General features: G+C 32.8%; 1 pseudogene across 1 annotated transcript; it reads left to right on the plus strand.

Moving 5' to 3' along the window:
• The first annotated feature begins 20,641 nt into the window (after nt 1–20,641).
• LOC308262608 (large ribosomal subunit protein uL10-like) lies at nt 20,642–21,613 on the plus strand (annotated as a pseudogene). The gene has a single exon. The product of its transcript is annotated as a large ribosomal subunit protein uL10-like (transcript).
• Nucleotides 21,614–72,089: the final 50,476 nt, after the last annotated feature.

Here is a 72,089-nt window from a genome sequence, read left to right on the forward strand (position 1 = left end):
GATGGATGCCATTTTATAAATGAAATATTAATAGATGTCTATGAGTGAATGAGTGGGCAAGAAAATCTCAGCAGTATGGAAAAGGAAGATAATCTTCTCAATCTCAAGTCTACATAGAAAAATAGTTAGAAATAAAGGATTCCTCTACAAATATGTAATATTTATGCTGCAGTCACAGTGGTACATTATTTGATTTTTATATTACATAAATGGTCCAGCTGAGAAGATAAATTAAAATGGTCTCAGGTTGGTAATAAACACACACATCTAAATAATGCAAGAGAAAATCCTCTGTGGAAGAACACAGATCTATTAAAACTTTCATTATGCCTGACAATGACATCAAATACATGGGGAAACATATTGTTATAAACAAGAATAAAGCAAAATTGAAATGAACTAATATTATAATTTTGACATGCTGATGACCGAATCAAAGTAAAAGAATAAAAATAAATTCAAGGCAAATACTAAAATTAAGAAAACTAAAGTACCTATTTAATATAAAGTAAAATAGTTATTGTGGTTAAGCCGGGAGTAGTGGCGCATGCTTGTAATCCCCGCACTTGGGAGGCTTAGACAGGAGGATAGCACGGGTTCGGAGCCAGCCTCAGCTACTTAGTGAGGCTCTCAGCAACCTAGTGAGACCTTATTTCCAAATAAAATATAAAAAAGGTCTGGGAGTATAGCCCGGAGGTAGAAAGCTTCTGGGTTCCACCCCCAGTACCACCAAAAAAAAAAAAAAAAAAGTTATTGTGGTTAAAGATTAAAAAGGGATACAGAAAGTACTGATCTAATAATGAAAGGTTTTCAGTAGGATGATATAACAGTTACGAATGTTTATAAAGCGTACACAATAATGTACTAGACATTGCAAAAAACTAGAAGAAAGAATTTTTAAATTTTTTACCATAAAAAATGTCAAATTAGGGAGGTAAATATTTTAACCTAATATAAGTATTACACAATGTTTATATATTGAATATTATGCTTTATTCCATTAGTATGCAAATTTTTGTGCTTATTTTTTTAATTAAGAATAAATGTAAAAGAACCCTCAAATTATATAAGGCAAACTTTATAGAACAGTGAAGCAATTGGCAAATCCACACCTTTTGTGTGAATTTATAACATCTTTGAAATAGATGATCAATGAAACAGGTAGTTTCATAAGAATAAAATAACTAAATCTAAAGACATAAATACATATTTAAGTAATGAATAAAAATTTATAGTAAGCACCTCTAAAACTATTTAAGAGCTGATCACAAAGTAAGAAGATTCAAAACCAAAGTTGTGTTATTATAATAAAGTTACTTTAGAAATTAATTTAAAATTTAATAAAAACTTTTCAGCTAGTGCAATTCAGCTAAGGCAAAATTTAAAATAAATAATTCATATTTATTCTAATATATATGAGGATTGAACAACTGAAACCAATAGAAAATTTAACCTGATAATTTAGATAGAAAGACTAACATAGTAAATGGGCAAAACCAGAAAGAACAAAAGATAAAAATAATGCAAAATTGTCTAACGAAATATTAGTTCTATGAATGCTTATTTTTATTAGGTTATAGTGAACAGAAAGCTATGAGAAAGCAATATACAGCACTACTATAAATTTAAAAACATTAAAATATATTATTATAAATTAAAGAAACATTAAAATATATTGCAAAATATTAGAAACATGATTTTGACAAAAAATTTGAAAATTTATATTATAAAGCTTTTAAAAATATATAATGTAAAATAAATGAGAAAATTAAATATTTTCAGAATATATAATTTTGGAAATTATATATGGAAAAATTGATACTCAGTAAAGAAATTGAATCAGTTAAAAATTGTCAGAGGTAACATCCACATAGAACTAAGTGACAATTTACACATTTAACCCTCAAGATAAGCATGAGTAGGGGTTCAATACAAAACAATATTATAGGGAATGGGAGTTCTTTCAGTGGTAGAGCATTTGCCTAGCAAGCACTAAGCCCTGGGTTTGATACCCAGCACGCCAGAACAGCTGCAGCAGGAGGAAAAAGAAAAAACATAAAAGAAAAAAAAAGAGAAAGAAAAAGAATGATGATACATAATGTATCAGCAATTGGGTAGAGAAAGTAATCAGAAAGGCAGAGACTTGATTGGACATTCTCCTCTCTCCATTAAAATCACAAATTGTTAGGAAAAGCTCAGCAGGCCAATCTAACAAGAGTAGCAACAACTGGAAGAGGGCCTTTTAAACTATGATTCCTGGGACAGCTACTTACACTTAGAACAAAGTTTTAGAAGTAATATTCAAATAGAAACATTGAAGACCACACAAAAAGAAAATACAGATAAAACCAGGAGGGAAACAAGGTGCATTTCAGAAATTAGAAAGACACACTTGAATAGTTTCTGGTTTCAGCAGAAGTTACTATGGGGACAGACATGAAGCTAATGAAATTTACCTTTTCTTCAGCTTCCATCACTGTTATCTAAGAGTATGAATCCAGAGTTTATCAATCTAGATATTATTAACATTGGTATCTAATCTATTTTTTAGTTGAAGAAAGATGTTTTATATGGTGTAGGATATTTGGCAGTGCCCGTTGTCTTTACCCACTAGATGCCAGTAGAGACACACTACTCATGATAACTAAATAAATAAATCTCCAGACATTTCTAGATGTTCTTGGCTGACAAAATAATTGACCCTTTCAATAAATTGAAAGCCCTTTACACTTAATGAGTAATGGGAAAGAATTGTTTGAAATTACATAAGCCATGGCCCAAACAAAAAGAGTTAAAGTGTTTGAGAAATAAGAGTTAATAAATAATGCCTTATCCATAGTGAAGGCACATCACAAAACATATTCTCCAATGAAGCAATAAAAAGTTAAAGGGGAGAAATACTATGAAGAAAAGCATGCATAAAAATAAATCCATGAATAAAATCATAAATAAAAAATAAGAAACTTTCAGAAAAAAAGATGATATGAACGAATAATTTTTTGTTTATTGTTTAAGCCCATATTTATATTGATTTCTTCATGATTATTATTTCAACTCATCTATATTCTCTTAATTTCTAACAAGCTACCAATTATAATTTAAATTTTAAAAAGTTTCTTATTATCTGCTTGCTGAGGGGCAAAATTTGATGCGGTATTCTTGCCTGCCTTCTACAGTCCCATTTAAATATATTGCTTTAATAGGATAGGCAAAGCTATTAGATGGACACAATTATTATCTGGGTTGAGAACTCATAATATTATGTCCAGTAGGGTGGGTGTGTATTAGGTTAGAGGTACTTGATTAACTCAAAAATTATAAAATAGAAGTTGCTTTTAAGCTTGTCTTTTAACAATGATCAAACTAAGCCGGTGTTATTTCATGTTTCCCATTTAAAGAAAAGATAATTTAACTATCAAATAAATTTTAATTGTATTAAAATGAAGAGCTTTATTCTGAAAAATTTCTACTTATCACTGTTGATAAACGCAATGCTATGTTTCTGGAACGGATATAGACACTGACAGTAAAGAATGCTCTGAAAAAACTAGAAAACATGGAAAAACTGTTATGGAGACAAGAAAATAAGAACCATCTTTGGAAACTAAAATATGTACAAAATGTCAAAGTTTAGGGACATGCATCCAAAATTCAGTTTAAAACAATAGATATAAAAAGCTAGAAATGTGCCAAATAAATAAGCCCCACATATATGCATCTCTAGTTTGCTAAATTTTTTCAGTTGCCTTATTTAGTGGGATGAACACATCAATGGTTTAATATTAACTGATTTTTGAATGTTAAAAATGAAATAAAACTTGTAAAGAAAAACATTTTATGGGAAAACAACATTACAAAATTGTTACCTGACAAGGGAGAAAAATTGTTGAAGCTTATACTATTGTTCTGTTAAAGGTCGTTTCCAAATCCCAGTTCAACTGGCTGCAGTTTAAAAATCCATGGGCACTGAAAAGAAGTTGAGAGATCTGTATACCCAAGAGAATCATTTTTTTCTCTTAGTAAGATCAAGAAATATTTGGCAGAGCAAAATAAAATCTTGTTATCTTTTATTTAAATAGAAATTAAATTATGTGCTAATAAATATTTTTATAGAACAATATGATACAGGCTTAACATCATACTCTGAAAATTCCAAGTACAGGAAGTTCCCAGATCATACATTTTTTGAGTGTTGAATGACTCTACAAGTAAAAAATTCTGCATTGCACTCATATGATGAATCACAGTCAAAAGTCAGCTACACTAAAAATATGTCTAAAATTGTCTGAACTATCTGATTAAGGAATTTTGAAACATAAATTAATTCATTATTAGATTTGAGTTGTATCCTCAGGATGTCTCAATATGTCTGTACAAATATTCTAAAATTTGAAAAAATCTGATCACTTGTACTCCTAATCATTTCAGATACTCTATTTTGTGAACCATTTCGTCACCTTGTCTCTTATGTAATAGCATTTTAATGATGCATAATCATAATGCATTCAGTATATCAATTGTTTTAATATCATTTGACCTATAAATTTATACTACTTTTTTATGTGTTTCTGTTTTTCAGCTTGGTAAAATCCATATTAACATTTTAACATATTCCAATTGGGAGCAAAGGAAATGTTAAAAAATAAAATAGTCATTCATAGTGAATTTTGGATATAATCTAACATATAATATATGTAATATACAATGTAAATTATATAATTTATATGTTTATTTAATAAACTTTTAATATAAACTTTAAAGGCAGTTCTTTTGAAATCAAGGCAACATCAGATTAGAATGTCATTATATATAATTCAAAATAGTTATAGATGATGAATGTGTAAAATCATTTGCTTGCTAATAACTTGTTGAAATTATTAGGTTTATTTGACAAAAATTATCTACTTTATTCTTTTTGTTTGTTTTATATTTAAAAACAAAATTTGAAAGCAAGACATTTTTTGTTTACTTATTAGCAAATAAATTGGAAGTCCATCTGGAACACTAATATAAATATAAGATTTGATCATATGCAAAAAAGGGGAAAAGGGAAATTTATTTAAAAATTGGTCGAGGCAATTTTGTTAAAAACTGTGAGAAAGACTTTTATTGCAGATTCATCTTGACAGCTTTATGTGAGCCCCACAGATAACACAAGGCTCCTAAGTCCTTAGATACTGTCACAGGCTTTGTCTGTTCCCTGTGACTGACATGCCAACCTCTATTTCTGAATCCGAAAATCCCCGATGATCTGTGTTCTTTCTGATTCCTGATATCTCAATCTGCTCAAAGAAGAAACAGTGTTTTGGGCAACTTTTGACTTACGGAATTTTGAGGTCAGAAGGATTCTATTGTAAATCTATAGCTAGGAAATAAGACACTCAGAAGTTTTTAGTAACTAAGTTATTCCAAGTCAAATTGATTTTAAAAATTAGGATGTATTTAACTATTAGTTTCTACATTCACATTCCTTTATTCATTTTTTTTCTCCCTGAGAGCTAAGAAAAGGAAGTAATCATATGAACCATGGAGTATATTTTTAAATGCAACCACCAGCACTTTTCCCTGTTCACTCGCCTTTCTGCACCACTAGTAGTGGGATTCAGCATGAAGTGTGAGGCCAAAAATAGTCTGAATATAGAACTAAAGCTTTGCTCATCTCTGCCCGAGGAAATATACTTCAGCAAGGACACTTCAGTGCTGAGTGTCCATAGCAAGCAAAGCGCTGTGTGAATTTAGCTGGGATAAAGAACTACAATAACAACAAACATGATGAGGCAACATCCTAGCCTCTGAAGAAATAATGTTTTAGCTAAAAAATAAAAGAAATAGTGTGTGTGTGTGTGTGTGTGTGTGTGTGTGTGTGTGTCTGTATGTCTGTCTGTCTCAAAGCAAATGATATTTGAGGAGTGATACACATATGTTAAAATAATTTAAAGGAAAGCTTATGTGGATATACTTACCAAATATGAGATAATTTAAATATCAACGTATGTAATGTAACCTACTGAACAGCATAAGATTCATGAAAATATACTGATACAAGTAAATAAATGTGAGTAAATGTGAAACAAGAGAATAAGTTTCTACCTCTCTTGTAGAATACTAGCTTGTAAAATTTGATGAAATTGGAGAATTAGCATTTGGCAGCTAATAGAACTGGCCAGAAAATATCAATAATGGGTGCTGACATTATTGGCTGAAAAGATAATTAGATATTGTACTTTACCAATATTTAAGCATCATCCCACATCTACCCATTAGTTACATACTCTAGAGAAACTTTGCAGATGTCATTTGAACCATGTGACAAAAAATGGTATCTGCAGTAATGGAAGAAACCAAAATCTTGTACCACTTGATGTATATAATATCATTTCTATTATATTATTGTCCAGAATTTATAACTAGAAAATATAATCAAGGGAAAGGAAGAGGAGGATTAGGCAAATTTAAACTAAATGATACTAAATAAAATTAAAAGATACTAAATAAAATTAAAATAAAAACACTGATGAATTATTCCAAATTTAAGACAACAAAGGAGACATTTCAAATATTAGATGAGATCTTGGATGGATATTTTTACTACAAAGGTCATTATTGAAATAAAGATAAAATTCAAAATGGGTTTATAGATTAAATGTACAGTAGTATTACAAACATTCATTTCTTGATTTTTGTAGTATATTATATTTTTGGAAATATTCTGCCTACCTATTCATCAGTAACCAAAAATTCAGGAATTATGATAAACAAAGTGAAATAATGCCATTGAAGAGTCTGTATTACAGTTCTGTGGATTGGGAAATTAGGTGGGAAATTCTCAAGTGATCACACCAAAAAAAATAACAACAGTGATCGAAAGTCCCATTCCTAGCAGGGGCTAGAAGACTATGGGTTTCTCACTTTAATGAGTGGAAATTGATGGTGGATGCCAGCTAGATGCTGCCCTGCTGCTGTTGAGCATGATAGATTTTGTGGATTGACTTTTCAAGATGATAGAGTTAGAATAAATGAAGAAAAAGAAGAATAAAAAAGCACCCAAGTAGCTGGAAAGAAATAAAGGTGTTGTAGATCAATAAGAGAGATTTGAGAGAGGTCATAGAGAGGGCACACATCATGTACAGCCTTAATGGCAGGATTTGAGTATTAATACTGAGTAATTTTATTATTAAGATTTGTTTAAAATCAAGATTCATAGACTCTTCAATCCTCAGTCCTTAAGTTATATTCATGAAGTACTTCCCAAGTTTGATTGATTTTGTTCTTTTCATTTTATATTTTCCAACTTAATACTTGAAAAATATGGCTAAGAGCAAACTGTAAATTGTCTGACCAATCTCATTGAAAATGTTATATATTCATATCACTTGATGCCAGCTCACTTTTTAACATTACATGGAAGAGATGTAATACGAAGAAGTAGATGGAATGTAATGTGATAGCTTCAATAGAAAGTGGTTAGCACAAATTTTGGGGCTACAGATGCGAGGGATGATACTGCCAGTTTTCTGAAGTCTAAGCTAACTTCTAAATGTGATGCCTTAGTTGAGTTGAAGACAGAATTCTAACTGAATATAAATGAACTGAGTGTGAGAAAAATTGGAAATAGCATCTGAAGAATAAGGAAGAATAAGCAAAAGTCATGGGGGAATAACATCATATTACATGAATGAAATTAAAAGTATGCCTTTATATTTTGGATAATATGGTATTGGTTTAGGGACTTTGCAGAGGTAGGCAGTGTCAGTGGTCAAATCATAAACGTTTCTGCAGGTCATTTAATGCATATTAATATGTATCTTGTGTGACAAAGAGGTAACATAATAGGGAATTTAATTTTAGCCAAATTATTATTGGAAAATTATTGGAAGAATGGACAAGAGACTTGAAAATAATTTCATGTGGGGATGTAGATAAGGGTAAAATATTGTAGAAAATATTTAGTAGGAATAGGAAGATATAGAATATATAGTTATCTTATAAATTAAAATCAGAAAGTTCTGTTGTAATGTTGACTTTCATCTCTGAGGAAGACAAAAGTAGAGAGTTTCTCACTAAATTTTGTTGAAAAATACAATAAAAACTATCTTTTCTCTCAACAGTCCTTTTCTTCACTGAGGTAGTAACAGAAAATCCTTTTATTCGAATGAGCATTAAACCCCAAATTTGATGCACATCACAATCTACTGATAAAATGAAAAGACATAAAGGAATTTCATCTTTCTAGAGAGCCAAGGAGACACAACTTCATATATACTTGTTTTCAAGATTAGTAACTAACACAACAGAAACTTGGAGAGGATGTCTTTGCTAAAAGCAGCAACTCTTTACTTAGGCCTGTAGACGCCCAATCAGTAACTTAAAGCAAGACAAAGCTTAGTATCTCTGCCTAAATTTTTGAATCTATCTTCTTTACTAACTTAAATATTGAGTCAGATTCTTGCTAACTTTGCACATAGACATGTTAATCATTGAAGAAGTATAATGCAGGATTTCTTAACCCTACATTTACTGAACTTATCATGCCCACTTAAAGACTGAGTACATCAGGAAAAGAGTTACCAAGACTTACATGATTATTCAACTTCCAGGCCCCTGGAGCAACTTCAAAAAGTCCCCAGTCAATTCCTTAAACTTATTTTCAACTGAGATAATTTTGCGGATGGCCTAAGTAACTGAGGCTGTTGGTAAACTGTGATCCTCCTGTCTCTGCCTCCCAAGTACTGGGATTACAAGCTAGCACCACCATGCCTGGCTGGCATCTTGACAACCTATCAAAAGTAATAAAACAAATATGCATACAAAGAGAAAACAATGAGTGGAAACAAACACTTTTAATGTTATATTTTAAGATCTCCTTTTATTTAAATATTAAAAGAAAATTGTTAAGGAACTGTCACAGTAAAAGATATATTACTGGAAGAATTTCCAAGAGGTTCTGGAAGACAGAAGGATCATTAGACTCAGGACCAGTGGGGTCCTTGACTCAGGTGAGAGAAAATAAATTCAGCATATGTCAGGAAAGGGACAGAGTTTTATTTAGAAAAACAAGAAATACACATTCAAGGGAGAATGTAGGTCATCTTGAGACTGAGAGACAAGTTTCTGGCTCTTCTTTTAAAGGAAACATGGTAAGCAGTAGACATGGCAAAGTATGTGAGGATATTAGCAGCCTGGTCATTAGGACCCTTCGCCCAATTTGTTCTCTATTATCTGTAGATAATATTGGCAAGTTTTCTGTATTATTTGTTTCTTGAACGGCCCCAGTACCTCTCTTAAGTCACTCCCTTTATGCCTGGGATAATTTTTTTTTTTTTTTGGATTTCGGATTAAATCAGGTGTGTCCTATCTCTGATCTATACCTCAGCTGGCCTTACACCTGTGACCCTCCTGTTTCAGCCTCCCAAGTACTGAGATTATAGGTACCCAGATTTCTGGAAGAATTAACAGTGCACAAGGTAATTCTTTTAAATATATGAACCTGTGATAACTTTAGGATTCATAGATTTTCTAGAAATCTGGGAGTGACAAGCCTGGGGAAATAACCCACTTGGTGAATGACATGTCTGAAAAATTATGCCAGATATTAAATTAAATTACATTAGATCTCATTTCTTTCTACCTATTTTTAATTTTTTTCTAAAAACTTTCCTAAAACTTCCAAACCTATATGAACATATACAACATAGTGAGACATAAGCAACACTTGTATAGTGTTGCTTCTATTAGAATCTTCTCTTGAGAAAAGGACCTTTTGTAAGTCAACTGAAATGTTTTAAATTAAGATTCTGATGAGACAGGCTGTCTACTTTGCAGCTGTATGAAGCAAAAAACTTTCATAAGGAGCATCTATTTGTCATGAGCCAGCTGGTACAAAGTTGACCAACCTGACTGAAATATATGAAGTCAATCAAGTTTATTAACCATTTACAGTCTCTTCATTATTTCTTGATATGTGACTGTGAACCTTAATCTACAGTAAAATACTATTTTCTTCACTCCCCACTCCCTCCTTCTCATGTTGGCTTAGTGACTGACTTTGATATGTTTGTGAATGTATACAATTTACATTAGAGGATGGGGTGGGAAATGGGGAAGGGCAAAATAAGTGAAGTGTTCATTTATACCTCTACTGTCCTATACCTCATTAAGATGTATAACTACAATGCACCAATTAAAAATACTATTTTCTTTCCTCATTTTATAGTTACTATCTACCAAATTGTAGAAGCTTCTGATAAGAAATTATTTATAGACTATAATTGTTTTATACTCATTTAAGAATTCACATTAACAGGTTTTTAGATAATAATTTATGAAAATATTTTTCTTTGCTTCTTCCTTTTCTCTCTTCTTTCTTCTTTTCTCACCATTTATTTCATTTTTATCCACTTCCTCTTTTTTCTAGAGGATCAGAAGTTCAGATATTTAGAATAATTGATATGGGAAACCTTGAAATTACAAATGATGCTCCTAATAATACAGTACATGCAATGCATAATGATAATATAATGTGTAATACTAGTATGTAATAATACAGTGCACATATATACACACATACTCAAACAAAACAAAGTAGGCTAATCTCAAGTCAACCATACATTATGCATGCTTGTTGTGTATAATCCTTTGTATTTGTGTATTTGTGAATCAGTTAGTTATTATGTATTTATATTAAAATTGTGCATAAACATTTTAAATATTTTTATTAACTGCCAATTGCTTCTGAAATAAATCAACTCAAAACTTGTGGATTAAATCAACAAAATTTTATAAACTTATAGTACTGGAAATCAGAATTATAAAATGAAACAGATAGTGGGGCTGACTTTTCTCTGTATATTCTAACAGAGAATCCAGTCTGTTTCCTTGCCTTTTCTTGCTTCTAGAGGCTGTGTGCATTTCTTAGCTTGTGGCCTGATGTCCCTCAAATCTCTCTTCTCATCATCACATCTTTCTTTCTGGTTCTTTAATACTTTACCCTCTTTCAATCTGGTCCTCATATCTCTTTTTTATAAAAAGTAATTTAATTATATTGGGGTTAGCAATATATCACCTGATGGTTAATTACCCCATCTCAAGACCTTAATGAAACCTGCAAAGTTCTTTTGTTATAAAATAAAATAAATTTATAGGTTCTGAAAATTAGGATATAGACATATGTGGTCAATCACAGCTGTGAATGAGTTTAAAAAGAATTTAAGGCCTGGCTCGGTGGCCCATGCTTGTAATCCCTGCACTTGGGAGGCGGAGAGAGGAGGATGCCAGCCGCTGGAAATACGAGACCCTATTTCCAAAGGAAAAAGTATAAAATAAGTCTGGGAGTGTAGCCCGATGGTAGAAAGGCTTCCTGGAACCCTAGTACAACCAAAAAAAAAAAAAAAAAAAAAAATTAAGACAAAAATTATAAATAGTATAAAAGTTTCTATGAGTCAACCAAAAATGAATAAATACTACCATTTTATCTTAATGTATTCAGGATATCTGTATTCATAAAATGGGATATTAGAAAGACACGGGAAAGTCGGGCATGGTGGCACAGGCATGTAATCCCCTCTCTTGGGAGGCAAAGACAGGAGGATCGTGCAGGTTCGAAGCCAGCCTCACTGGCTTAAGAGACCCTGTTTCCAACTAAAAATTTAAAAAATGGGTCTGGGACCCCAGTACCACAGAAAGAAAGAGAGAGAGAGAGAGAGAGAGAGAGAGAGAGAGAGAGAGAGAGAGAGAAAGAGAAAGAGAAAGAGAAAGAGAAAGAGAAAGAGAAAGAGAAAGAGAAAGAGAAAGAGAAAGAGAAAGAGAGAAAGACAGACAGACTCGGGAAGTACTTTCTCAGTCTCATATCCCTGTTCTCTTATCTACAGTTATTTCTTATACTCAATTTTACAAGTATTTTTGTATTTCAAATTAATTTACCTTTTCAACATATTATTGATTTGGTTATAATATCGATTTTTTTTTTTTTTGGTGTTACTGGGATTCCTGGAAACCCTTCTACCTCCAGGTTATACTCCCAGACACCTATTTTTTATATTTTCATTTGTAAACAGGGTCTCTTAAGCCAGTGAGGCTGGCTTCCAACCTGCGCGATCCTCCTGTCTCCACCTCCCAAGTGCAGGGATTACAAGTGTGTGCCACCACGCCCTGCTGTAATATCAATTTTAAGACTGAACAGTGAACTATACCTATAAAAGATAAATATTTTATTTAGCATAATTAAATTTGATCTTTTTCTCATAAAGATAATTAGATGACAATATTAGGCTAATATCATGTTATCTTTTAATAAAAACTTAAAATATTAAGATATTTCAAAATGTGGTGGCACAGTCTTATAATTCTAGTACTTGAGAGGCTGATATAGAAGGATTGTGGGTTGTTAAACAGCATATAATAATGTTCTATTTTAGAAACTTTAATTACATAAACAATTAAAAAGATACTCAGCCTTACTTATAATTTGTTTAAATTATATCACAAAATACATCTCTTTATATTCTGAATCCATTAACCTATTTATATAATTATGACTATTTTTATACTTCTGCATTTTAATTCCTATATCAAAATTAATAGTGTTTTACACACTATTATTAATTTTTATAATATTTTATATTTGTTCATACATTTGTCTTTATCAGTAAGCTTTTTACTTTCATAAAATTTTATGTTGTAATTTAGTATACTTTCAGTTTTAATTTGTGAACTCCTTTTAGAATTTTTATAAGACATGTCTAGTAGAATTATTTATAAGGCAGCATGATTAGCTGCCCCTGTTTTGTTTATTTGGGAAAATTTATTTCTTCTCTTTTTGAAAGAACAGTTTGTTGATTAGAATTTTCTAGATTGTCAGATTTTTAAAATACTTTTATTGGTGCATTATAATCTCCCATCAAATGTAGTTCATAGTGATAGAGATATTCGTGCACACAGTAGTTGGTGAGTTTTCCCCTGGATTCCACCCTGTGTCCCCTTCTTCCTCATAACAAGATACTGAGCACTTCGAATATGGCATCCCCTTCTAGTATTTTTTTAAAAAAGGATACTTTTATTGGTATCTTTTAATCTCACATTATTATGGAGTTTAGACTGAAAGAAACATACATACATGCACACTAAATTACAAAGGTTCTGTTGATAAATCTACTTAGCCTTATATGATTTCTTTTATATATAATAAATGCTTTATTTAAAAATTTGTCCTAAATAGGTGACAATTTTGATATGTCGCAATTTATAATTTTGTGTCCATTCTACTAGGATAATTTTTGGTTTTTGTAGTCTGGGTGTCCACTTCTCTTTACAGATTTAAAGAGTTTAAGAACTATTTTTTCTTTCTTTTAGGGGGGGGCAAGATTTCTGTTTCCTTTTTATTCTGTTTTCTTTTGATAACTTTCTATTTGCTTGAGGAAGTTCCATAAGTTTTTAAACTTTTTTCACTCCTATTCTATTTTTAGGTGTTTTTTTGAAAGATGTCTGTATAATATAAAATGTTTTCAAATTGGCTTTTTAAATTCTATTTGATCAAGTCAATGCTTTCAGTAAAATTTTCAATTTGGTTAATTAATTCTTCACCTTCAAAATTTTCACTTGTCTTTTTGTTTTATTTGTTTATTGAAGTTCTTGCTCATCCTATTCATTATCTCACACAGATCATTGAAATCCTAATGACAATTATTCTAATTTTTTTAATATATTTTTGATGCATTGTAGTCAAACATCACAATGGAAGACTTTTTAGGATATCCAAGTACACATCATCCAATCAACCTTTATCCAATCCCCATTCTAATCCCTCCCTCTCCCTCAATCCCAAGTTTGATTTAATGTTTAATATTGATATATTTATTTATGTACATCATGTGCTTTAAAGAGATTCCATCTTCCCCCATCTTATCCCCTCTGATTGGTCACCTTAATTGCTCCTCCATAGGGCCCTTCTTCCATTAGGTTCCCTCCTATTACCCATTTCTTACTAGTTTTGCATATTAGGGAGAGCATCTGATTTTTTTTTTCTGTGATATTTATCTGTGTATGCTGCTTTACAAGCTCCCATTCCACTCTTGAAGGCCCCGGCACTGGCCTGACCACCGAGTAGACTCTGTTCCCGGACTCGCTGGCTCCAGTACCGGCCTTGTCTCATGGCAGGCTCCGATCCCAACCTCGGGGGCCCCAGCACCAGCCTTGCCGTTAGGCTATTCCTATCTCGGCCTCACTGCCTCCAGCTACAGCCTCACCAAATGGCAGGCCCCGATCCTAGCCTTGCTGACCCCAGTGCCAGCCTTGCCACATGGTAGGCTCCGATCTTATTTTTAAATAAGCAAGAAATCTCCATTTTTTTTTTTTTTCAGAACCAGTGCCTGGTGATTTATTTTGTTTTTTTTAGGAAGGGGCATGTTTGTCTACTTCTATCTCTTTATCTTGCATGACATTCTTGTGTGGTCTATGTAATAGAAAAAGGACTTTACCATTCTAAACTTTAGGTGCCTTCTTAATATGAAAGAAGACACCAGTAGCTTGGCTATAGATTTCTTTTGAGGACTTCATCCTTTTCTTTGGATGAGTCATTTCTGGGCTTGTGCCTATCATATTCTAGTTACAGGTATCATGATTTTTTTTTTTTTGAAGAGTTTTGTATTTCTTGCTTCCTCTGTTGTCTTTTTGCTGTACAATGGATCCTCTAGGACAGCAGCACATCACTCAACTTGACTTTCTCTGTCATATAGAGGATCTGGTCAGCACTTCAAACAAAAACTAGTACTTTAGGTATCACTCCACATCATGTACATTAAACTTTTATTTCAGTCTTCTTTCTCCATCCCCAGGTTGAAGTTAGAGCCTCATGTCATGCTGAGCTAGCAGAATAGGCTACAGCAGATGAGTGCATACTGGCAAACCATCACCTTGGCTCTCAGCAATTTAGAGCATGGGCTACTTCCTATCAAGCTTTTACATTCAGACAAGCCAGCAACTAATATTCTTGGCAGTCCTGCAAAAGTCAAAATACTGGACTCAGAGTCCAACCTTCTTTTTACCTTCCCAAGATAAATCTGGAATAAGATTTACATACAATTTGAATTGGGTTTTCACAGTGTGCTGGTGAAGGGATTATGGTGAGAATAACTTACAAACGTTCCCACTTTCCACATGGTTAGCTTCACAATCAACTTGTGATATGGGTGCCTTATACCAGTTACTGATATTTTTCATGAACATAAAATTTCAAAAATTTTTTATAGAAAAGTTAGTGTAATTTACCAATGCAAACAGGTATAAAATGTCCAAAACTTAACAGAAACATGAGGCTGCTCCCTCCTTTCCAAAGCATCTCTTGTACTATTGAGTTAAACAGAAACATTTTTATTTCTTTGAGTGCTCTATATGTGAGTACCGGATGAAAGAAAAATGATAATATTGTCTAGCCATATGAAAGCTACAACTTTATTGAGCAAGGTGTGAATTTAGCCCATGATTTGTAATTATCTTCATGTTCACATAATTTTAACTTTGGAATGTTGGATGTTGGAAAATGATCCCAATTCTTATTCATTCTAAAATTCTCTGCTGTTTCTGAAATTATACTCATAGTAAAGGATAATAAAGATTTGGCAATACATTTTCATCCCTTGACCCATAATTACCAATTAAGAAAAATAACACACACAACACTACTGCCACCAACAGAATTTTAGAGTGACTTTCTCTGGTAAGTAGAAAGGAATATTTTTTTTTCTTTCTTACTTTCTATATATCTTTATCTGATTACATATTCTTATGATACTTCATTTAATTTCTTAATAACATATTTCATTCAATTTTACTTTTAACCTAATATTTGCATTTACTACTAAGATTTATTTGTACTGCATCTCCAAGTGCATGTGGTCATTAATACCTAAAATTGAAATTAAGAATCAAGTGCATTCATTTAAGCACATAATGGGTAAGGAAACGTGCTTCTTTACTTGAAAACAAACATATTTTCGTAGTCTGCTGAATGTTTGCAAATTTCATTCATGTGATTGTGTATGTTTGATTCTATATGATTTATTCAAATTGAGTCTGTAGAAGTTAAAAAGATGTGGCTGAAATTAGTGAGGTTATAGATCTGTAAAATGTAGTGCACTCGATTATATGGCAGGCTTCTTAAACAATATGTGCATGGAGCCTCAGTCATTCTCAATGATTTCCAAAACTGCCACAAATTTATAAAGAGTATAATTCTTAACAAATATTATGTGGTTATAAGTTTGAAATGTGATATTTATGTATTTTTTAAACAATTCAAAAACTGTCTATGCTGCCACTCCATCGATTTTATTTTTCATGTGCATTGAACAACACTAAACAAACCTACTCTTTTATCTAAAAACAACCTGGATAAAAATTTATATTTACATTGCTAACCAGTGTACATTTTTTCTTTTACATATTCAACAAATTTTAACATTAATATATTTTAAAAAAGAATGGGAGACATCCACTGTTTTTTTTTTTTACTATTGAATATTTTAAGTAGCTGATCAGTTTTGTTCAAAGTGGAACACATTTGTAATTTTTCTATTTGTTTTTATTTGCTATACATGGAAAAACATTTTAATGAACTTTATTCTTAAAGAATGTTTATGTTCACATCATAATACAGATAATAAGAATCTTATATATCTATTGTTTCTTCCTTTACACCCTGATCCCCAACATATATTATGCCTTTTGTCCTATCAACATCCTGACTCATAGTAGTACATTTGCTATGGTAAATGAACTTACATTGGCATATCATCACCCAAAGTTCGCTTCTGTTGTTGCTTCTGTTGTGCATTTTGACAAATGTTTAATGGCCTATATCTACCATGGAAACATCACACCGAATAGTTTTTCTGCTGCAAAAATTCTCTGTGCCCTGCCTGTTCATGCTTTCCCCCTAACAACCACTAATTTTTTTTTTTTTTTTTACTGTGCCCATAGTATTGTCTTTTCCAGAATGTTAGTTATGCACTATGTACATTTTGGATTGGCTTGCCATTTTTGTTAATATTAAAAATTGCATATTTTACTTTATTTGGTTAACAGACATCTAGCATACATTAAATATAGATGTTTTTCTTCATGATATTTTAAGGATTTTGTTACTGTTATTAATCATTTGGCGACTAGCAAAGTATTGGTGTAAGTTTCAGTTGAAAATTTTAATCTCCTTGCACTCAATTTTTTCACAATTTATAAAGAGGTAGAAACAGATGTTTAAAATATTAGCAGTTTAAACAATGCATTATTGAAAACAAACAAATGAAAACTTATTTGTACTTGTAGATTAAACTCTTTAAAATGTCATTATTTGAGTACTGATCAGTCTCCTATGGCAGAAGAAATCAAATCAAATCAAGTAACCTAGATTATATTCATCACTGTTGGACTGTGGTTTTTATTCTATAATTTTTCTTTCTTTGTTCATTCTTTATCAGAGATAAAATTTCAGTTCTTGTTTTAAAGACTGTGTGTTACATTTCATCCATTATCAAAATGGTTCAAATAATTCCACTTTTGTTTATTTCAAACCATTGAAGTGTTATATTGAGGGTAACTTTATTGATTAGAATAAGAACAGCCTCTTAACATACTTTCAGATGTATAATGATTTTTAAAACAACTAGAAGACTCTTTGTAAGTAATTTGTATTTTTAAACAGGTATTTTATTTTACTATTGTTTTTAAACTATGATAACAATCTCATGCATTCACTACCCATTCAAAGAAATTAAAATATGAAGTAAGAAAAGTAAGGATAGCATGCAGATATTTTTGTGGGCCAGTCCTGGAAATGGAGCATGTCATTTAACTCACAGCTCACCATAGCTAAACCTCAATAAGAGCCTTGGAAGAGTAGTGATAAGAAAGAATGGATAGCCAGTCATGGTGTCACATCCTGTAATCCCAATACTTAGGAAGCTAAGAAAGGGAGATGAGAGGTTATAGACTAACAGTGGGTAAATAACTTAATGAGATTCTGAATCAAGATAAGAAAGTAAATAGAGATGGAGATGTGGAACATCCATGGGTTCAATTTCCAGTAGAAGGAAGGAAGGAAGGAAGGAAGGAAGGAAGGAAGGAAGGAAGGAAGGAAGGGAGACTTGGTTATTATATAGCACCTCACTGACAGATTAAATCTTATCTGTTCTGGTAACTATTGTGATGTAACAGAAGTAAGACCATATGGACTCATTGCAGTTCCATTTTCTCCTAAACAATTCCCATTCATGTCTTTTTTGATGTAACAATTAATTGTTCTACCTTTACACAAAATTCTTCTATTTTAGATAATAATGGATGTGGTGATTTTATGTATTCCATATATGCTCCGTGGGCAATATCTGTCCAAGGTCATCCCAAAGGTTTAAAATGTCCAATCATATTAAATTTTAATATATCATATATTACATATATAATGCATATATTATATTTTATTCCTTATTCTTACTTTCCTAATCATATTTCCTGTATTTTCTGTCTTCTGCTAAGTAGAACTTTTTTGTAATTGTGTGACCCAACCAACCTATAATTAAAACTTCCTGTTTTATTGACAGATTTTTTTTATATATAGGTATTGGGTCACCACTGATTCTTACTTTGTAATTTATGTTTAACCTATTTCTTTCTTTTTTTATTTTTTGGTGGTACTGGTGTTCTTGGAAACCCTTTTACCTCCGGGCTACACTCCCAGACACCTATTTTTTATATTTTTATTTGGAAACAGGACCTGGTGGCACATGCTTGTAATACTTGTGCTTGTGAGGCAGAGACAGGAGGATCACACAGGTTTAAAGCCAGCCTCGCTGGCTAAAGAGACCCTGTTTCCAAATAAAATATAAAATATAGGTCTGGGAGTGTAGACTGGAAGTGATAGAAGGTTTTCATACACAATACCACCAAAAACATAAAAAATTTTCAAAGGCCAGGCGTGGTGGTGCATTCTTGTAATTCCAGCATTTAGGAGGCTAAGACAGGAGAATTGGGGTCCAAGGACAGCCTCAGCTACTTAGTGAAGCCCTTTCCAACTAAGTGAGACCTCTTTTTTTAAAATAAAGACTAAAAAAAAAATAGGGCTGGGAGTGTAGCTCAGAGGTAGAATGTCCCTGGGTTCTGTCCCCAGTACTGCAAAAAAATATATATTCTTTCAAGTTATTATCAGAATTTCACTACAGTCATGAACCACAGAAACAATATGAAAGATAACCTATCAGAAAATAGAAAGTAAAATCAATATAAAGTAAAATAATATGCTTCCAAGAAAAATATAAGAATCAGAAACATTAATAAAAATTAGTGTTATTGATACTAAAAAACTTTAACATAAGTACAACTAATATAATCAGAAAAGTAAAATTACTTATTATTATTTTTTTAGTGCTGTGTATTGAACTCCAAGGCATTCTACCTCTGAGCTACATCTTGGCCCTTCTTAGTCTTTATTTTGAAACATAGCCTTCTTAAGTTGCTGAAGGATCTTGCTCAGTTGCTGAGGCTGTCCTCAAACCTATGGTTATCCTTTAATTCTCTTCTGGGATTACAGGTGTGTGTCACCATTTCTTGTGACATCTTATTCTTAGACAAGAAGAACACCATTTAAAAAAATAACTAGGAATCTGAATGTTGGGTTTTTAAGTGTCACCTATTTTTTCTGTTTTGCTTACTAACAGAATCATATTTATTCAGCAATTTCCTCATGTGAGGAAAGGGAAGATAATCTTATCTCATTCTTCAAGATGAGACTCTGATTTGTCTATGCTCTTTAAAATTATCTTATTCTGTTTCCAACAAACCAGTTTAGATCTTTGTAGACTGATTCAATAGCAGCATTTATGGTTCATGCTCCAAGGATATTTGAATAGCTTTTCTCTTTACTTTTTGTTTTGCTGATTTGTTTTCTCCTTTCATCAATTCTAGATTTATAATAAAAGCATTTAGTTCCATATTCTGTTTACTGTCATTTTGAAATCACAAGACAATACAGGCTTAAAAATCACACAAATGTCAAAGAGTAAGACAGAGGAGAAACAAATGATTCAAAAAGCAAGCAAACAAGCAAAAAGTGTGACAAGAAGAAAAGTCAAGGGAACTTATAAGCATCTATCAGCCATTCTGTTGTTAAAGATGAAACTTATTTTTTTGGTAGATGGTGCTATCTTTATTTGTGTGATATAATTGATATTTACTTTCCCTCTGCAGCTTTGAATATAAAGAAACCCATTATATGTACTATTACACACACACACACACACACACACACACACACACACACACACACTCTGCTATGGTTTGGATATGTTTTGTGTGTCTGCCAAAGTTCACATGTGAAGGTTGTTTCTCAAGGTGCTGGTGCTGGTAAATGTTTTTAATTGTGTGAGAAATGGTGGAGCTTAGTTGGGGGTCCACTGTTAAGATCTTACTAGCGTCCAAACAAATGGGACCAACAAATAGTGAACTTAGAAACTCTATAACTGTGAGCTAATAGAGATCTTTCTTTCTAAAGTTAGCTGACCTTAGATATTATGTTTTACTAGCAAAAGAACAACTAAAACATACACCAGCCTCCTCCTATTGACAAGAAAATGTGGCACTTATCTGCCCAGGCACCTTCATGAAAGTGACATCATCTTTAAAACCTGTGTGGCAATCTTTGACACACCACCGTGATGCCCAGGGAAGACAGGGCGACCTGGAAGTCCAACTACTTCCTTTAAGATTATCTAACTTTTGGATGATTATCCAAATGCCTCATTGTGGGAGCAGACAATGAGGGCTCCAAGCCGATGCAGCAGATCCGCATGCTCCTCCATGGAAAGGCTGTGGTGCTGATGGGCAAGAACACCATGACGCGCAAGTCCATCCAAGGGCATCTGGAAAACACCCAGCTCTGGAAAAATTGTTGCCTCATATCCAGGGGAACGTGGGCTTTGTGTTCACCAAGAAGAACCTCACTGAGATCAATGGCATGCTTTTGGCCAATAAGGTGCCAAATGCAACCTGTGCAGGTGCCATTGCTCCATGTGAAATCACTGGGCTAGCCCAGAACACTGATCTGGGGCCTGAGAAGACCTCCTTCTTCCAAGATTTAGGGATCACCACTAAAATCTCCAGAGGCATCATTGAAATTCTGAGTGATACACAGTTAATAAAGTCTGGAGACAAAGTGGGAGACAGCAAAGCCACCTTGCTGAACATGCTGAACATTTCTCCCTTCTCCTTTGGCCTGATCATCCAGCAGGTGTACAACAATAGCAGCATCTACAACCCTGAAGTACTAGACATCACAGAGAAAACTCTGCATTCTCACTTGCTGAAGGTGTCTGCCATGTTGCCATTTTGTGTCTCCAGATAGGTTACCCAACTGTTGCATCAGTGCCCCATTCTATCATCAATGGGTACAAGCAGGTCCCGGCTTTATCTGTGGAGTACACCTCCCCACTTGCTGAGAAGGCCAAGTCCTTCTTGGCTGATCCACCTGCTTTCTGACTACTGCCCTGTGGCTGTGGCTGCCCCAGCAAAGGCTGAAGCCAAGGAAGAGTCGTAGGAGTCTGATGAGGATTTGGGATTTGGTCTATTTGACTGATCAACAAAAAACAAACAGCTCAGCTTTATTTGCAACAAGAAAATAAAGGCTTACTTCTCTTTACAAAAAGAAAATGTATTAATAGACTGATTCATTTATTGAAAAAATAAATAGGAAAGAAACTAATGAGTTAGTAATTAAAATTTGTATATTATATTTATTGAAATCTAAAAACAGGTTACAATCATTATATAAATGATCCTTTGATGATTTTGATATTGCACAATTCAAGAATTTTCCTTCTTTCTTGAAAGTTATTTGTGGCCAGGCATGGTGGTACATGTTTGTAATCCCAGCATTTGGGAGGCTGAGACAAGAGAATCACAAGTTCCTGGCCAGCCTCAGCTATTGAGTGAGATTCTTTGCAACTCAATGGGACCCTGTTTCAAAATAAAGTATAAAAATAGAGCTGGAGGTGTAGCTCAGAGGTAGAATGCCTCTGGGTTCTATCCCCACTATGGAAGAAAGAAAGAAAGAAAGAAAGAAAGAAAGAAAGAAAGAAAGAAAGAAAGAAAGAAAGAAAGAAAAGAAAGGGAGAGAAAGAAAGGAAGAATGGAAGGAAGGAAGGAAGAAATAAATAAATAAATTTGTGTATGGTCTCCAAAACATGCTTTTCTTATGAAATTTATTTTCTATCATGTATTTTGCTAAACAGCATTTCCATAAATCTATTTATTTTAGAGACCAAGAGCAAAATCCTATTTCTTTCTGACTCAGTTGTATGGTTGATGTTTAATTAAAAACAAAAATTTATTATAACCTAATGATTCAGAACATCCCTCCAGGAGATCAGAGAGGAAAAGCTGACATAATATGACAGATGATTTCTTTCAACTACCAGTTACAGGAAGCACATTCTGAATATGAAAAGTCAATTTATTTTCAAAAAACCATATTACTGCATGTAGTAAAAAGAAAATTAAAGAAATAATCATTGAAAGAGAGAGGCATTGGGGTTATGAATAGCAAATCACTAAGATGAGACCTGGAAGGAATGAAGAATTGTGTTTCATCAATTGCATATATTTCTTTGACAGTGACTCACAACAGAAGAAAATCAGACGTCTATGTAATGGATGTTGATGCAGTTTTTAAAACCAAGAGGCAATAAGCAGCCTCAGTTAGCAGAAATTCTTGCTGTCTTTAACACATGGAGTATGCGTTAATGAAATATAGGTACTTATGATGTAGTTGAAATAATTTAAAAGAAAATATGTCACTTATGTTTCACTTCAAATTTCCTCTGTAAATAGCATCATTCATTCTGAATTGACATGTAAGCTATAATTGTAAAAAGAAAAAAGGAAAGAAAAACTGAGAAAGGTTTTATTATCAAAGAATAGAATGTTACACTTCAGGAGAAATTCCATCATTATAAAAATTTATATTAAAAGTCATACCTGCACAGAGCAAAAATAATTCATTTAATATATTTTATATTTGACATAAAATAGTTAACAAATGAAAGAGAAGCTTATTGGTGAAAAGGGAAATAAAATAAATTATAAATGTGCAGAAATGAGTCTCAAAAGCATCTATTTTTTTCACTAGAAGTATTTTAAAGTATCACATTTCACTTAAAGTAATTTCATAATCAGATGATCAGGTATGTTTAAAATTGTTCTGTATCTGTATTGCAAATGTTTATATAAGAGATTAATATTTAGATATATTATCTAATGAATTGTATTTTTAAATCAAAAGCTAATAAAACATGGATGGAACTGGAGAACATTATGCTAAGTGAGATTAGTCAGTCACAAAAAATAAGAAATCGGATGCTCTTTCTAATATGCAGAGGCTAGGGAGAAAATGGGTCATAGGAGAAAATCGAAATGAAGGAGGAGATAGTATAGATGAGAAAATAAGGTGACCTAACTGAGGGGGATGGGAGGGGTAAAGAGGGAAATTTCCTAATGTACATGATGTACATTAACAAACTTATCAATCACTAAGCCAAACATAAGAAGGAGGGAAGGGAGATAAAATGGGGCAGGAACTGGGTAAGGGCTGGTTGGGTGATATGTGCATGTATGCTTCTACCATCTTGTACTAAGATGTATAATTACAATGTACTACACACTTCAACGCATAATACACTAAGATGTATAATTACAGTGCACCAATAAAAAATTTAAAAGAAGCTATCAAGCCTAATTTTACAGTTTTTAAAAGTATAGATGCAACCTATTTACAAATATATATGAAAGTATATTTTTACCTCTTATTTTCCCACCCCCTTTTCTTATTGACTAGTAGTTAATGTTAAAGCTAAAAAATTAGATATAAAATGCATACAACTTGTAGAGTTATAATGTATTAGAGAATATTGGGCCCTAATTCAATTTGCTTCCAAGTCCTTTCTTCTAACTTTCTAGAAGAGATGCTGAAGGATCAGCACTTTGGCTAAAAAGAGTTCTGATATAACCTTTCCTGGTAGCATTTTAATTCTATGAATATAGCTAAACCTCTTTCTCCTTTTTCATCTTCCTGTTATAATGAATGAATTGTAGCAGAGCTATAGGACACACATACAGAGAAGGGAAAGAGAATGACGAAAGTGTAGGCCTGATAGAACTGATCTGCTGAACTGATAGTCTTAATATTCTATGTCATCCTGTCCCAGGGTTTCATCCTCTCATGTTAGATGCACTTCATTATCTTCAAAGTAAGCCACATAAGATGCTAAGATAGAGTACCTCTTTTCTGTGGCTCAGTAGCATGAGTCATCAGTACAGAGTATAAATACAGAATTGTCCAGAGGGTAATTGATAGTGTAAGGGCAAGTGACAGTCCAAGGCAATATTGTAAAGAACTAGCAGAAGGATAAATGTACTAAGCAGTATTAGGAAGGCAGAATCTCCAGGAGGCAGGAAGCCAGGCTTGGATTCAATGCAACAAGTAACAAGCACCTTATATATGATGTGCACAGTTGAATTCTCACATCTGCCACTTCTCAGCACCAATTTAACAACTCACAAAATCCTGCAATGTGGGTACTGACATCTCCTGCACATAAGTACCAGATCTTTTTTTTTTTTTATTGGTGCATTATATTCATACAACTTATTGGGTTAAAAACTTGTGTGTACAAACATGTACTCATCGCTGATTTAACCCCTACCCAAATCTTTGTCTCTAGATCCCTTGATATGATGGATACCCCTCCTCACAATGGATGGAATAGCCAGAAGACAAACCCCTCAGATCAATTTCATTCTTTTGTTTTCTCCTTATATTGACAGCACAAAAGGATATTTCAAATTAGTGAAACATATTTTATCCATCGTTACTAAAAAAGAAATGATAATTAAGAGAGTAAGTTCTCTAGTTTCTACCTTGGTGAATTAGGATTTATAAGACAAATAATCCTCTAAATATTACAAAAATATTTAAAAGGTAGAAAGCAGAAAACATGACAAATTACTACTTGGATGCTAGGGAATTCTAATTTTACCTTCTCTACTTTACAAACCATGATTCAAAAGTTCTGTGAAAATACTTATAATGAATATGACTATAAATATAAAAATTATCAAAAATCAATTTATTCATATGTATATATGTATATATATATAAATATATATATGCATTTTATTACCCATCTCAAAAACATAGCAAAATTTAAGAGCCATATTTTCTCTTTGCTTCCTACAGCCATGCTCTGAGCTTCACAAATCCTGCCTGATGTAGACTGAACCTCTAAAATTTACAAAAATTGTAGGCAAATAAGTCTTTCTTCTTCTAAGTTGTGCAGTCGGTTATTGGGTCATAGCTGTGAGAATGTTGACTGAGACATCCCTTTAGGGTTATTTTGAGATTATTTAAAATGCACTTTAAAAACTATATATAAACATAAGTATATACATATTATGTAGCATCCAAAACCATATTTACTTTTTGTTCTATCTGTATTCAACAATTATGTTTGTACATTTCTATTTGAATGTTAATGCTACTATAAAAGGTAGCAGAGATTGGAGAAACACTAAGAAAATAAAGATCAATTTGAGAATTATATGAAGGAACAACATATAATCTCCAGTTCTTTATATTTCTGATATGTTTCACTTAAAATTTATGCATACTATCATATAGTAGAAAAATTTTCTTACTAAATTTACATTAATATAATGTGCCTTGTTGGTTTTTAAATTTTTTATAATCATTTTATTTTAAATGACTAAAAATTCTGTTTTTTATATTTTCAGTAGTAAGGAATAAGGAAAGTTTGTCTCTTTATTGATATTGTCTCATTGCAGTTGCATATATAGACAGATATTTTTTTAAAGTTTAATATTCTGATATTCTAACAATTTGTTCCTGTAATTATATTGATGTCAACTTATTACAATTCTTCCTTCTTGATTTTAACAAATGTATAGCTTACAATGTTTTATTATAGTCACATCTACTTTCACTATAGTACATTTTCTGTAGTTGCTCCCTAGAAACGCCAATAGATTAAAAATGAAGGTATTATAAACAGGGAGCATTTGGTTATTGTCATATTTCCTGCCTTGTAGAATAGCATTATTCCATTTTTCCTTTCCCTTTTCCATGCAATTCAATCAGAACACTACAAGAAAGAATCTTTGGGAACACATAGTCACCATGGAAAGGTCCATCCTTTTAAGAAGATGGCTACTTGTTAGTTCCATTAGCTGCTGGATGGTTACTTAATGAAGACAGTGTACTAAAATAGGTAAGGAGTCAGTGATATTAATGACTGGGGGATGATCAACTAGGACTTCTGTGGTGATGCTCTCAGAACTGGAAGTACCATAGGCTAAAAGGAGTGGAGGTGTTGTCCTGCTTGTAAAGTAACAAAGGAAAGCAGAGGAAAGGGCCACTTAACACCTACAGAAAAGCATGATGAAGGAGCAGTTACTACCACAGTTGGAGAAAGGCAAACAGAATTTTCACTGCAAAATTCCTCTCACAGCCAGACCTTAAATTCCATTTTCCTTCAAGACTTCTCTTTCACAGTGTGGGTTTGTTTAATGAATGGCACTATTGCTTTCCCTGGAGGCTAGTGAAGTAAATTTGTTTAAAACTTACCTGTGGATTCTGAATTGCTTGTTTGTCTCAGAACCTGTGTGGATTTTCTGGCATAGCTTTTTTATTCTTAGTTTTCTTTCCAGTATCTCCAATGCAATGTAGATTCTAAAATGTATACATAATTGCACAAGACTTGGAACAGTGAAAACAAAAAGAACAAGCTAAAGAGAATGATTATCAGAATTGCAGTCTTTCAGTAAAACCGCAATAATCAAAATAATATGGTATCGACATGATGATATGCACAATCAAGAATTTATATAATAAGGTGGGCATGGTGATCCTCGCTTGTAATCTCAGTACAAGGATGAGACAACAGGATCACAGGTTCTCAGACAGCCTCAGCTACTTAGTAAGATTCGGTTTCAAAATTAGGAATAAAAACATAGGGCTTGGGGTGTAGTTCAGAGGTAGAGTGTCCCTGGGTTCCATCTCCAGTTTCACAAAAATATTGATATAATAGATAACCAAGAAATATACCTTTATATAATTTAGGAAATTCATTTCTGCTCAAATTGGACTAAGAAAGTAATACAATAAATCTTGTATGGTTTTTTGATAACTGTGACAAAGTGGATAAGGACAAATAGAGAATAAAAGATTTATATGGGCCATAGTTTCAGACATTCTGACCATAGCTATATGAGTCCAAGGAAGAAACACTTTGACTGCCGGGCATGGCAGATGAAAGCTCATCAGCTCCTGGCTAGAGAGCAGAGAGAGACATGAAGTAGCCAGAAAAAGTATACAGGACTCAGGGCCACACCCCCAGTGACCCACCTCCTCCACACCTACCTCACCTCTGAACTTGCTGTATTACTGACCAGGCTTTTCACAAAAGAGCTTTTGAGGGAACATTCCAAATCTAAACCATAGCAACTATTTATCTATGTGGGTTTTTTTTTTAAGATTTAAATGAGTTTTTTTAAGAAGATAGAAATACAGAAGATGGGGTGCTTCGAACAAAATCACCTTTTTTTTTTATTGGTGGTACTGGGATTCCTGGAAATCCTTCTACCTCCGGGCTACACTCCCAGACACCTATTTTTTTTTATATACTTTTATTTGGAAACAGGGTCTCAAGCCAGCGCGATCCTCCTGTCTCCTCATCCCAAAACGCGGGGATTACAAGTGTGTGCCACGCCCTGCTTCTAAGTGCTTTTAATTTAAGGATTGAACAACTGAATACACACACACACACACACACACACACACACACACACATGAACCTTAATCTCTATGTCATATTACACAGAAATATTAAAGTAGAATATATCTATTTTTATAAATTTTATTTTAAAAATGGAAACTAACATTTGCGTTAGGAAAAATATCAAGATCAAACACAAGGAAGATAAAATTTTTAAATATTAATAAATTTGACTTTATTAAAGTTAAATTTTTCTTTTAAAATTTTTTATTGGTGCATCGTAGTCATACATCTCAATGAGGTACAAGATGATGGAAACTTTTCTCTAATTTCAGGATGCCATTAAGAGAAATGTAATAGAGAACTGAGAGATAAGGAGAAAATAATCTCAGTGCATGTCTCCAACAAAAGAATAAATAAAACAGAGTACATATCTTTAAATTTCTGGAAATCAAACTAGTTACAGTGAGAAAAGAAAAATCACCTCAAGTTCAACCTAAATGTAAAGATTAGACAATAAGTAGTTAAAAATATTTATTAGTATTTGTTTTAGAGAAAATGTATAAAATTTAAAGACTATTATTAAAAATTATAATGGCTGAAATTTAAAAAAACAGACATTAAAATATAGAAGTATGTAGAGTCCTGGAACTTTTATACATTGATGATGTGGGTATAAAACAAAAATAATTACCTAGAAAAAGTTTTTCTCATTACTTATAAAATTAAATATATAAAGCTATATGATACAGCATTATTTATTCTATGTATTAACTCAAGAAAAAATATGTTCATATAAGCCTTGTAGACCAGTCTTAACAACAGATTTATTTATAGTACCCAAAGACAGAATGCAAACATTCAATACAAAGTGAATGTATCAAATATCATTATATATTCTTACAACTTCACACTCATCTCATAATAAAAGAATTGAACTCATGATATACACAATCATATGCATGAATCACCATAATATCATAGTAAGTAAAATATACCAAGCCCAATAGATTACTTACTCTAAATTTCAGTGAATTCAAATTTCAAAAGGCAAAAGCAATAAATAGTGAAAGAAATCAGAACAATGAAAAAAAATTTTTTGGTTCAGAGATATAAGCTAGAAAAGAACTAATAGAACTTTCTTTTTTGGTGGAGAAAAATGTCCTATATCTTGAATAAGTGGTGGTTACATAGAGGCATACATTATCAAAACTGATTATTTTGTAAGCCTCACAGATTTTACTTTTTAAAAATGTTATCTAATAATGTTTTTAAAAATATATAAGTTAATAAGTAAATAGGGCAAAGATAGTGTACATATACATATACATATACATGCAAACACACATATATGTATATATGTATATACAAAAGAATAGGTATATATATACATACATACATATAAATGCATATGCTTTCACATATATTATGCAAAAATAGATAGGGAATATAGTTCATGGCAAAAAGACAAATGTCTGAATATTTTTCTCATTGGAGGTCTGGGTCCCAAGTGTAATAAGCTAACAATTCATATCCATCTTCTTTCCTGTGGTTAACCAAACATATGTATAAAATTTTTAATCCCGCAATTAAAGCACAGCCATCCCTTAGAAGAGAAGCAACTATTAAGCCGGGCGTGGTGGCGCACGCTTGTAATCCCCGCGCTTGGGAGGCGGAGACAGGAGGATCGCGCAGGTTCGAAGCCAGCCGCGCTGGCATAAGAGACCCTGTTTCAAAAATATAAAATAGGTCTGGGAGTGTAGTCCGAAGGTAGAAGGGCTTCCAGGAACCCCAGTACCACCAAAAAAAAAAAAAAAGCAACTATTAATTTCATTATTTTTAGAGTTTCATTAATGGTTTACCTTCACGCTTTCCCTAATCTTTAAGGTATTGCCACAAGTTTTAGATTATGATTATCATTTCTTCTCTAAATATAATCTTTCTTTAAACATCAACTCCAAATTTGTAAAAATACTAATTTGGTTTTAACAAAGCAATGAAAACACAATGGCTTAAAAATAAAATAAGTAAACAAAGAAAGACAAATGATAAAACAAAAAGCTCAAATAGACACTCATTTTTCTCTCAGGTAAGCAGCAGATCTGAATAGGAGAGAAGACCTACTACATACAGCCATTCAACTACCCAGGATCCTGCAATTTTCTGTTCAACATGACCTCACCTCAAGATCAAAAGTATAGACAGTTCTGTGTTCTAGGTTGCAGAGTATCATATCCATCAAAACCCCAATGCTTTGTCTCTCGGCTGATAATTTTTGGCTGTTTCATATCTGAAAATCCACAGAAAAGATGAAAGGAACTTAGGAACTTGCCTGTAGTTGTTGTCTATCTTTCAGGCTCCACTTTATTTATTTATTTTTTCATATGCTGCTTTGAGCCTCACCAGACCCAAGGAAAATAAAGACAGGAGAGGCAAGCAAGATCTTACTTCAATTTAACCCTACTGAAATCGGGTTTAGGATGCCTTAATGGGGACTACTTAGTTGATATCCTTTTCAGATGGTGGTTTTGTGTTGTCTGTCTGTTTTCCACTTGACTCATACCTGTGTTTTACTTATCAGCTGATGCCTCCTGCAGCTGGCTGATGTGACTTCCCACTTAGTCTCTGTGCTTCTACTTGTTCATCTATTTGCTGTAGTCCACATAAGCCTCTCTTCAGGAAGCATTATTTAGACAGAATCCCAGGCTGCTTCCACCCAGCAGGGCCCACATATGGTTCATTGGAAGAATTTATTCAAGTGCAGCTTCTTTGTATCACAGTTCTCATTGTCTTTTTTTTCCAAACCAAAGTCATCTTCTACGCTCCTTTTGGAATGTAGACCAAAAGAAAATAAATAAAATAAAATAAAATAAAATAAAATAAAGTCTCTATGCCCTGTGACACTCTCATGAAGTATAAAAGGAGCTCTTTAAATAATTGAGTAAGTGTCTTGAGGATCTTTTATTCATTTGCTTAAAGTGAAGAGAAAATATGTATTTTCTCTTGTATTTCTAGATGGGCTACCTTAAACACAAGGGCTAAGATGTAACTGAGGATATACTCAACTTTACATCAAAGTTAGAACTTGGTGAAGCTGGACATGTATCAATAAAACTCCAGATAATCTTCTTAGTCATTTATTCTGTATAACCTGCTATTTCTAAACTCCAGATCTAAAGAGAAAGTAAGTGATTTTGAAACCATGAAATGTAGGACAACCTCAAAGTGAAAAGAGTAAAAACTGAATATTACAATGAAAATGATATAAATATATCACTCAAGAAATCTAAATATTAATTGAAAGGCTATAATAAAAAATGGGTAGTAAAGATGGCTATGCTGATCAGTATATCAAAGAGAATGAGGGTGAGATGCACATTTGGATGTGGAAAAGGAATCAAGAGAATAAAAATAGATATAACCGAACATCCTCTGCATTTCCCTTATGTTGAGCAAAGGAAGCTGACTGTTGCTCTATTACTGTTCTTTAAATAAAATAGCAAGTTGTTACTTTGGCAATTTATCATGCCATTTGTTAAAGTACTATATTTTTTGTTAAGAAATTTGACTTGATGGATAGAGATGAGCTTTTTTTACTTAGATGTTCACTTTTCTGGCAACTTTAAAATACATTTTTATTATTTTGTGTTTTCTCAAGTTCAATCTCTGTGGGAAGCAAACTATTATAAGGCATATTTGTTCTACAGGTCCTGCAGAGCTTCACAAATTCATCCCTCCAGGAATGTTATTTTTGGTGGTATAAGACATAAAGAAGACTATTAAATAAAAATGAATTTTAAATATTCACAATAAAAAGCAATATATGTCTTTTTTCACATAGATAGTAACATGAAGGTCAAACTTAAAACTTTTCTAGAGCTTTCCAAAAATTAAAATTAGCATCACAAGATTAATATTTAAAAGGAATATAATAGTTTTGCAATCTAGCTAATCTTTCCCCATTAATTAATTCAATGAAAATTAATCTTTTAAAGTATTCATATCTTAATCATTTTATTAAAATATCATATGGAATCCATAGGAAGAAACAAAATCAGCATACTAAGCTCATTACTAGGCCACACTATTTTTGAAATATATATTTTAAATCAATATTCTATATATTTTCTCAGCCATTACTCAAAAAGTGAGCCCTATGGGTAAATAAAAAATAGCATTAGACATGAATTCAATAAACAGTAAAATTATCAGCATATAGAAGTAGTTGGAATATAAAAGTATCCAGTTCAATCCACATTATTTAAAAAGTTAATTTTCTTTGATTCTCAGACTACCAGTACAATTCAGTGTCTATATAGACTCTGGAGTCAAACTGCCTGTGTTGGAAGCCCATCGTTATTGCTTAGCAATGACACATTAGGCAAGCTATTTTGTCTTTTTGTGCCATGGTACAGTTTTCTACTAGCAGAAATAGTTTAATCACACTATCTACATCATAAGATTTTTATAACTTGATTTTCTGATTCACATAACTAGAATGAACAACAAAGAATACATGCAATTTATAAATAGTTGCTATTAATATAGGTAACATCCTCTTTGAAAAAAACAAGAGAGTGTCAGGGGGGAAATGTATTGTTTCAAGTCCCTTGATATCTTATTTTTGCCCACGGTTAGTTTTCTATTACATTTACCATCTTAGAAGTAAACATTCAACATTGTTGAAAAAATTCTTTTTGTTCTAGTGAAAATATTGTCTCCCATTCTAACTATATTTTTTTTGCTTTACAGGATAAAAGTCAGGGGTCTTATACTGTGAATAACATTTCAATATCCTTTTTCTGGTTTTCCCCATTCACTTATTTATCTTTATTTTGTTTATCATTACACTGGTTTTCTCTGCGTTTATACCCTTAACTAATGCACATATTCAAGCATCACAGTTCTTAACCATCTTTTTCTAGTCCTCTCTTGAACACACATATCTCTTCAACATAATTCAATATATCAGAATCTACCCATATTTTCCACAGTAGGAGATAACCCACCTCCCCTGAAGGGGTTATGCTGGAAGATCCAGGAACTTTGAATTAACAGAAGGAGGCAGTGGACATATCCAGGTTATGCTGTATAACATTTTTTCCTTGAAAAGAGGTGTTTAAGGCAATACATGTGGGAATCTATGCATCTAATTCATGTTTCTAAAAAGAGTATTCAAAATGCACTTTCTACTGGTGTTCATCAATTTGTTGCTTTCATCTCTGATATTACTCTGAAATAATTTTCATTAATGGCAGCCATTATTGCCTCATGTCTTTGTTTAACTAGCAATTATCCGTTTTTTTAAATAATTGCCAAGTTATGAAATGGCAATCATTCAGTGCAGTATGTTCTCCATAACTAAATCATTCTGCAATTTTGGTTGTGTTCTGTACACTTTCCAATGTCCATCTTCCCTCTTACCCCTGACTCTAGTTTTATAATTGTTTGTTTAGGGTGATTTCTTATCACCATTTATCTTCTTTGTCATTACTGTTTTTTCTTTCAACCATATTTCTATAATTTTTAAAAGATTTATTTCTTGATAGCTTTCTTTGCTGCAGAGTAGCTCTTCAGTTTAATGGAATACCATGTATTGATCCTCCTTTGAATTTCTTGTGCCTTTGGCATCTTGTTGATAACATTTTTACCTCTGCCTATGTATTGAAATGTTAGACCCATGTCCTCATCAAGGAGCTACAAGGTCTCTGGTCTGATTTCCAAGTCTTTTATCCATCTTGAATTGACTTTTGTGCAGGGTGAAAAAGTGAGGTTCATTTCCATTTTTTTTTTTGCATATTGTTAACCAGTTTTACCAATACCATTTGTTGAACAGGCTATATTTTTCAGTGTACATTATTCTGGCACCTTTTAAGAAAAATCAATTGGATGTAAGTATGCTGATTTGTTTTTGAGTCTTCTATGCAGATAGCTGACAGAATGGGAGAACATTTTTTGCCAACTATTTCTCCAATAAGGGACTAATATCAAGTATATACAGAGAATTCAAGTAACTCACCTTTAAGAAAACAAATAATCCAATCAAAAATTGGGCAAGTGAACTCAATAGAAACTTCACAAAAGAACAAATTCAAATGGCCAATGAATGTATGAAAAAATTTGCAACATCATTAGCAGAGATGAGAATTAAAACTACCTGTATTTCACCTAATTCCAATCAGAATGGCAACCATTAAAAACACAAACAAAAACCAATGCTGGTGAGGATGTGAAGTGGAAACTCTAATACATCACTGATAGGATTGCAAATTAATGTAACCACACACTTTGGAAAACAATATAGAGGATCCTCAGAAGAATGGGAATGAACCTACCATATGATCCAGCAATATCACTTCTAGGTGTTTATTCAAAAGAATGGAATCTAAACTACAAAACTAATGCATGCATATCTATGTTCATAGCCGCCCAATTTACAGTTGCTAAATTATGGAACCAGCTAAGATGTCCATAAAAAGATGAATAGATTACAAAACTATGAAATATATAGACAATGAAATTTTACTCAGCCAAAAAGAATAAAATTATGGCTAGGTGTGGTGGCACATGCTTGTAATCCCCGCGCTTGGGAGGCAGAGACAGGAGGATCACGCAGGTTCGAAGCCAGCCCCACGCGCTGGCTTAGGAGACCCTGTTTCCAAATAAAAAATATAAAAATAGGTCTGGGAGTGTAGCCCGGAGGTAGAAGGGCTTCCAGAAACCCCAGTACCACCAAGAAAAAAAAAAGAATAAAATTATGTCATTTGCAGGGAAATGAAATGAATGGAACTGGAGAACATTATGCTAAGTGAGATCATTCAGTCACAACACATAAGAAATTGGATGTTCTCCATAATATATGTAATCTAGGGAGAAAAAAGGTCATAGAAGAAACTCCATACAAAGAAACAGAAACTATAGATGAGCAAATAATGTGACCTGAGAGCAATGGGAAAGGAGAAGAGAGAAGTTTCCTAATGTACATGATGTATTTTCATGTACATTATCAAAGTCAATCACTAAGCCAAACATGAGAAGGATGGAGTGGTAAAAGAATGGGATGACAGTTGGGGAAGGGCTAAATGAGTGATGTGTGCATGTATGCCTCTGCCATCTTGTACTTCATTAAGAGGTATTACTACAATGCACTAATAAAAATTTAAGAAATAAATAAAAGATATATTTCTAAGTCTCTTTGTGATGCTAAGAGATGATGTCATAGGATGTGTAATTTTGTAAACAATATAAATTTGTTTCTCATAGTTCAGGAGGGTGGGAAGTCCAAAATCAAGGTGCTAGCCAATGCAGTTTTCTGGTGAGGGTCTGACCTTTCTGCCTCCAAAGTGGTACCTTCAGTATTATGTTGGAGGGAAAAAACTGTGTTCTCATGTGGTGATAGGTGGAAAAGCAAGCTAGCAAAGGCTGCAGGAGGTCTCTTTACTCAAGAAATCTTTCATGATATAATGACCCAGACTCCATCATTTATACGTCATTACATTAGCCATTAAGTTTCAACATCTGAATTTTAGTGGGGACATATTTAAACCATATCAATTGTCCCCTCAAGCTGACATATTTAAAGAACAAACCTTAATGAGTTGTGACATGTTTGCATCTATAAGACCCTCATTGTAATCAAGCCAATAGGCATAAAAACTCACCCTAAATTTTTGTTGTGACCTTTTATATATTCTTTTCTTCCAATTCTTTTTCTATTGTACCAGAAAACCATTGTTCTGGTTTTTATCATTAGATATTTATTTATTTTTTATTTTTATAAAAAGTTATTCATATAATAGGTACTCTCTTCACAGAGAGACCTTATTTTTTCATAATGCTATCTGGTTCTTTTTCAGCCATTTGCTCCTTTGTAGTACACAGTGGTTTTCATTTTATAAAAATGCAATCATTATCCATTTCCCTGTTGATTGACATTTATTTTGTTTCCAATTAGGCATTACTATGGATATATCTTCTATGAGCACTGCGCGCAAGAAATTTTTTTAAAATAAATACCTAGGTGTGAAAAGACTGAATTACATCGTTTGGTATATGTTTCATATTTTAGAAAATTTCAAATTGTTTTCCAAAGTGATCAGGCCATTTTAAATTTCTGGCCTCAGTGTAAACTTTTAGTTTCTGCACAACCTTATAAATGGTATTTTATGTATCTCAAAAAGTTGGTGGGAACATAATAATGATTCTTCATAATTTTTAACAAAATTGACATACTCTAAGTAATTTTAATATATTAGTCAATAATGAGGTGACCAATTTTTCTAAAAAGTATGCATTTTTATTTTCAAATATAAATAAGTGTATTACATTTATGTAATGTGTGTGTTCCCTCTAGTACATGATTAGTTGTTATAGGCTATGACAGCTGAAAAAAATGTTAAATTTATATCATTAATTTAATGTTAAATTTATTTGCATTTATATAATATATATATTATTTATATATATTTATATATATTTATATATTTTATATATATATATTTATATATATATATTAAAATATATATTAAATATATTAATATATATTAAAATATATATTAAAATATATATATTTATATATATATTATATATAATATATATTTTATATATATTTATATATATATATATTATTTTTTTTTTAAACAAGGTCTCTTAAGCCAGCACGGCTGGCTTCAAACCTGCGTGAACCTCCTGTCTCAGTCTCCCAAGTGTGGGGATTATAAACTGTGCCACCAAGCCCAGCTACATTTGCTTTTGAAAAAAAAAATTGATCAGAATCAGATTACAAGTGTAATAAAAACATGAGATTGACAATAATTCTAGAGCTGCACAAGTGTTAAGCCCTAGCTTAAACTCCCTCTGATTAACAAATCATCTACAGGCTTGATGTGATATTTTAATTCCTTTTTTTTTTTTCTTAGTACCTACCATCTAAACAAAGCCTGAAGCTCCTGAATAGATTACCTCCAGCCTCAAACATGTAGGTGGCCAGCAGCAAAGGTTAGGGCCTATCTTTCATCCCCCACAGGCAGCCAGACAGCAAGAGTGATGAGCAACATCAGATATTCTCCCCCTGGTTTTTAAATGCAAAACATAGTCACCTGAACATCTATCTTAGCAACAGGAGACTGTCACTGGCCACAATGGAAGAGGAACCTGTTTCACACTTAAGCCATACCATGTCATTTTTTTTTTAATACCATAGTATCTTCTATTTTACTAAGTGTGAAAAAACAAACGTTAAAGTACTAATAATGGTCTTCAGGATCAAGCATGATATAAACCTTTCTTTAGCTCTATGACATCATTATTAATACCCATTTTGATAACAATATTTCAACTCTTGTGGACTCTTAAAGTTTCTGAAAGTAGAAATAATACACCATATCAGAGATGGATAATTATAAATTGTACCCTTTTCCAGAACACTATTTTTTTCAGATATCCACTTAGACTAGAACCTTACTTTTGTTTTTCAAATATTATTTAGTTATCTTCTCATAGAAATATTTAATATTACATTTTAGCAAGTTATTTTTTATATTTTATTATTTATAAATAATTTATAAAAATATACTAGTTAACATAAAATTTAATGCATTTATATGTAATAACTAATATCTTTCACTCTCACTGGGGAGAAGTACCATAATTTTTCTGCTTTTTTACTCCTTTATTATTTTGATATATTTGTTTTGGTGCATTGTAATCACACATCATAAAGAAGTTCAGGGTGATAGGGATATCTTTACGTGCAGAACTTGAATAGTTTCCCTCCAGGTCCCATACTTCTCCCACTCCTTTTCCAAACATGATACTGAGATTGGAAATGATAATTTTTATATTACGTTACTTATTTGTATTTGTTTTTTACATTGGTAGATCCCACGTACATGGAAAAGCCTCTGGTCTAGAGTAGCTATGGGGGTAATTTTTTAATGAATGAAAGAATAATTGCATGTAAGAGTGCTGCCTTTGGAAGGACGCATGTCATCCTAAATCATTTAGTGACCTACCCGGGGGTTTTTCATATTAGACCTTAAGAATCAGAAGAGAAATATGCAGGCAGTATTTTTGAAGTAAAGCCTCCAAAATTGTATAGGGAATATTTTTCCATGTATTAAGTTTGCTTTGAAACAAAAGAGATGGGGAAAAAAATTCCAATTACACATAAATATACATGAATCTTTATATGAGAGAAGTGGGATTTAGAGGAGAATGGATTTTACTAAGTTCTGTTGTAGCACATAATTTAAATTATAAGATTACTAAGAGAAGGACATGCATGTTTTGCAGAAAAATGCATTCATTAAATGGCATATATTACTACAAAACAAAAGTCAGATACCTTACTAAAACAATTTTGAGGAATTATTATACAAACATTTATTTTCCTATATGAGAGCAATAGTTCAGCCGAAGTAGGTTGTAAAGTTGTAAATCTTATTTTATAAAAAGTTTTTTATGAGTTTAGATACTAGGATAAGCAATTAGGTTGAATGAGATTACTCAGAATTTGCTTTTATTTCTTATTCAGGATATTCTTACTATTCTTACTATTTCTAGGATATTCTTACTATTTCTCTATGAAATGTCTCTGAATCAGGAACTGTTATCAGAATGAGCTGTTGGAGGCATTTCCTTCAGCTGCTGTTTCCACAGTTTTAGTCATTTCCTCTCTGAAATTCTTCAGTCTTAATAGTGGACAATTTTTGGAATTTGTTATCTTTGGATTCATAGGAGGCCAAAAATAGCAATTTCTTAGTTTTTATTTTCTAAAACCATGATAAAGTCACATTTGATTTGACCAGGAGGAAAGTTACAATCCAAACCAACAGGACACATATGATTGATATTTTTCCCCCAAATGGCAATCAGTGAGAATTGATGAAAGAAAGTGTCCTACATTTAATCATGTAAGACTTCTATTCTCTTATAAGCATGGGTTATTTGCTATTGAGTGATGAGTTCTATAAAATTATTTAAATTAGTGATGATTATACAATCAGAAAATAGGAGAAACGATACCTGAACCCATATGTGTCTGACCTAAAAGACTTTTAACCTTGCAAATTGCATTATTCATCATACTCACGAATCAGTGAATATGTAGTCCTACTTTGCTATTATCTCTACGTTGTGTTTCCACTTAAAAGTTATACTCTCAGTGTGCTCAATTCCAAGTCAGGCTAGCAGAAACACAGTTAAGAATCCCACCATTCATAACCACTTAACTGAAAAGCTATTAATGAGTCCTTGGTATTTAATAGATTCAAAGACTTTCTTCTTGAGACTCAGTTAAATATTTTAAATTTTAAGCAAAGTAGTTGAGTTAGTAATGTTGAAACTTCTGAAATCAAAGTCCCTAATTAAAAACCTAGACAGAAGGCAACGTTTCCATGGTTAATTGCTAATTAATCTGTTATGAAAATAATTATTTTATATGATTAAATGGGATACAGGGCAATTAAAATTTTAAAATAGATTACAAGGAAGTACCAATGAGAGGGAATTGCCACAACATGCACCCATCTTATCAGTGAGTCTGTCGGAAAAAAAAAGCCAGAGCAGATCCATCAACACATATTGAAGCTGGGAAGTACCTTCATCCTCACAGTTCTGAAATTCCCTCCCCTTTGAAAGGCATACTGGTCTGGGTTAAACATTTCTTTCTCTTAGGGCAGAGGAAGTAGGGCTGTACTAGTGATACCCCAAACAATACCAAGAAAGCCAAGCTAACTAAATTAATATTGTCTTGAACTTTAAACTGTCAGTTAAAATAGCCCCAAGGGTAGGCTGAAAAATGCATACTAAATTTTAATAGGATGCCTGCTTGATATAATAAAATAATTAAATAAGGGCAAGAGTCTTCTAATATAATTGACAAATTCCAGCACATAATTAAAAAATCCTCATCACACTAAAAACCAACAAAATCACAATTTGATTTAAAAAGACAATTTTACAAAAATAGTGAGATTAATTTTATATTAGATTTCTCTAATAAGAACTTAGAGCAGTTATTATAAAATGTTTACAACATCAGTCTTCTCAATTGGTTTTCTTTAAGAAAGAATAATAAAATTTGAGCAAATTCATGAAAATTACAAAAATGACTAAAAATTATAATATTTAAAAACAAATAGAAAAAACAGTTTACCACCCAACAGAAGTATGAAGATGTTTAGAAAAACTGAATGACTTTTAGGACAGATTGATAGAATGTATCCAGTCTAAACACCAAAGAAATATAAAATGGGGAGAAAAAAGAAATATTCAGGGACCTGTGGGAAAACAACAATAAAGATACAAAATTTACATTAAAATACAAAAAAGAGAAAGTGAGTGGAACTAAATAAAAGAATATTCACAGAAATAGCAGTTGAACATTTCCAATTTTTTCTTTATTTTGATAAAATACATAAAGGCACAGATTTAAAAAGCTGAATATACCCCAAACAGTAAACACCCCAAAAAATATCAAGAGGCATATTCTTCATTGGTTTTGTTTCCAGTACTGAAACTTAAATTATCTGTTTTTTATTACAAAGTTACATTCTCAGGCCTTTATTATTTTGTTTATTATTTTGTTTTGAGATACGGGCTCACTAAGTTGTGCAGGTTGGCTTCAAACTTGAGATTTTTCTGCCTCAGCTTTCTTTTTTATTATTTTTTATTTTTAAAAAAATTTTATTAGTGCATTGTATTTATATATCATAATGGGGTCACAAAACCTTGTGTCAACATAGATGTACACATCACCCAGATAGCCCCCACCCAGTCCCCACCTCACTCCCTCCCAGTCCCTTCCTCCCATGCTTGGTTTAGTGGAGGACTTCACTCCAACTACAATGGCAATCATTCTTTTTTTTTTTTTTTTGGTGGTACTAGGGATGGAACCCAGAGGCCTTCTACCTCCAGGCTACACTCCCAGACCTATTTTATATTTTATTTAGAAATAGGGTCTCACTAAGTTGCTGAGAGCCTCACTAAGTAGCTGAGGCTGGCTTTGAACCTGCACGATCCTTCTGTTTCAGCCTCCCAACTGCTGGGATTACAAGTGTGCGCCTCCATGCCTGGCCTAAAAATGGCAATCATTCTAAACACAAACCACAACAAATGACGAGGTTGTGGAGAAGTGGGAACTCTAAAACATTGTTGGTGGGATTGCAAATTAGTGCAACCACTTTGGAAAACAGTATGGAGAATCCTCAGAAGAATGGAAACGAATCTACCATTTGATCCAGCAATACCGCTTCTGGGTATCTACCCAAAAGAAAGGAAACCAAACTAACAAACTAATGCATGTTCATATCTATGTTCATAGCTGCACAATTCACCATACCCAGACTGTGGAACCAGCCAAGATGTCCATCAACAGATGAATGGACTACAAAACTGTGGGACATGTACACAGTGGAATTTTACTCAGCCATAAAAAAAATAACAATTGAAGTATTTTCAGGGAAATAGATGGATCTTGAGGACATTATGCTAAGCAAGATTAGTCAGTCACAAAAAGTAAAGAATCGGGTGCTTTCCCTAATATGTGAAATCTAGGGTGAAAGGGATCATAGGAGAAACTCCAGGTGAAAAAGGAGATCATATACAGGAGCAAATAAGGCAACCTAAATGTGGGGGTGGGAGTGGGGGAAAGGGAAACTCTTTAAAGCACACGATGCACGTATCAATATCAAAGTCTGCTTCAGCTTTCTAAGTTGCTGGGAATCACATCCAGTTTTACCATGCTCTTAAAAAACAGAGGACAATTTAAAAAATGTGAATGTTATGAGAGAGAAGTGATGTACCACCTAAGAAAAGGAAAGATAGTAGAGCAACTTTCTCATACGGAGCCAAAAGACCCGCACAATGTGCTACATCATTTTTCTAGAACTGAAAGTAAAAGAACTGTCAACTATGAATTCTATAACCATCCTGGTTAAATCCTTCAGAAGAAAAGTAAATGAACATATTTTCAGACAAAGAAAAACTCAAAGGACTTGTCACTAGCAGACCTTAAAGACTTGCTGAAAGAGAAGAAAAAGAGAAAACTAAATAATAAAATAAAGCTTCTTGAAACATCAAAACAAAAAAGAGCAACATAAAAGTAGAAATTACACACACACACACACACACACACAAACACACACACACACACACACACACGCCATAATGTTTATGGTCTTTTGCTCATGAATTTTGTAAATCATATATAAGGATTGCAATAACCATAACAATAGGTTACATTTATGACATTGATATTTAAAAGTAAGGGGAGTAAATAAAAGTAAATAGAAGTGAAATTTTCATATTTTACTGAAAACAGTAAAACATTGAAAGCAGTAGACTTAATAAATCATACATATATATTGCACAAAAGTAAGCACCAAGAAAAATATGAAGAAATATTAAAAACACACACATAAAAATTGTTAGGTAACATACAGATAAGGAAACAGGAGAGAAATAAAAAAAAAGAGAACCAAAGAAAACAGGCAGAAAATAAATAGTAAAATCGCAAACTTACTATATATTATTTCTTGGCACATATACATTCTCTTGCATATTTATTTATTTATTTATAAATTTATTTATTTATTTTTGGTGGTACTGGGGTTCCTGGAAACACTTCTACCTCTAGGCTACACTCCTAGCACCTGCTTTTATGCTTTTTCATGTGGAAACAAGGTCTCTTAAGCTAGCACAGCTGGCTTTGAAGCTGTGTGATTCTCCTGTCTCAGCCTCCCAAGCCTGAAGATTACAAGCCTGCGCCCCACCCCCACCCTGCCAGGCTTTCTTGCATTTTTAAATGGCTGAAAGAAACACTGAAGTCATGGCAACCTGGGGAGGAGTCAGTGAAGGGACTGGGATTGACGATGGGGAACAAGGGGACATCAGCTTCAGCTTTGTTGTCCAGTTATTTTTATTTTAAAATAAGTGCATATCTGGGGATATAATTCAGTGGTAGTGCACTTGCCTATTGTGCATGAGTCCCTGGGTTAGATCTACAGGATCGCCAAAAACTTTTAACCTAATTTAAATCTTAGCAAATGTAGCACAATGTTACCAGATCATTTTGAGTAATAATTCAAAGGGTGTTTATATATATATATATATATATATATTATATTATATATTATATATATATATATATATTATATATAAAGGGTGGTAATTACACACACACACACACACACACACACACACACTTTATATATACTCTTCTTCGTTTTTTTTTTTTTTTTTGCTTAATTCCTCAAAAATAAAACAAATAAGCTGGGCGTGGTGATGCACGCTTGTAATCCCCGCGCTTGGGAGGCTGAGACAGGAGAGTCGCACAGGTTCAAAGCCAGCCTCAGCTACTTAGTGAGGCTCTCAGCAACTTAGTGAGACCCTGTTTCCAAATAAAATATAAAAATAGGTCTGGGAGTATAGCCTGGAGATAGAAAGCTTCTGGGTTCTAGCCCCAGTACCACACACACAAAGTGAAACAAATAAAGAAATAATATTTAAAAATAGCTAATGTAATAATTGAGTTAAATCCAAGTGGTCTAAACATTCTATTAAAAAGAGATTGATGGGAAGAAGTATAGAAAAATAAGACAAAATCAAATTCTGTGTAAAAGATAATTTCAATTTAATGATGAAGGTGGATTGAAAGCAAAAGAATGAAAGGTTAGAAAAAGATTTGTTGTACAATATAAACTGAACAAATGCAAGAGTGAGCATATTGCTATGCAATAAAATATTTTAAGAACAAATATCTCACAATGAAAACAAGATTAATTCATGAGAATGACCCATGTATTTTAAATGTGTATTCACCAAGCAACAGAAGCAACATCTGATAAGTTGAAAGGAGAAATACACAAGTACCCTTGGGGAATTAAACATGTGTTTATTTTATCTTCACTTTATCCATTTACCAGTTAATGGATATTTATGTGGTTCCAATTTTTAGCTGTTATGAATAATAATACTATGAATAGCCATATAAACATTTTTGTGTGGCATATACTTTCCTTTCTCTTATATGTATCTTTGGGATAAATTTGGTGTTTACAGTGGTACAGAACTGGCAATCTATTTTTCAAGCAGCTGCTCATTCTACTACAATTCCACCAACAACATAAGAGAATTTCAACCTCTCCACATTCTCCCTGTCTTTTTGTCTGTCTCTTTTGATTATAGACATCCCAGTGGGTGTGGAGTGGTGTCATGTTGTGAGTTTGATTTGCATTTCCCTATTGACTATTTTCATATTGCTCAAATGAGCTTCTTCTACTTACAAGATTGACATTTTGAAAGAAGAAAACATTTTCTAGCATGTTTATATAAACAGAAGAAATGATGGATGTCAAGGAAAAAGAGCTACATGCTTAATAATAAGTTGCTAATGTTTGGAGGCTTTGGAAAACACAATTACCCATTCCACTAAAGATATTATTTGGTTTATTTTAACCCGTTCAGATGTGTCAGGGAAATAAAATATCCTTTCTATAGTCGGTTTTATAATATGAAGTCAAAGATGCAGATTACAGACAACTTACTCTTAAAAGACTAGAATAGTTTTAAGTTAAAAGATATTACTTAGTCTAATTTGCAGTCATATTTCACTAGAGAACTATTTATAGAAAATACATATACTCTTTAGTTTAATGCATTTTCATAACACCTTTATATTTTTATTAAAATAATTTTATTTTCATATTATTCTAGATCAAAAAAGTTAAGACGAAATCTATTCTGCAAAAATCATATATAATGTCTCTCAGAGGGTCAGTGGATCTAAAGACAACCAGGGCCATTCTTGCTTTCATATCTATGTTCCTGGAACATATCCTATGTACTTCAATAATCAAGTATAATCTCTTTTTTATGAGATATAATGGTAACTTACTTGGAGTTTAAGATATGCAAATAATCTTTTTTGAGATTTCTACATGTCCTATGATGTTACAACACCACTAATTTCTATGATAATGTTTCTGAATGTGATATCTATAGAGTACTGAATGGCATTGGGAAGTAATCAGGCTAGCTTTGGAGGCTGACTGTTAGGGAGCTATAACGCTCAGAGTGTGTGAATGTGGCACAGACACAGGAGGAAACTGAGAATTAATGAAGAAGAAAGGAAAGAGAAAATGAAAAAAAAGCAGCTTTAAAAAGTATTTTATGATATGAATTTAAGTCATACAAATAAATATGGCCTTCAGTCTCATTTAGATTAGGATAATATTTTCTCCCTAATCAAATATCAAATTGGCTTGTCATGTTCATTTTCCAAACTCACATTTTTATAAAGCCAATATAATAATGTTACTTTACTGACAAAACCATCCATGGCCTTCTGCTGTTTCCAGTCCAACTATTCACTATATTAATGCATTATGTCAGGTATTCATTTTGTGAGTTGTGAATGAGGCGGTATTTTACAATCTGTGTAGGTCTAGCTGTTTCTTGACCTTGTCCGTGTTTACTTCTCCAAATTCCAACAACTTCCAGACATGCTGAGCAAATTTTAGATTTTCAAACCATAATGGTCTACCTAGAAAGCGCATGAGAATTGAAGTCAGAAGGACCAAGACTGTTTCTTCCACCTCTAAAGTCAAAGTATTTTCTCTTTTTCTTCATTTTATAAATTTTGATAAAGGAAAAAATTTACCTGCTTTGTAAGCATTAATCCATATCAATATAAGTTCTTAAGAGTAATTTGTAATGTATGCCCTCCAAAAAAATCCAGCAATTTGAATATATTTTAAGGGGAACTTTACTTTTTCCCACTTTTCAGGTATTAGTAAATCTTTCATTATTTTATTAAACTTTATTTGTGCATTGTCATCACACATCATGATGAAGTTCAGAGTGATAGAGTCATAGGCACACAGCACTTGTTGAGCTTCTCCTGGCTCTCACTGCCTTCCCTATCTTCCCTGCGCACGATATTAGACTGACATTGATAATGTTGCATTTGTACATCATGTCCATTGAAGTATTTTCTTCATCAGATCTTCCTCCACCTGCCCACCTTACTCCCTTAGTCCCTTCGAGCACTCCACTATGGTGTTCCTCCTTTGTCTGGATTCCCTTTTGTATCCAGATTTCTCCCTGGCTTCACATAAAAAGGAAAACATCTGACCTTCCACTTTCAGTGATTGACTGATCTCACTCAGCATGGCATTTACTAGTTCCATCCATTCTCCTTTAAATGACATAATTGTGTTCTTTTTTATAGCTGAATAGAATTTCATTGAGTGTATAACCTATAATTTTTTTGTAATTCATTCATCTGTTTATAGACATCTAGGCTGGTTCCATAATTTTTGTATTTTGAATTGTGCTGCTCTAAACATAGATATGCATTCATTACTCTAATAGTCTGGTTTCAATTCCTTTGTGAGGATACCCAGAAGATATAATCACAGACAGCATAAATATCCAGAGGATCATTAGAAACTATTTTGAAAAATTATATTCCAATAAACTGGAAAACCTAGAAAAACTGACATAATTCTAGACACATACAACCTACCTAAGTCAAAGTAAGTGAATAGAGAAAACTTAAACTGAACAAAAGCAAGAGACTGAAAGAGCAATAAAGAATTTACCATCAAAGGAACACAGAATTTTATAAAACATGTATAAAAGATTTTTTATTCTTTATATATAGGTATAACTTGTATTATGTGTGCATGTATACCATTTATTCAGAGTGTATTAACTGTTGTAATTGTGTATGTGTGTGTTTTTTTAATTTTTTGATTGGTGCATTGTAGTCATATGTATTAATGGGATAAAAGACTTGTGGAGACATACATGCACACATCATCCATTTATCCCCGCTCCATTCCCTCCCCATCCTTCCTTTCCATGCTTGGCTTAGTGATTAACTTTGATTTTTCTAAAGTACATCATGTGCTTTAGAGAGTTTCCCTCTTCCCCATCCCTTTCCCTCAGTTAGTTCACCTTATTTGCTCCTCTATAGGATTTCCTTCTTCATCTAGAGTTCCTCCTATGACCCATTTCTCCCTAGCTTTTGCATATTAGGGAAAGCATCTAATTTCTTACTTTTTGCGACTGACTAATCTCACTTAGCATAATGTCCCCCAGTTCCATCCATTTCACTGTAACTGATGTAACTGTGTTTTTCTTTATGGTTAAGTAAAATTTCATTGTGTACATATCCCACAGTTTATAATCCGTTCATCTGTTGATGGACATCTGGGCTGGTTCCATAGTTTGGCTATGGGGAATTGTGCAGCTATGAACATAGATACACATGCATTAGTTTGGTAGTTTGGTTTGCTTTCTTTTGGATATATACCCAGAAGTGGTATTGCTGGATCAAATAGTAAGTTCATTCCCATTCATCTGAGGATCCTCAATACTGTTTTCCAAAGTGGTTGCACTAATTTGCAATCCCACAACAATATTTTAAGAGTTCCCACTTTCCCACATCCTTGCCAGCATTTATTGTCATTTGTATTTTGAATGACTGCCATTCTAGTTGAAGTTGGGTGAAATCTCAGGGTAGTTTTGATTTGCATCTTTCCGATAGCCAATGAGGTTGAGCATTTTTTCATGCATTTTTTGCCACTTGAATTTCTTCTTTTGTGAAGTTTCTCTTTAACTCACTTGCCCATTTTTTGATTAGGTTATTTGTTTTCTTATTGTTGAGTTTCTTGAGTTCTCTGTATATTCTAGATATTAGTCCTCTATCAAAGGAGTAGGTGGCAAAAATCTCGCCTATTCTGTTGGCTCTTGATTAAGGTTCTTGACAGTTTCCTTTGCTGTACAGAAGCTCGTCTGTTTCATGCAATCCCATGTATTGATTTGCCTTTTAGTTTCTTGAGCCTTTGTGTTTCTAGGTATTGAACCAAAGGGCATACTACCTCTGAGGTACACCTTCAGACGAATTTTATTTTTTATTGGAAACAATCTCACTAAGTTGCTAAGAGCATCTTTAAGTTACTGAGGCCGTTTTTGAACTTGTGATCCTCCTGTTTCAGACTCCCAAGTAAGTACTGGAATTACAGGCTGTTGCTGCCACATCCAGTGAATGTAAATTTAATATAGTTAAATATTTTAATTTTAAAATGCTTTTTCAGAAGTCAAGAAAATTGTGTAACTCTATGAAGACAATTATTTTACTATCTTTGAAGATACTTTAGAAATAATGGGGCAGTGACTGTGCAAAATAAAAACTTCTATAAAAGCATGACTTTTCAAATAATTGTTGTGAGAAAAGAACAGTTTGGAAAATGATTGACTATGTTTAGAGGTTTATTTTTTAAGATATTAATATATTGTAAGTTATTAGCATATTGTAAATATATGGCATATAATATACCCTAATTACACTGTTCACTAATTGGTACTTATAGACACACACACACACACACACACACACACACACACACACACAGAGCAATATATAATAATGAATTATTCTTTATTTTTGTTGTTTTTATCTCAGAATTTTCTTTTCTGATAAGCCATACTCCATAGGTAATAGGTCAGAGAATATTTTTGGTAAATAGAAACTTAAAAAATTTTTGAAACATGCTAGGCAAATAAGAGTCTACTGTTCTTATCTTCTAAGCACCACAGGGAGAAAGAACATCCTTTCACTGCAGTCACAATCTTCATGTTAGGAATTCTACTATAGAGCACATAATCACTATATCTCTGAATTTCCATGTGCTTTACTGCCAGAGAATAATGGATTAAGTGGACTTTGGAAATTCAGAACAACTCTAAACATTTTATAATTAACAAGGTGAATAATGGGTGATACCACAACTCTAAATACCTAATTCTAATTCTAAAGAAAATCAAGATTTCATAAAATGAAGTTGGGCACAAGTGAGCTGTCTTATCATACACAAATGAGGCATTTTATTCAGATAGAAAACAAACAGAACACAAAGAACTTTCAAGATTTGTAATTCTGAATATATAAATTTATGTTAGTATGTTTTAGTATAATTCATATTCTCACTCTGTGATCAGTCTCTAAGTATGAATTGCCCAAAAAGAGCTAATTGATAAACTGACCAAGTTTAGAAACATTGCTTTTTAAAATGATAACAATATTCTAACTAGTATGTCAGTGTCCCATGATCATTTTTATGAATATAGAATAAATATTTTTAATAAAATGGATTACATTTTATTTAATGTAGACACTGTCAACATACATTTGAATTCCTTTCTGGTGATTCATTAATAACCATAAACCGATGACATTACTGTCATTTTGTAGCAATAAATCATTAATGAAAGGCTAATCTATAAAGAAGAAAATATTTTATTCAAACACACAACATCAATAATACAAACAGAGTTTGCTCAATTACCAGTAACTAAATTGGTTTTTGTGGACATATTCTATCACTGTCAAGTTTCATCCAGTGTGAAATTTTCAACCAAAGATGTCAAATATAGATATCCTCACATAGTACATTGTGTAATCAATTCCATAGGATTTGGAGACAAAAGAAAAACATCTCTGCTATTCAAAAGCAAGAGAGAGATTCCTATCCATCATGAGTTCCCATATGCTTTGATTTCCAGTCATGCAATCTGTTTATAGGTTCCTAAAACATGTAGAACTCAGTGAACAGTAACAGTTAACCTTTAAAGGAAATTATCATTGAATTCATTAATGTTTAAAAATGTATGTAAGCAATATAGAATTTATGTTTGAAAGAATGCAAAAATCTAAAGGAGTGTACTAAAGCAAGATTTTTATAAAAATAAATGAAAAGTTAGGAAATAATTTATATATCAAGATCTCAGTTTATACTTAGGTATTTATATTTATACATAGGGAGATATTGGTATTTTATTATTTAGAAATATGTATGGCACCCTTTTCTTTTTTAAAAATATAAAATTTAAATCTAATTGCATGAAAGAAACCAGGTACTATGAATACTATTTCCTAAACACATGTTTAAAAATAGTCCACATTTTAGTTTTAGAATTCTATTTTTGTAGTAATATTTCAAACATTCTATTTCTTTTTTAACTTTTTACTGCTGCATTGTAGTCATATATCTTAATGGAGTACAAAATGTTGGAGGCATATATGCACACATCAATCAATTAGCCCCTACCCAGTTCCCGCCCCATTCCTTCCCCCTCCCTCCTTCTTCTGTTTGGCTTAGTGATTGATTTTAATATGTTTTTTAATGTAAATAATGAACATTAGAGAATTTTCTTCTTCCCCTTCCCATCTGTACACAATGGAATTTTACTCAAACATCCTGCTTCTAAAATCAACTTAGAGCTGGATGTGGTTGCACACACTTCTAATCCTAGTACTTGAGAAGCTGAGCCTGGAGAATCATAGCCATGAAGCAAGCCTTAGCAACTTAGAAACAGAGACCCTTAGAAATATATTAAAACCCTATTTCAAAATTTAAAAAAAAGAAAAATGGAAAGGGCTTAGAATTTAGCCTATGGGTCCAATCCCAGTACATCTCAAAAATAAACTTAGTTTTATATTTTATTTTTCTTTAGAGTAAGTATAACAAAAGATCTGACTACATTTTATTAGACATATTTGCCTCGTATCCTTTATACTTTGATTTCTCTTATTTTCCTTCTGTGCCATATCTAGGCAAAGTAACACAGATATCTGGTGCTCCCTATTTTGTCACTGATGGGAAACCATAAACTACCATAAAATCTTAAATGGTGTCCTTTCCATGCTCTCCTCTAGTCCATTTGTGGTCCAGCCAAGAAAACTTGCACTATTTTCCCCAGAAGAAAATGTTATGTTGATAATAAAACTTTTCACATCCTTTTGGGATGCTTGTGTATGTCATTCTTAGTATCTATATCCAAACCAAATCTTGGGAATGAATTCATTGTGATTCTGAAAAATTTTGTGATATTCAGTACAGTACACATTTTCTAAGATATAGGAATTATTGAAATCTACATTAGTACCACAAGTATTATAATATTAATTCTTATATTTTAATTTAAGTACCATGATTACATAAAACTTTAATCTCCAAAAGGAAAAAATACCAATACTTAATGTACATTATATATAATTAAACTCAAAGCATTTTCTAAGGAATTATAATTACAGTAAAATAAGAGATTACCAAAACGTAAAGTTAATTCTACTTAACTGAGAAAAATGTACTTGTAGTCAGTATTCAATTTCAATTGTTATTTATTTGGGTAGATGGTGAAATAAACACATTGAGAAGTCACACACTAGATTAATAATTGATTTCCACAATGTGACTTGGCATCATTTATAATATGTCAAAAGAAATTACCTGCAACATAATTCAAGAGTCTTTGTTTCATTAAATAACTAGTGCTAATGTATTAAAGAAGGGAGTGCAGAAAAAAATTGTAAGATCTGTATTTGATGAAGAGAATGTCAATGTTAATTTCTATCTGCAACAATAGCTTTTAGTCAAACAATTTTTTTTTAATCTGGAGTGATTTAAGAAATGCTGGCATTTTACATCATCTGACTATTTTTAAAATTTAAAATTTCAAGAAAAACAATGTAATAATCACTTATAGAAATAGAGAAAGTTGAATTATTTTAGTATAATTTGTTTATCATCATTTGAATTTACATTAATTTGTTTGGATCTAGCCTTTTTATACAAATAATTGTTTTCAATTATGCCACACATTAGCATAAAATACTCTTATAATTTCAGTTGTTTTCATGACTATGAATACCTGATATTAACACCTAAATTCCCTTCCCTTATCATTGGACTCATACTGAATTATATCTGGAAATGCTACTTGGGTGTCAATGAAACTTTTTAAACTTATCATGTCCCAAATTGAACTTTTAATGAAACTTTTATTTCTTAGTAATTGCAGTTCTTTTTTTTGAGTGTTTGAGTCCAGAGACTTAGACTTATATTTCTTATTTTTATTTTTACTTCTGTTGGGGTTTTAATAAGTCCCTCCATACAGAGATGTTGCTACTGTGCTAGGATCAAGATGTGGGGACCTTACAAGGCAGGTCATGAGGACTCCTCTCGGTCAGTGATATCCAGGCCCTGAAGTGAAACTACACATATATTTGCTCTTCTATCACCTACCAGAGGAGTCCTCAGCAGACTAAATATGGGTATCTCTATCTTCAACTTCCCAGTCTCCAAGACTGTAAGAAACAAATTTATGTTCTTAACAAATGAACCAGTCTCAGTTATTTTATGGTAGTGTCACTAATAGAATATGGTGCTACATTTCTTCTGTTGCATCCAGTCTGTCATCTAATTTACTCTTATAGTCTCAAAATATATCCAGAATCTGACAACTTGGCAAATCTTAGGCTTTTTCCACATTCTGAGTAAAGTCATCATTGCTTACTTGCATTATTAAAATAACTTCCAAGTTAAAACAGCTTTTAAGAACTTCACTTCTTTATTCTATACTCAATAAGAAGCAAAAGTGATAACAATAAAATAAATTAATCTCATCACTCCTTTATTCAGATCCAATCAAGAGCTCCCTATTTCTTCCAATATACAAACTGACTTAACATGATCTAAAGATTATACTGATCTGGCCATGTTACTCTACCAAACTCCTATTATACTCCAGTATTGTTTCTCAAACATGCTAATAAAGTGTCTACCTTCGCCTCTACACACTGGCCATTTTCTTGCTTTGCATGCTCAGCAGTAATTTTGCTATTTTGGCTCAGGACTGTTTTCTCTAGTTCTCTAAGGAATGACATTGGTATTTTGGTGAAGATTACATTTGTAGATCACTTTTCACAATATGTGCATTTTAACAATATTCACACTAACTCTTTTAAGCCTTGTTAATACTGTTACAAATGTTGTCCATAAAACAAATGTAAAAAGCAAAAAACACTACCAACTGAAAAAAAAATATGTTCTCCAAACATTTTTGTTGTTTCCCCTTTCACATGCACACTTCATTGCACTTATACTTGAGGTATTTTTACTAACACAAATATATATTCTCCTTTTTATTTAGTGCAGGATACTATGCAGTTCTTGAGTAATTCACCAAATCACACAATGACAAATCTGACACATATACTCAGGCCTATTTTGTTTTTTATTTTGAAGCAAGGTCTTATTATGTTGCAGAGTTCCTCACTAAGTTGTTGAGACTAGCTTCCAACCTTCCATTCTCCTGTTTCATCCACCCAACTATTCCTGTAGGTTTATGGATTTAAAACATCAGTGTCCTTTATATTGAAAGTATTTTATTAATAACTAATGATGAATTAAAGCTTTCAAAGAAGAGAATTTTTTTCTTCATAAAATAAAATAAAGCATATAATGAACTTCAGTAAGTTGACCGGTGAAACAAATTTAAGCCTTGTATGTAGAGAACTTATTCTGTTTATAATTATTTTATGATAGTTAAAAATAAAGTGATATCAAAATATCTTTTTATTTTTAGAAATAATGAGCTAGTTATCCCTTATCATATTATTAGGTTATATTAAAAAGATGACTTTTACTGGTATAATTTATATTTTATAATTTTTAATGAGCATTCATTTATAGGCATATGACATATTGTGTGCTGGACACTAGTGATTAAAAATACAGCATTAAAAATAAAACTTGCTTGTAATAAACTTGAAAAACAGTAGAAAGGCATGAAAATTAGCTATAAAATTTATATAGTTTTATTACGATTATATGAGATAGTGTTTAGGAAATAATAAAAAACCTTTCTAAAACTGGAAATTTTTATCAAAAGTAAAGTATTTATACTGGGCTTTGGATGACTGAAAAAATTCCAGGTTAAACTGGTAGACTTCTAGGAACCTGGGATTAAAAAAATGACTGCTATGAATTAGCATTGTAAAAGGTAAGAATCAAAGTGTGTAAGGTAAGTGAGGCTGAGGAGGGCTGGATACTACATAAATAACTTAGAGTGGCATAGAAAAACACAAGATGGTGGGAGATGAAAAGGATTGTAGGAAATAGAATTTGAGTAAGGATAACATTTGAGGCAAATAAAAAGATAAGAAAAAGACTATGATGAAAATTTCAAGTGACAAAGATGAGAAAAATATTGACGGTGCAAATGAAGAGGAAAAAATCATAAAAGACAAACCCATAGGCTATAGAGGAAGGACAAATCACAAATTTCTAATTTACCCATTAATGCCAACTGAAATACAGAACAAAGAGGAGGGAAGAATTTGCTGTCAGAGATAGACACAATTATTGATTTTTTATTACTTACTAACTTTAACATACTTATCTTTCAGAAAGACTATTATTTTAAACCTAGATAATTTATTATACAATAAATACAGAAACAAAGTTGTAGTAGGCAAAGGGACCCTACATTTTTAAGCACCCAATATGCATATTCCAATCCTAGTTTTTGAATTCTAATATGTTCAATATATATGAATATGGCAGTAAAGAATGTTGAGTAGATAGAAAACCTACAGTAGTCTTGAGACCTGAAAATAATTATCAAAATATTCACAACTGATAAAGGTCAGGAATTTTATTAAATAAACTGAAAAAATTATGACCTGAGTTGAATTAATTAAAATATATTTCTGAAATGGTCATTCTAAATCTTTATTTAAATAAAATAAAACAATTGTACAAAATTTAAAGTAGGATAGTGGCACATTTTTTTTGCCCAGTATTTGTCTTTTTAAATTTACATCCATGTATGTAAGAACCATAAAGTGGCTGCAATAATCCCTCTCTTGCAAAAGTGAATATAATTCTCACTTCCTTCCACTTGCTCATCCTAAGCCTTTTAGGAATATATTCTGATGTTTTATACATGGCTCTTGGTAAAACAGTCATCCATGGCACTGGTGGTATTATGGTTTGAATTCAAATGCTCCCCCAGAGCTCACGTGTTGTCAATGTAGCAGTTTCAGAGGTGAATTGATTAGATGATGAGAGCTCAGACCCCATCAGTAAATTAATCTATTTTGGTGGATTAATTATTTGAGTGGGTTTACTAAGAGGTAAATATATAGGCAGGCTGAAACTATAGGCAGGTGAGGCACGGATCCAGGAAGAAATTCACTGGGGCATGACTGTTAAAGATGCATCAGTTATTGAAGTTTTCCTGTCTGCCTCTCTGCCTTCTGGATGCCATGAGCTGAGAGGCTTCCCTTCATTATCCCCTGCCATCATGATGGTTCTGCTTGGTGCCAGCTGACCATGGACTGAATCTCTAAAAATGTGAACCAAAAAAATAATCTCTTCTCCTCTAAGTTGCTTTTACCAGGCATTTTGGTCACAACAATGAAGATCTGACTAACACAGATGAATAGAAAGGTCAAGAAATGCAAATATTTAACATACATAAATTAAATAAAATTTTATCACTTTTGTTTCAGTTTAATAACTTCTAAAAAATAATAAAATTAGCTGACAAAATTATAATCCCATATTTAAAATTAAAATATTGATAGATTATAGATTGAGTTTCATAAGCTACCACTTGACTTAAAATATTTATTTTATAGTTTTATTGGTCTAAAACAGCCTCATATCATAATGCAGTCCATGGTGATAGTGACATACATACACATAGCACTTGTGGGATTTCCCCCGACTCCCTCCCCACACCCCCTTGCCCATGAAGAATATTGAGGTTGGCATCCGTATTCTTACATATGCACATGATGTCAATGGAAATGTTTTCTTCATTAATTCTAACTCTTCCTCTTTCCTGCCCCAAACCCCTTCCCTCATTCAACTGGAGTTTCTTCTTCATTACCTAAAGTCCCTTTTATATTCTAATTACATCCTAGCTTTGACATATGAAAGAAACCATATGACTCTTCATTTTTTGAGATTGGCTAATCTCACTTAACATTCTCCAGGTCCATCTACTTTTTTTTTTCAAATGACACAATTTTGTTTTTCTTTATTGCTGAGTAGAATTACATTGTATGTATGTCCCGTACTTTTTAATCCGTTAATCATCTGATGGACACTTGTTTGGTTCCAAAATTTGGCCATTATTAATTGTGCAGCTATAAACATGAACAATATTCTGAGTTCAATCCCTTTGGAAAGATACTCAGGAGTGATATACCTATATCATATAATAGACCTATTCTCTAAATTCTTGGGAATCTCTAAACTGATCTCCATTATAGCTGAACTAATTTTCAATCTCACCAACAGTGTATAAAAGTTCTAATTTTCCCACATTCTTGTCAGCATTTATTGTTATTTAACTTATTGATGATTGCCATTGCAATTGTGGTTAGATGGAATCTCAGTGTGGTTTTATTTTAATATCTATCAACCTGATTGCTGATGATGTTGAACATTTTTTTATGTATGTACTGGCTATTTTTATTTCTTCTTTCATGGAGTCTCTATTTAGTTCAAATTCCCATTTCTTGATTGTGTTATCTGTTTTTAATCTTTATTGTTGTTTTTAAGTAATTTGTATACTCTAAATAATAGTCCTCTGTCAGAGGAATAGCAAGCGAAGATCTTCCATTGGCAGACTCTCTCTTTAGACTCTTGATAGTTTCCTTTGATGAGCAGAAACATTTTACTTCAATGTTCTCCCATTTATTCATTCTTGATTTAATTTCCTGAACTTTGGTATTCTTTTAAAGGAAGTTTATTTCAGTGCCTTATGGTATGTATTTTTATAGAGCTTATCTTGACTTTAGAGAGCCATTTGTGAATATGCCTTTTTTTTTTTTACTGTGCAACCCGCTTCAGTTCCAGCAGCCCACAGGCAGGGGCCAGGCAATGATGATTCAGGGCCAATTTGCTCTGGCATGGGACACTATGAAAAGCCCAGGGTTATGGGTCTGCCATAAATCCAAACCCACGTGTAAAGATGCCATTTTTAAAGTTACTGAGTCTTCAAATGAAGAGAGAACGCCAATCTACTTTTTAAAATTTCTCATTTTGTAAGCAACTGTCCAATTTTCAGTGTATCAAGAATTGTACTTATTTAACTTTATCCCAAGTTGTTTCATTTCTTGTTATATTATTGTTAATGAAATTGTTTTCAAATTTTAATAGTTTATTTCATAATTTAATTTTTATAATATAACTCATTTAGTATTTGTGAGTACAGCATATTTTCTAAATGAATTCCAGTTTACAAGTAGTAAACAAAATAATTCAAGTTAGTTAGTTAGTTTTGTTTGTTTGTTTGTTTGTTTGTTTGTTTGTTTATTTTGCAGTCTGGGGATGGAACCCAGGGGCATTCGACCTCCGAGCTACACTCCCTGCTCTATTGTTTATTTTGAGACAGGGTCTCACTAAGTTGCAGAGGGCCTCACTGAGTAGCTGAGGCTGTCTGCAAACCACACCCTTCAGTCTCAGCCTCCAGAATGCTGGGATTACAAGCATGAGCCATCATGCCTGGCTAAGTTTATTTTAATTTTGACTGAGAGCCTAGGCAATTTGCTACTTATTGTGCTCTATGGGAACAATTCTTAGATGTATTTGAAGTAAAAGATCTCTTAGAATTAATACCCTAAAGAGAAATGAAAGCATACAGGACTGGACATGGAAAAGGTGGAATAATGATAAATCACACACAAACCTTTGGCCACCCAATGGAAAGTGCTGCAGCAAATGCTGTCCCTTATGTCTCCTGTGGTGTCAGATTGGTGTGACAAGGTCTTTACACTGTCACCTCGCTCTATCACATGCTGTGATATGACCTCATACTACACCTCACCTTTTGTATTTGTCCTGTCCTTTTTTGGTACTGGGGATGGAACCCAGGGGCAGTGTACCTTTGAGCTACACCTCCAGTCCTATTTTTTAGTCTTTTTATTTTTTGAAACAGGGTCTCACTGAGTTGCAAATGGCTTCACTAAGTAGCTGAGGTTGTCTGTGAACCTTGATCCTCCAGTCTCCACCTCCCAAATGCTAGGATTACAAGCATGGGCCACCACGCCCAACTTTCCTGTTATTTTTTAAAAGAATTATGAGCAACAATCCTTCAAGTCCATCACATAACTTTATATAATTATTTGATGAATATTTGGTAAAAGATGTAGTGTTTCTCTATCCAGATATAGGAGCTATGCTTGTAAAATCATCCTTGTATCACATATTTTACTATATACCATATGAGTTACTGTTCCTTCAGAATCAGAACCAATAAGTGTTGAAGTAATGAGAAAGTACAAAATGGGCCCCATTTCTGAAGTCTTTTAAGAGTTTTTGGTCTATCTCTGGCACCTACTAACAAAATTTTGTCAAATGAGAGGCAATGCAATTAATACAATTTTAGATTTATTTTCTTAATATTTTATTTATTTCAGTTCAACAAAACTGAATTCTTTAGCTGCTTTTCTTCTTGAATGCTTCAACTCTATGAGGAAATATTGTGAAACGGGAAAAGATATTACCTATAAGGGAAATTCCCACTGGATAAACTGCTTTCTGAAAGGGAGGAAAATATTTTGGAAAGTTTTTTGTATCCCCCTAGTCTAAGCTTACTATTTTTGTTTTTTATAGAAAATAGAATCCTCTGGTGAATAGAATAAGCTCACATAAGTCCCCAAATAATACTCAATAAGTCCTTGTTCATGTTTTATTTATGAAAAGGAACCTAGCCTTATGTTTTATTTCTCAAGATTTTCATTCAATTTCAACACTAGCTTGCTTAAGATATCATTTTATTCCCATCTTTGAAACATGCTGTTAAAATGAAATAAAATATAAGAAGGAAACAGTTAAATTATTTATATATTTGTACTATCATCAATCTTCAGAACTTTCATGACAGCTAAATCTATAACAATAGATATTAAATCAAGCATATGTGAGATATAAGACATCTTCAAAGAGCTAATGAGGAAAGGTAACTGTTTTGACCTAGATGCTCATAGTATAAATTCTCACAATTTGATTGAAAATCAAATTTTGTCTTTTTTCTACTGTACCAGGAGGTGGTTCAAAAAAATAGCCTCCAAGTAATAGCTCACAAACAAGATAAAATACACCTTAAGAGTACAGTAAATATGAGATGTGGCATTTAATTAATATTGAACTTCATATAGAAGCTGCTTCTGTATTCAATTTAAGTTTAATCTCTAGACCATATTTCCTATAGAATTGCTTTTGTTTAAAATCAATAGATTGAACCAAATACACTCAGGAAATATATATTTCTTATTCAGATATTTGCTCTTCCTAAAGAGATACATGAAAAAAATTTAGTAAGGCATAAAGCAAACCATTAAATCTAAAGATTTTTCTTGAAAGGAAAACTTAAGGTAGAGCTTTTGTTGTTTAATTCATTAGTTCTAAATACTTTTGTTCTTATCTTTTAAAAAAATTGATCTAAAACTGCACTTAAACTTAGTTACTTAATATTAACATTATTTAGCAACTTTATTTCACTTTAATTTTTTGTTTTTTTTAATTTATGGCTGCTACTTATTTATTTTTTAATTTTTTTATTGGTGCATTGTAGTCATACATCTTTTTTTTTTTTTTCCTGGTGGTACTGGGGTTTCTGGAAACCCTTCTACCTCTGGGCTATACTCCCAGAACTATTTTTATATTTTTATTTGAAAGCAGAGTCTCTTAAGCCAGCGTGGCTGGCTTCAAACCTGCGCAATCCTCCTGTCTCATCTCCCAAGCACGGGGATTACAAGTGTGCACCAGCACACCTGGCTCATGCATCTTAATGGGAGACATACATGCACACATCACCCAATTTGCTTTTACCCAATCCCCTCCGCATTCCCTCCCCATTCCTGCTTGCTATGATGCACTTAAACAAACACCTCACTTTATTTTTTAATTCAATTAATTTTTCATTTCTCATAAGTTCAAAATTCTAAATAATAGTGTGATGGGGGTTTACCAAAGGGAACTTTGAGATCTTCTCTGTTCAACAAAGACTCTAACCTTTTATAAAGAAGTAATTCAAACTTTTAGGCAAATAATATTTTGAATTAAAAAAAATAGTTTGTGGCCTGCTTTTTTCATATGTTACATCTGAGTTTTTTTTTTTTATAATTAGAAGAAACGAATGGTAATAGACACCATCGGTATTTGTAGAACAGCTTGCTTGTGACAGAAAGACATTCATATGAATAGTTTATAGTTAGATTTGTTTATAGATTTATTTTATGTGTCTGTTCCAGAACAAATCACCTTCTGTAATTGAAAGGACATATTATCACATATGAAAATAATAAAACCAAGAAACTCATCAAAGTGCAGGATGAGCCATACACATGATTCTCAGCTGATCTGGGTCTGGCAGTTGTATAGTCCAGCAAATAGCACTGTAAAAACAGTAAGATAATAAGATTTTGTTTTTCATCAATAGGTTCTCTGATTCAATACGAAAAAAAAAAATCCTATTAATCTTACTGTTTTTACGGTCACAAAATTTAGGGGTGATTTTTCCATACCCACAAATATGCTATATTAAAATTACATATGTAGAAAATTTCAGAATTACAATAATATCACTGGATGAAATTATAGAAAGTTAAAAAAAACCAAGTAATCAATATCTAAGGAATTGGTTTTCTCTGCATATATTTTGATATTATGCTGATTTAAGTCCTCTTTGATACTTAATGCTTCATATGCTCTTCCTGTTTTCAAATTCTATTTTTATTTTTCTTTCCACTCTTAACTACCTGTCCATGTCCACATAAGATCAGTGAATTTCTCATAGAGAATTTGAAAGAGAGATAGCCATTATCATCAACTCTTATTAATTCTTTAGAAGAATAATTATTATTTTATTTCTTTATTGCACTAGCAATATGCCATGGATGGGACTAATGTTGGAATAATTTAATAATAAAACATGTGGTGCAGTTTTAAATATTATCCTTGAAATATAAGTATGTAAATGTTCAAATATTATTATTCTTCTGAGTGTTGTGAAGAGGTGCAAAGTTGTAAATGAATTTAAAATGAAGCACAGTTTTCTTTTTATTAGTGTATTTTAGCTATAGCTCCTAATGGGGTACAAGATGCTAGAGGCATACATGCACACATCACTCAATTAGTCCTTCTCCAGTTCCTACCTCATTCCCTCATTCCTTTCTCCTTCTTAAAAATGAAGTATTTAACTGACTTTGGGGAGTCAAGAAGGGATTACAAGGTGAAAGTAACATTTAAGCAAAGACTTGAAAGGTCAATATGTTTTTAGCTACAAAAAATCTGTGAATGCCCATATTTATGCATATATGTATATTTATACTTATATAGGGGTTTAAATGCAGAGGTAATAAAAGCCTTTTCACAAAAATGTTGTAATATAGCTAAAAATTTAAAGTGAGAGCCACTGTGGTCAAATGTGAGGGCACAAAGTAGGAAGAGGATGATAATGAGGGTGCAGGTCTACATAAGCCTCTTTAGGGCTTAGGAATACATCATGTGAGAGGAACGTGAGCACAGCCAAAGGATTTATCAGTACAATGAAAAGCTCAATTGTCAACTTCTGTAGTACTTATCAAATTTTCAAAATGTATTATATTTAAAAATAACTACACATTTGTCTAATTATTTAGTTTTTATGTGTCATCTTTTACAAATTTTAAACTTCACAGGGGTTAGGGACACTGCATTGTTGTCATAACTATTACTGGGGAATGAATATTCCCATATATCCAGTGTCACTGGTAGGATTTTGGAAAGTAAAACAGTCCCAAGAATGATTTTGAGGGAAAAAAATGAGTGATAATAAAGATATTAGCCATATCCTACCCCATTACTTTGGTTGTGCAGACATACCTATTTTCTATATAAAATTCAGGCTATTAAAGCTCTTTAAAATGAATATTTTGTGGCAGTCTCTAAAAATATACACAATACTGGACAGTTAATAGCAATTTATTAACCTGGCTATCTTATACTTGAGAATATATAGTACATTTAAGTTACGTCAGGTATTGCTTATATTAATATGTGTAATATTCAGATGTAAGGATTTTAATTTGCTAAAATTTACTATCTCCTTATATGCAAGACTACATATATAAAAAACAATATATTAAGCAAAGTACATATTTAATTTTGTAAAATATAGTAATATAAGTATATTAGAAAATAATATTAATAGGCAAATAATGATGTAAATATATTTGTATATAATATTTGTGGTAGCATACAAATATTAGTATATAATATAAACAAATATATTTGTCCATAATAATGTACAAAGATATTTGTTTATCATTATATACAAATATTATTGTAACTACTATTTTAAAAAATTGAATTCAGCTGGGCATAGTGGCACACACTTGTAATCCCAGCATTTGGGAGACTGAGACAGAGGATTATAGTTTTTAAAGGGCCTTAGCTAGTTATTAAAGCTTTTTGCAACTCAGTGAGACCCTGTTTCAAAATAAAGAATATGAAAGTCAGGTGTGGTGGTGCACACTTGAAATCCCAGTACTTGGGAGGCTGAGACAGAGGCATTAGGGTTCAAGGACAGCCTTGGCTACTTAGTGAGACCCTTTTCAACTCAATGAGACCCTGTTTCAAAATAAAAAATAGGACTGGGACATAGCTCAGAGATAGAATGCTCCTGAGTTCCAACTATAGTACCCCCCCCAAAAAAAAAGAAAAGAAAAGATAGGGCCACAAATGTTGCTCAGATAGAATGCCCCTGAGTTCCATCCACAATACCACATAATTAAATAAATAAATAAACAAATTTGACAAAGGGGCCAAATTTGACAAAAGATAGCCTGTTCAACAAATGGTGTTGGCAAAACGGATTAATCATATGCAGAAAAATAGAAATGAATCCCACTTTCTTGCTCAGCACAAAAGTCAATTAAAGAGAGATCAAAGACTTGGAAATTAAACCAGAGACATTGAGGCTCCTTAAAGAAAGCATAGGTCCAACACTGCAATATATAGGCACAGAAAAAAGTTTCTCAACAAGATCCCAAAGGCACAAGAAACTAAAAGGCAAATCAATACATAGGATTGCATGAAACTGAAGAGTTTCTGTACAACAAAGGAAACTATCAAGAACCCAACCAAGAGACATCAGAATGGGAGATTTTTGCCAACTACTCCTCTGATAGAGGACTAATATCTAGAATATACAAAAAACTCAAAAGGTCAGCAATAAGAAAACAAATATCCCAATCAAAATATAATCAAGTGAATTAAATAGACATTTAACAAAGAAAGAAATTTAAATAGTCAATCAGAGAGATGCAAATAAAAAATACCCTGAGATTTCACCTAACTTCAACTAGAATGGCAATCAATAAAAAAAAAAAAAAATGCTGGCGAGGATGTGGAGAAGTGGGAACTCTAAACCATTGTTGGTGAGATTGCAAATTACTGCAACCACTTTAGAAAACAATATGGAGAATCTGTAGAGGAATGGAAATAGCCTTACCATATGATAAAGCAATACTGCTTCTAGGAATCTACCCAAAAAAAAGGAAACCAAATTACTAAGTGAATGCATATATATCTGCATTCATAGCTGCAGAATTCACCATTGTCAAACTATGGAGCCAGCCCAGATGTCCATCAACAGATGAATAGATTACAAAAATGTGGGATATGTACACAATGGAATTTTACTCAGTCATAAAGAAAAACACAATTACATCATTGACAAGGTAATGGAGAGAAGTGGAGGATATTATGCTAAGTGAGATTAATCAGTCACACACACACAAATAAATGCTCTCTCTAATATTTGGAAGCTTGGGAGAAAATGGATAATAGGATAAACTCTAGACAAAGGAGATTATATATAGGTGAGCAAATAAGGCAACCTAACTTGAGGGGATGGGAGAAGGAAAGAGGAAAATTCTCTAATGCACATGATGAAGAAGAAGACCTTGAAAAATGGAATGATCTCCCTTGCTCATGAATAGGCAGAATAAATATCATCAAAATGGCTATTCTGCCAAAATGATCTATGGATTCAATGTAATTCCTATGAAAATACCAACCACATTCTTCATAGACCTAGAAAAATCAGTCATGGATTTTATAAGGAGAAACAAAAAAACAGAATAACCAAAGCAATCTTCAGCAAGAATAACCATGAAGGAGGCATCACAATCCCTGACTTCAAATTATACTATAGAGCAATAGCAGTAGAAACAGCATGATATTGGCACAACCACCAGCATACTGACCAGTCGAACAGAATATATAGAAACAAACCCACACACCTATAGTCAATTGATCTTTGACAAAGGGGTCAAACTCATAAGCTGGAAAAAAGACAGCCTTTTCAACATTTGGTTCTGGAAGAACTAACTGTCCATTTGTAGAGAGATGGAACTAAATTCTTACCTCTCACTGTTCACAGGAATGAAATCAAGATGGATCAAAGATAAAAAAAATTAAACCTGAGACTGTGAAATTATTAGATGAGGGCATAGGCTCAACACTCCTACATATAGGTACAGTAGTAACTTTCTCAACAAAACCTCCAAAGCTCAGGAAATTAAAGCAAGAATTAACAAGTGGGATGGCATCAAACTAAAAAGTTTCTTCTCACCAAAGGAAACCATCAAGAACCTAAAGAAGAAGCCTACAGAATGGGAGAAGATCTTTACCAGCCACCACTCGGATAGAGGGCTAATATCCAGAATATACAAAGAGCTCAAAAGACTCTACACTAGCAAAACAAACAATCCAATCAAAAAGTGGGCAACTGAACTGAATAGACACTTCACAAAAGAAGAGATATGAATGGCCAATAGATACATGAAAAGATGTTCTAAATCATTAGCCATCAGGGAGATGCAAATCAAAACTCCACTGAGATTCCATCTAAGCCCAGTCAGAGTGGCAAGCATAAAGAAATCAAATAAAAATAAATTCTGGAAAGGATGTGGGGAAAGAGTGATGGGGTGTGTCCATACAGCGCCTAAGGAGATGCAGCCTCCCTCGGCCTGAGTGGCCTGCAGCCTAAGGCAAAACTTTAAGTAAAGTGATTCAGCAGAAAATGGGCTAAGATGGCGCCTGAAGGAAGCTACGAAGGCATGGTTTCCCCATTCATTATGGGTGGGGAGACTGAGCGGTTTTTCCCTTTCTACCTTTTTTTTTTTTTTTTTTTTTTTTTTTTTTTGGTGGTACTGGGGTTCCTGGAAGCCCTTCTACCTCCGGGCTACACTCCCAGACCTATTTTTTATATTTTTATATTTGGAAACAGGGTCTCTTAAGCCAGTGCGGCTAACTTCGAACCTGCGCAATCCTCCTGTCTCCGCCTCCCAAGCGCGGGGATTACAAGCATGCGCCACCACGCCCGGCCCCTTTCTACCTTTAAAGGAGCTTTCTGCACACATGAATGGTTCATATACTGGCCTGGGATTGGCTGTGATCTACGTGCTAGTGATCTTTATCCCGGATAGGCTAGGCTATTTCTCATGGGAATTCCCCTCGTGGCTTGGTGATATATATATGATTGTTTGGAGAGAAATAAATGAGCTCTTGCTTGACATATCTCCTGGCTCTGTGCGGTGATCAGGCTGTCGGTACTCATCATCTCCACAGGCCCCGCCACTGTTGGGCTGGATTCCCAACAAAAGAGGAACTCTTTTACACTGTTGGTGGGAGTGCAAACTACTTCAGCCTCTATAAAATTGTATTTTAGACTTGCAAAATTGTAATCTTTGTAGAAACACACACAAAAAAAGGTAGATGTTATAAATTTGCTCTGGTTTAAAAGGTATTATCCCCAAGTACTTCAAATTTATAATCTTAATCTTATAGAAATTCAGTGGTTATAAAGGTCATTAAGTTTAGCTTCTGATTGCAATGGACTGGCTAGGTCAGAGCACTGAAACCCGTTTGGGACCAGGGTTTCTGAAAGGTGGGGCAAAGGCTTCAGTTGTAGTTCTGCAGAAGTTTCTCTGCAGGGATTCCTCTCCCTTATCAAATAAAACTTCTTCAAGTACCTGTTCACAACACTAAACATGGGGATTCGTCCCTGGGGACTTGGGAAAGAGAAATTTGAAATTACTGACATGGACAACTGCCTCTCGTGCAATTGACAAGTTTATTTTTTTGAAACAAGATTTTTTATATATCCCTATTTCCCAGTGAGATTCCCAAGTAGAAAAGTGTAAACACCAAAGAATAGTGAAGTATAGAGTGAAGGACATGTAAACCACCAACCATAAACAAGACAAAAGTAAGGCCTGTGACATCACAGGTCTTTTGTGATTGAGATCAGCCCCCTGGCCTTGCAGGTGTGTCTTTATGATTAAGACTAGCCCCCTGACTTGCAGGTGGGTCTTGTGACTTAAGCCAGCCCCTTGGCCTTGCAGATGGGTGGCTTCAGAGGGCAAATTCCACACCCAGAATCTTTTGAGGAATTCAGTTCTTAGAGTCCCCTTTAACCCTTTTGGAACCTTCCGTTCCTAGGGCTTAGTCCAATGTCCTCCTCTATCTAGCAACCTCCTTTGAGCTGGATGGGGACAAAGTCAGAGGTTCCAGCTTTCATACATGTAGTTGGCGTGGGGGAATCCATGTCATGTATGTCTATGATGATCCAGAGGATTGAGATGAATATCTGCCGGATTTTGTCTGCAATACCATCTGATGTCTGAAAGCTTCAACCCTATTAAACAACACTTAAAATATATTTTAGCAGACAGGGCCCAAAAAGCAACATGAAGTTTTTAGATTTAATTATCAGATGTTAATTATCAGATTATCAGCAGCCTCTACCTGCTGCTGAGTCACAAATGGTAGGCTTTTGTTAGGCCAAGACCAGGGAAGGGATTCCCTTACATATCTAAAAGAGAAGCAAATGGCCCAGATCCCAGAGAAAACAATTTCACACCTCTTGGGGATGAAACAAAAGGTAGGAGCCTGTGTTTGGAGGCAGGGCAAATTTGCAGCCTCCCCCTCTGGGCCAGATCTGTGGCAGAGACATGCTGAGATACTGGCAAGCTAATCTGTAGATCAAAGGACCTGCCTGCAGAAAGACCAAAAGGAACTCTGCAGCTCCTCTCCTGCCTATTTGTTACACAGCTCCTAAACTCTGACTATGTTTTATTATAGCTTGGAGCAAGGCAAAGGGCGTTTAAAGGCCCAGACATATTACTAGGAAATTTATCTTCCACAGACTCAATTTCTCCCACATCCTAATTTTTGGGACCCCGTTTTACATCACTGGAGCCATTAGTATAGAATCATTACCAAAAGAACAATAACTTATAAAAGAATATCTAAGAGCAAGGAGTACTTTGGCCAGGGACAACGCTCCCCTCAGGGCTTCATCTCCTTGAGATTTCATGCCACGTCATGTGTGTAGTGATCACACAGACACCAAGGAAAGTGGGGCCGTGGCATCTGATGTTAGTTTTCACAATACATTTTGTAATTTCAAGTCACACCAATCCTAATTCTATCATCTAAATATCTATCTGTTTTTTTTTTTTTTTTTCAGTACTGGGGATAGGACCCAGGGTCATTCTACCTCTGAGCAACATTCCCAGTCCTATTTTTATTCTTTATTTTAAAATAGGTCTTACTGAGTTGCAAAGGGCCTTTCTAAGTAGCTGAGGCTGACCACGAACTGATATCCTCCTGTCTCAGCCTCCCTAATGCTGGGATTACAAGTGTGTGCCACCAGACCCAGCTTTCATATTTTTTTATAGTTTTAAATGATAATTATTTTTGGAAGGTAATTTAAGCCTCTGAGAAACTAGATATTAAGCACAGTCAAGTGTTGTAAGACTAAAATATTTTAAATATTTCTTATGTTAAGAAAAACCAAAATTAAAATATTTCAAACAGTAATTCTCAATCTCCTTATCAAGGACAAATAAATTTTAACTTGTCTAAAAAAATAATTTTGTTTTCACTTTAAAACTTGTTTATTACAGCACCGTGCATGGTGGCACACGCTTGTAATCCCTGCACTTGGGAGGTGAGACAGGAGGAGCGCGCAGGTTCCAAGCCAGCCCCACTGGCTTAAGAGACCCTGTTTCCAAATAAAAATAGGTCTGGGAGTGTAACCCAGAGGTAGAGGGTTTCCAGGAACCCCAGTACCACCAAAAAACAAACAAACAAAAAACAAAACAAAAATATACACTTAGTTATCTGCCCTCTTTTAATTTACAACATCTCACACTGAATCTTATTTTAGATTAGTAGGACTATTACTTTATTATCCTTCACATCATAGAAATATTATTCAATTTACCACCTCAACTAAATTCTCTTGAGAGTTTTTTAAGTGTAGTGTTTCTAATGCATGATTAATCTCCTAGTATCTTCTGTACACAACACTTTCATAAATTCACTCATAATGTCAATGCCCCATTAATCTTGATGATAAAATAAGAGAAAAATTATAATTTAACTTTAGTGGAATTAGTTCTTTTTAGTTTTATTTATTTATTTATTTATTTATTTATTTATTTATTTATTTATTGCAGTACAGGGAATGGAACCCAAGAACAGTCTACCTCCAAGCTACACCTCTAGCCCCAATTTTTTTTAGTCCTTTTATTTTATTTTATTTTTAAGATTTTTTTATTAGTACTTCATATTTATACATCATAATGGGATAAAAAACTTGTATAGACATAAATTCACAATTCAGTCATGAAAGTATATTACTATTAGAAAGTTAATAATTAAACATGAATATTCCATGTGATTTTCATATTTTACATAATATCCAAATATTTTTCTTCTGCATTTCCAATGAAATATGATTATGAGTTAATTATAATTATTTTATCATATGTTTATTTTATATATAAAAGCTCAGGATGTCCTTTGACCTTGTTTATTCCTTTCTTCCAATCTTACCCCCTTAGAAAACCAAGTGATACATGCGTACTTTTTTATATAACTTTTAATCTCACGATGATTTATAATTGCAAAGTATCAATAAAGATATAAAATTTAAAAAATACCATTGGTATTTCTTTCCAAATATGTTGAAAAATTATCTCTTGTTTTAACAAATCCATTGTTATACCCTGCTATAAGGCAACATTAACTCCCAGCAAAATTACTCTACAAGCCTCCTGATAAAAATAAAATAACAAATGTTTTCCAGGGACTGACACTAGAAAAATAACCCTAAAGTTCAAGGATAAGAAAACAAGAAGTAAAAGAGTTTTTATTTAATATGCCATGCTCACATGTATTAATTCTTCAGGAATGTGCTACATTTCTTACCTCCAAAAACAAAGCAAAACAAAAATATAATGCCAATAAGGTTACTCTTGACTACAAAATGTACTATTGATGTGAATAATTGTACATTTGTATCTTCACAAAAAACAACCCATAACCTAGGAAAGTAACTCAGATTATAAAAAACACATTAAAATAAGTTAAAAAAATTTAAAACAACCAACTTTAAAATAAACTGTACAAATATTGTAGCACTACAAATTATAATGTATTGCTGAAAGATACCAAAATATATTTTTAAATTGAAAACATACTATATTTACTAATCAGAAGTTTCAATCCTTTTAATATGGTAGTTCTTTCTGAAATTATATAAAACCAATAAATTATGTAATCCAGAAATAAATCTTACATATTTCTTTAAAGGTACCCACCATTATTAATCATTAGATATATGCATATATGCAGAATAAATAAAAATGAGATACAACTTCATATATGACAGAAAGAGTAAAATTAAAGATAATGGTAAAACCATGTGTTAAGCCTAACCAAAAGGTTACTTTGATTTTGAAACAATACTAAAAACGTAACTAATGTCTATCCTAATAGCTAATTTTTATGTCACATGAATAACTTATGATTACTTTATACTCCTGCTGAAGATCGATATTTTATCATACCTGCATCTTTATAATCAGTAGTCATTTGTATTACATAATTTTATTAAAATAGATATGCTAGACAGTTTCAAAACAGCTTTCTAAAAATGACACTTTTACTTTCCTTTTAAATTTTAACATGTATTAGAACATTGCAAAAAGTACAATTTTCAGGAGATTCTCATATAAACTTTCAATGTTTTTTCATTCTCCTTTATATACTTTTTATATATATACTTTTTTTTGGCTTCTCAAGATCTATGTTGCTTTAGTTTTAAACATTCTGAAAATGTGTATCTTTAGAAATTATGACCATATTTACATTTTTCCAGAGGTGTCAAATTTTCCTGAAAGTTTAGAACATATTTTAATATTCATATATCCATATATAATCTTACTTACACTAATGTTAAAAGTCAGTCTTCAAATACATTTTATGTATATCAATATTACTTTGTGCTACATTCCCAGACACCTGAGGAGTAAGTTCACTCATCTCATTACACATCTAAAATCAAAGCTCCTGAGGTAAATTTTACCTTTCTAACACTATAATAAGAAGGAAAGTACACTGTTTTATGTGTTATTTCTCTTTTTGGGAAAGTCTTATTTTGGGAAAAATTACATTGTGACCTTATGAGCATATTTTGTTTTTTACCTGTGTCAATATTATATTCAATGTTAAAAAGTAAATTTTATAAAGTTAATAATGATGACTGATAAGCCAGCTTTTGAAAGGCTTGTAGGTTTTACATGAATATGTGATACTGTCCCCTTGAGTGTAAAGATTAGTAAAACTCTTTTCTAAAATAGAATACAACAAATGAAATGGGATAGACATTGTGTATATATACCAGTTTTGCAGTCCATTCATCTGCTGATAAACATCTTGGCTGGAATTTTACTTAGCCATAAAGAATAAAATTATGTCATTTGTGGGGAAATGGATGGAACTGGAGAACATTACGCTAAGTGAGATTAGTCAGTTACAAAAAGTAAAAATCAGATGATTTCCCTAACATGTAGAAGCTAGGGAGAAAAAGAATCATGGGAGGAAGTACAGACAATGGAGGAGAAGTTGTAGGTGAGTAAATAAGGTGAAATATCTGAGGTGTATGGGAAGGGAAAGAGGAAAACCCCCTGATGTACATATGTACATGATGTACATTCACAAACACATCAAAGTCAATCACCAAGCCGAACATGAGAAGGAGGGAGGGGAGATGGAATAGAGTGAGAATTGGGGAAGGGCTAAATGAGTGATGTGTGCATGTATGCCTCTGCCATCTTGCCCTCCACTAAGATGTATGACTACAATACACCAATTTAAAACTTTAGCAAAATAAATGGGATAGATATTTATGTGTGTGTATATATATTCACATACACACATGCACACATATGAATTCATATGAAATAAGCACTGGATGGTGCTAGTGATAAAAGTTGGAAAAAGTTGCTAGGATATTTTTACAAAGATGAGCCAGAATATTTTTAAATCTGTCTTCTGGCAATGTTGATATATTTGCTCTGTTACATCTCTTAGGTAATTTTCAAGCATTTGCCTTTCTTTGTTATATAAATCTTCTCTTGCCAAAGGGATCAATTGGGATTAGAGGCTTATCGTATGGCTAACATTCAAAGCAAAAAGGCCAAGAGAAGACTGACCTTACCTTTTCAGAAAAACACAGTTAAGAAGCACCAGCAGGTGCCTCTCTTTGTGAGTTTCCCTCTATTTGAATGTGATTCTAGTATTTAAAGATACAGATTTTTTTTTTACATAGCATAGTCCTATAATGTAAGCCAACTGTCATGAACTATTTCACAGTGAAAGTGGGATCTATTTTCCTACTGTAGGCAATAGTGGCTATTTTGAATTTAGGTGAAAGATAAGTATGTGTTGGGCTTGTTGCTGTCCTAAAGGATTTAAAAGGTGATTCTCTCTATAAAAGAACAGAACAATGATATTTTAAAATAAAAGTTTTAAAAATCATAAAGTCATAATATATTACTTAGCAATATTATCAGGTTTTGTCTTTAATATAAAGGATACAAATATATATGATTATTTAAATTACTCACATATATTGATAAAGCATAAGGGCAATATCTGAAGTCCAATTGAATTGTTTGGAAAAAGTTATCTTTACACATTAGGTAAACAGTATGACAATCAGCATTTTTGTTACTCTGAGAAAAAATACCTGATAGGAATAATAGAAGAGGAAAAGTTTATTTAGCTCCTGGTTCCAGAGGTTCAAGTCATGGTCTACAGGCCATTCCAACAGTGATCCACCTCCTCTGACCATGCCCACCTCTGAACCCTGCTGCTTTGGAGACCAGGCTTTAACACAAAGCTTTAGGGGTCATCTCAGATTAAAACCATAACAAACAGAATTACTTGAGCTTTCAAATGTTCATTGTTAGTTTTATTACTAGCTTGGCATAAGTTAGCCTTGCAGTAATACTGCAACTTGTAGAATCTTTGGAGTGCTTAAGTCAACAGG

Source organism: Muscardinus avellanarius (genome assembly GCF_963383645.1).
Source record: "Muscardinus avellanarius genome assembly, chromosome: 4".
Lineage (NCBI taxonomy): Eukaryota > Metazoa > Chordata > Mammalia > Rodentia > Gliridae > Muscardinus > Muscardinus avellanarius.